Source organism: Acinonyx jubatus, chromosome E2 (genome assembly GCF_027475565.1).
Source record: "Acinonyx jubatus isolate Ajub_Pintada_27869175 chromosome E2, VMU_Ajub_asm_v1.0, whole genome shotgun sequence".
Taxonomy (NCBI): domain Eukaryota; kingdom Metazoa; phylum Chordata; class Mammalia; order Carnivora; family Felidae; genus Acinonyx; species Acinonyx jubatus.
This window is the reverse complement of record NC_069396.1, coordinates 49,481,303-49,543,359: the sequence shown is the minus strand read 5'-3', so window position 1 is coordinate 49,543,359 and position 62,057 is coordinate 49,481,303. Positions and strand designations below refer to the sequence as shown.

Genomic DNA, 62,057 nt, shown 5'->3' with positions numbered 1-62,057 from the left:
CTAGGGCTGACCGGGGGAGCTGGTGAGGCCGCCCAGTGTGGCAGGGTGAGGGCGGGAAGCGGGAGGCTGAAGGAGGGGATGCCACTGAGCCCCTGAAATCCCTCCTTTCCCTTTCCTCTAGGGTGAGGGTGTCGCCGATCAGCTGGGCGCAGATGCTTGAGACCTTGTCCCCACCAAGAGGAGCCCCTAGACTTGCCCTCCTTCCCCACAGCACACGCCCCAGCTTTCCTCCCCAAAGGGCGAGGTGTCGAGTAGGGGAGACTCTTACTGACCTGCCTTCTCTTGGTAATGATACTATTAATAACCGTATTTAGCACTTACTGTGTGCCACGTACACATTTAAGTGCAGTATATTATCTCAAATAACCCACACCTGACCCTATGTGATAAGGAAACTGAGGCACAGAGAGATGAAAGTGACATGGCCCAACAAAGTTACAAAATGGCAAATCCAGGGGCGCCTGGGTGGCTCAGTCGTTAAGCGTCCGACTTCCGCTCAGGTCGTGATCATGCGGTTCCCGAGCTGGAGCCCCACGTTGCGCTCTGTGCTGACAGCTCAGAGCCTGGAGCCTGCTTCAGATTCTGTCTCCCTCTCTCTGCCCCTCCCCTGCTTTCACTCTGTCTCTCTCTCTCTCTAAATTAAATATATATTTTTTAATGGCAAATCCAGATCTGACATATCTTAGTTAATTCCTCACAAGAATCCCACGGAGGAGACACTGTCGTGATCCCCATCTGACTGAAAAATGCACTGAGCACAGGGTGGCCATTGGCCCCAAGCCGCCCAGCAAGGAAGTAGCAAGCAGGGATTTGAACCCAGGCAGTCCGTGCTCTTATCCTCTCTACCCTACATGTCCTTCAGATAGCATGTATCTCAGGCTTGGCACAAGCCTGGTATGAGCCCAGCTGGATAAATGTGGGTAGTAAATGTGATCTCCCTGGCCTCTCCCCAGTCTGGAGCCAGCCTAGAGGGTCAGGATCTCTGGCTTTTAGTGAGGGCTTTGCCACTAATTTGCTCTGTAATATCCTTGCCTCTGTCCCCACTCCCCTCTCTCCCTTCAACAAAATACCCAGTCCCCAGGGAGATTTCTTCCAGGAAGGGCCCGCAGCACCTGCTCTTTTCTGGCCCTGTCAGTGAGTGAGCTCAGCTTTTCTTTCTGGCTGTTCTTTGCCGGGTATGTTTGAGCCCAGGAGGGAAGCCCCAGGAAGGTAAGCTGGACTTTAACGCCCCTTCACAGGCGGAAGGGGACATACATGAGGCTGCGCACTGCCATGTTGATTGACAAATGCCTGGGTGGGTCTCATGCCTGGGGAGTCAACTTTCAGTGTCGAGAAGTCCCATGGCACTTCGCTGAAGAGCCATAGCCTCCGGGAGGTATAGGCACAAGGCCAAGGTCTTTCTGATAGAGCTTTGAAGTTGGTGCCAAATATTTACCTGCCTGGCAACCTGTAACCTCTTTTTCTTCTTCCAACAGTCTACTACCCTACTACCAAGTTTTCCTATAGGGCATTCCCTACACTCAGTCTTTTTGGTTCAGAGGGAGCCTGATCCTGTCCTGGCCAATCAGTGCATTTGATCCCTTGGCCACTGGGATTGGTTCAAAGGTGGGGGTGGGGCCCATTCCAGTCCAATGGGAATTAGCCCTGAGACTTCCTCTTGAATTAATACTAAAGGAACACAATTTTTTTGATATGACTTTTATTTTGTTTTATTTTATTTTATTTTATTTTATTTTTTTAAGTAGGCTTCACACCCCGACATAGGGCTTGAGTTCAGGGCCCCGATGACAACAGGACTTGAGCTGAGATCAAGAGTCAGATGCTTGGAGTACTTGGGTGGCTCGGTCAGTTAAGTGACTGACTCTTGACTTCAGTTCAGGTCATGATCTCATGGTTCAGTTCATGAGACCGAGCCCCACATTGGGTTGCTTGCTGAGAGTGAGAGCTCGGAACCAGTTTGGGATTCTCTCTCTCTCTGCCCCTCCCACTCTCTCTCTCTCTTTCAAAAGAAATAAATAAACTGGGGGAAAAAAAGAAAAAAAGTCAGATGCTTAACTGACTGAGCCACCCAAGCACCCCAGGACAGCTTTCTGATGAGACTATTTGAGCCCCTGGATCCAGCTATGCCTGAAGATAGTCAGCCTGGTTATACGAGTGAATAATTTCCCTTTTCATTTACACGAATTTTTTTTTTTTTTTTGGTCGTTTGCAGCCAAACATATCCTTACTAATAAAAGCTATGGGAGCCCAAAAAAGGCACAGATTCCTGTAAAGTTGCCAGGGCAGGAAAAGGGGAGTGAAAACTTTTCAGAATCCTTCCAGATGCCCAGGCTTTGAAGGACAGGCAAGCTTTATGACAATGGGGGAAACCGGGAAGGGCATTCCAGGAATAGTAAAGTCATGAAGACACAAGGCAGGGGCATGTGTGAGAGAGGGAGGGGTGGGCTGTGTGTGAGGGGCAACATCTTAGGTCCTAAATGCCGGGTGAAGGGCAGTTCATGCACTTGAGAGCAATAGGGAGCCACAGAAGGTTGTAAACAAGGGTAGTTTACTGCAAACTTGCTTTTACTTCCCGGAGCCCCAGATCCTGCAGGAGATCCCTCTTACCCCTTCCCCCAGACCCTTGTCCAAGGTGGGGGGGTCAGGCTGAGGGCACAGGCTGCCATCTGTATGCAAATTGCCTGGGACGCCAGACAGATGAGGGACCTTATGCAAATGTATGTCTTCCAGGGAGGAGGGCTGGGACCCTCCTCTCATTAACTCAAGGACCAGGTGCTGAGCACCCCCTTCCTCCCTGGGGTCCCCTCTCTTCCCTCCCCCTAGCCATCTGCTCTCCCCCTCTCCAGCTCCCCAGATCCCTCCTGACCAATGTCTGTTCTTACAGTGGTCTCTCTCTCTCCACCTGGTCTCTTCCCTGGACCAAAGGACCCTCTTTTGCTTTTCTCTCTTTCCCTCCATTTTCCTCGGATGATGATACTAATAATAAACACATACCGAAAACATACTCTATGACAGGCTTTGTAGAAACACTTTGCATGGTTATCAAATTCTCTCAACTAGTCTATGACCCTCTATATGTTTCTGCTGTATTTTTTTTTTAATATTCACTTCTGCCATATAGAAAACAAGAAAACCGCACAAATAAGGAGACAGATAGGTGATGAAACAAAGGATGGAACTGAAGAGGCGACTCACAGGGGCGCCAGGGGGGATGGCTCAGTCAGTTGAGCGTCCACTCTTGATTTCGGCTCCAGTCATAATCTCACGGTTGGTGAGTTCAAGCCCTGTTATCAAGCTCTGCAGTGACAGTATGGAGCCTGCTTGGGATTTCCTTGCTCTCTCTCTCTCTCTCTCTCTCCGCCTTCCCCTCTCATGTGCACTCTCTCTCTTGAAATAAATAAATAAACTTAAAAAAAAAAAAAAAGAGAAGCAACTCATGGGGCCTGGTAGACTTATTAAGAATAATTTGGGGGCGCCTGGGTGGCTCAGTCGGTTGAGCGTCCGACTTCAGCTCGGGTCACGATCTCGCGGTCCGTGAGTTCCAGCCCCGCGTCGGGCTCTGGGCTGATGGCTCAGAGCCTGGAGCCTGCTTCCGATTCTGTGTCTCCCTCTCTCTCTGCCCCTCCCCCATTCATGCTCTGTCTCTCTGTCTCAAAAATAAATAGACGTTAAAAAAAAAATTAAAAAAAAAAAGAATAATTTGAACATAGGGGCGTCTGGCTGGCTCAGTTGGTAGAACTCGCAACTCTTGATCTCAGGGTGGTGAGTTCAAGCCCCACCTTGGGCGTGGGAGCCGACTTAAAGAAAAAGAAACCTGCACAAAAATGATTTCAATATAGATGGGAAGGATGGACGGGTCCAGGCAGCCCCAAGTGTCTGGGTGTCCATAGGCGCTTCTTGTTGGTGACCCCCAGCTTTGTTCCCTGACACCTGTGCCCAGGCCATGGAGGTAAAAGCCATGGCTGGCAAGCAGGTTTTCAAACAGCTACAGTCGTGGCTGGGGGCGTTTGCCCCCACGTGGCCCTGACACCCTTTTGGGTGCAGAACCCCCTGGTTCACCCTCCACCGTGAGCATCAGAGCCATGCCGTGAGACACGATTTCAGAGCTGTGTGTGTGTCCCAGAACTCAGGTGGTGGGGACCTTTGATCACTCGTGCCCTGATCTAAGTGGGTTAACCCACCTCTTCTCTCCAGCTTCTCTCATTTGTTTTAAGCTGATTCAATAAACAGTGGGATCTGAGCATCTTAATTAGGCCGGTGAGCTCTTCTGTACCGGGGGACCCCGAAGTGCTGCTCGGTCGCCTACCAGGAGACTCCCATAGCAGCTCGCCAGTTTCCCACGGTGATGGACCCCACTTTGTCCATTTTGTGGATGAACAAACTAAGGACAGAGAAGCAGAACCACTTGCCCGAGACTGGAGGCCAGAGGGCAGAGACCTCCCAGCATGCGCATGCCTTATGGTGGCCCTCCACTGGCCAGATGTGACTGATCTCCATTTGATGGGCTCCGGGAGGTGGCCCCTCGGCCAAGGTCACACATACCCATCTCCCACCCCCCTTCCGCTGCTTCTCAGCTGCTCCTTTCGGCCTTGTTTTCTTTCCCTTTCTGACGGTACTTGTCTTTGAGTCCCAGGTCTCTGGCTCTCCTTGTCCCTGTTTGTCCGTCTCTGCCTCTCTCTCCCCAGATCTCTGTCTCGCTCTTATCTCCTCTGAGCTTCTGAAGTCCACCCCCTTCCCCACCTCCCCTTCTTTCCATCTCTCTCTCAAATCGCTCTTCCTTAGCCTCAGGGAGTCTAACTGGCCTCACTGTTTTTGCTATCTCTCTTCTCTGCCCCGGAAACCCTTCTGTGGGTTCCTCTAAGCCACCCCTCCTTCCCTAGGGAACCCTCCGTTGCAAACACCATGCCTCCCCCGGAGGGCGCGGCTCCACCCTAATTCCATCCCCTCCACAGCTCCCCCTCATCCTGCAGCTTCAATTCCCTTGGGCTCTGCGAGACAGATTTGAGAATTTTCCTTATGGGAAGAGCACCCCATCCTCCAAGAGGGCGCCGGTTCTCAGCGCCCTCTGAACCCTTGGCGCCTCACTCTTCCACCCTCTTTCTTATTCTTTCTCCTCCGTGACATCAGACTTCTCCCAGGTCTTGCAAGGAGGGTGGGGGCAGGGAGTGTCACCTGCGCCCCTTCCCGTCTCGTCCCCCACAGGAGGCTCTGCCCACAGCCTGGCGTGATGTGACAGACAGCATTTATTCCGGACTCCAGTGTCCACAGATGATGGGAGCTGGGGTGGGGGCAGGGGCCCGGATCCAGTGTCGGACTACGCAGTAGGACGTCAGGTGGGGTGGGGGACCGGTAACGGGGGCGGGAGGTAAAACTCGCCCGAGCCGGCCGACCCTCAGAGCCTTGGAGCCTCGGAGCCTCGTCCTGTCCCGGGCCAGGTCCCGGGCTTGGGTCCAGGAGCTATTCTGGGGCCTGAGAGTCACATTCCCTGGAGGAAGGTCCCCTCCTCCCCACCGCCCCTCCCTCCCTCCCCGCAGCAGTGGCTGCTGTAGGTCCCTGCCCAGCCTGCAGAGGAAGGAAGGGAAGGGAGGGCCGGGGAGAAGTGGGAAGGTGGGGGCGGGCGGAGGCGTGAGCAGGCCTGGTTCTCTGACGCTGATTCTCTGATGTCGGGTCTAGTGCAGCCTCTCGGAGGCCCTTGGGCTCAGCACTGGGGACGAGGTAGAGAGGTCAGCCTGCGCCTGTGCTCACGAGGGCCGTTCCACCCCTCCCCGCCTCCCCGCAGCTCTCCCCACCCGCCATCAGGGTGCCCAGGCCCTCACCCACCTCATCTCCGAAGCCCCCGCTGCCATGCCTGGCTCCTCCAGAGGCGCCTCCTGTGAGAAGACCTGTCTGCTCAGGCCGCTCCGACCCTGAGTGGCTCAGCTCTGGCTCCCCAGGTGGCCTGGGAGAGGAGAAGGCACATTGGAGGCGGTCACGCCTGGGGGAAGGACTGAGGATGGGGCTCTTCCGGTTGGGATGGCCTTGGGGGATGGGGTGGGGGGTGGTAAAGGCTTTGGGGTTAGGGACGGGTGGGCAGGACGCTGTAGGAGTTGGAGATGGGTCTGGAGGTGGCTACGGATTGGAGCGGAGGGTGGCCGTGAGCTCAGGCTCAGGAGAGGTTAGATAGAGACGAAATCAGTTAGGAATGGGAATGAGGTGGGGAGCCTGGGAACGAGGTCGGTTAAGCGACTCAGTCTTGGTTTCAGCTCAGGTCGCGAGCCCCGCGGTTCGTGAGATCGAGCCCCGTGTCTGGCTCTGCACTGACAGTGCGGAGCCTGCTGGGGATTCTCTTTATCCCTCTCTCTCTGCCCCTCCCCTGCTCACAATCTCGCTCTCTCTCTCTCAAAACAAATAAACTTAAAAAAAGGGGGGGGGGATGGGAACGAGGGAAGCATGGAGGGGAGGGGCCGGAGATGCAGTTGAGGGAGACACTGGGCTTCAGAGTGAGGTTAGGGGTGTGGCGGGGACTGGCGCTGAGGGTTGGAGAGGTTGAGGTTGGCTACAAACCGGGTTTGGGGTTGGGGCTGTCTGGGCATGTGTTCGGGGTCTGGGGTTGGATATAAGATGCGGGTCGGGGTTGGAGTCAGGGCCGGGGATGTGTTTGGGTCTGGGGTTGAGGACAGGAGGGAGCTGAGGCTGGCCACGTGGGCTGGGCTCGGGGTTCAGGTTGGAGGCGAAGTCAGAGTCAGGTGCAGGGGTGGGGTCGGGTCACAGAAGTCAATTCCAGGGTTGCAGGCCACTCACGGAGCCCCCTTTTCCCCCTGCCGGCAGCAGCCGGGGCGACCCTTGCGTCTCATGCAATAAAAGGCAGCAACGACAAGGAGCAGGAGGCCCACGCTGACGGCCACGGCCATGACAGCCACTCCGGCCTGGGAAGTCTGGGGCGCCACTGCAGGGACAGGACGGAGGAGGAGGGGGTCAGCCAGCGGTGCTCTGTCTGTCCCCTCGCCAGGGTCCTGTGCACAACCCCACCCACCACCACCAAGTTCCTCACCAGAGCCGAAGTGAAACACGTGCAGGGCGTTCCCGTGGGGGTTGGAGGCCTCACAGGAGACCCCGTCTCTGCTCAGGGCACTGGTCACCTTCAGGGTCAGGGAGCTGCTCACCCAGCCCTGCCCTCCGGGGGCCGGCTCTGCTGGCTGTGGAGGCTTGGGTCAGCCCCGGCCCGTGGGCTCAAGGGCTCAGGTGAGGGCAGAGGTGAAGACGGCCAGTCTCCCGGGGAGTGGCTGGCCACGATCGGGGAGTGGGCAGGATTCCCCAAGGGGTTTGGGGGAGGGCGCCTGGGTCCCGCAGGGCTCGGGATGGGGGGGGAAGGTCCCTTACACTGCCCCCCAGTTGGCTCCAGCTGAGTTTGGGCTCCGGGTAGCCGCGGGCAGAGCAGACCAGCCTGACTTCATCTCCTTCCCTCCAGCTGCCCTCACTCCTGGGCTGGGTCTCTTCTGCCCTTAATTCTGGTGGCCCTGTGGGTGGCGGTGGGGGGACAGCGGGAGGCCCATCGGAGAAGGGGAAGGAGGGGGAGAGAAAGAGAAGGACAGAGGGGACAGGAACAGAAGACAGAGGCACCAGCCGTGGACCCGTCTCATTTGTCCTGCTCCCCCACCCCCACAGCCGCCCGCCCGCTGTCCCCCACCAAACCTGCCCCATCCCGAACCTTGGACCAGCAGCTTGAAGCTCTGGGCGCGGCTGAGGAGGGGGACGGTGGGCATGGAGGCCTCACAGATGTAGGTGCCCGCAGAATCGAAGGTGATGGAGCTCAGAGAGAGCGTGGGGCCGTTCCCCAGGGGGATTGAGTCCTGGCAGGGAGAGGAGGAGGCGGCCAGGCGGGTGTGAGGGAGGGGTCGAGAGACGGGAGAGGGTGCAGGCTGAGGGTCCCCAGGCCGCGGGGCTCCTTTCTCTCTCACCTTGGTCCAGCGCAGGGCAGGCGTGGGCAGACCTTGCACGGAGCAGTTCACGGCTGTGCTGTTGCCCAAGGGTAAGGAAAGTTCCTCCCTGGTGCTGAGCTCAAGAGGGTCCAGGTCTGGAGGGGGGGACAGACTGTCACCTTCCCCAGACCCTCACCCACTCGGCTTAGGGGCTCTCTAGGGCGACTGGGTGGGGGTGGGGGGCGCAGATGTGAGTGTACAACCAGAAGAAGAGCTTGTCAGGTGTTTCTCCTTGTTTTCTCTCTCTCTCTCCACGGACTTTCCACGATCCCATCCAGGCCAAGCCTTGAGCCCACATCTAACTCGAAAACACAGGCCCCATCTCAGCCACCTTCTTCCAGAGCCGATGACTGGGCCCACAGTTAATGCATGACCGGTCGGCGGGGCGGGGGGGGTGGTGGTGACAAGGTGTTCCTTCTCGGATTGACCACCCAAACCCCTCTACCCATCTTTTCATCGAGCCCCTGTCTGCCCTGCCTTCAAAATGGACCTTCCCACTTCTCTCCGTCTCTGACGTCCGGGTCCGACTGCCCGGACCACCTTGCAGCCACCTCCTCGCCGGTGTCCCCGCTGGCCAGGTTTCCTCCCCTGAGCTGCCAGACGGATCCTTTCGAACCACACACCCACCCGTCAGCCCTGCCCTCTGTGTGAAATCTCGCAGTGGTTACCCAGTATATAGAGGCCAAATTCTTTGATAAAGCCGCCAGGATCCTGCTTGGTCTGACCTCTACCTACCTCCTCAACCTCACTTCTCACCGCACGCCCCCACCCCCACCCCCAACCTTTGTCCCAAACACCAGCTACCCTACTCTCTTGGTTTCTCTCCAGTACGCCATGTTGGGTCCTGCCTCGGGGCCTTCGCACCTGCTGTTCCCCCGGCCTGGGAGCTCCTCTTCCGGCTCTTCGAGTTTCTGATCCCATTCTTTGGTTTTCCCAAACGGCCCCTTCTCAGGGAGGCCTCTCTGTCCCCCCGTGGTGGACACTGAGATTTCCCCTCTAGCGCTGAAGGATTTGTTCTCCCCCAGCTGTTGAGAAGGATGTCAGCTGTCAGCCCTCAGCTGTCAGCCCTCTCTGGGAACTGCCTCAGCTGCGGAGAGCCCCTCGCTCAAGGTCATGCCCCCTTCCTCGGGCAGGCCACGTGCAATGCCCGGTTGGTGTGGGGTTATAAAGGCCCAGCTCCCTTACCCCCAAGTGGGGCCATCCCAGCTTCCCCAGCACCCTGCAGGGCCGACTGAGACCTTTAGACTACAACTGAGACCAATCTTCTGCCTCTGCCCAGTCCTGCTTCCGTGCCCTCCCCAGCCTCCACTCCAGCCTCCATCGGTGGGGATCCCAAGGCGCTTCCCATAAACCTCCTGCCTGCAGCTCTCTGAATCCGAATCTGCTTCCTGGGGACGGAGACAGACGGAGCCTGCACCATCCTCCATCTAGAACAGTCCCCGCTCGCCTGGCCAGTCCCTCATCCCCTCACTCTGCATCAGTCCCTATAGGGGCTCCGTCGCTACTCAAAGCACCTTGTTCAGCATTCACCACCTGTCTCCCCTACTTGACCGAGATCTCTGTGAAGGTGGGGGCTGGGCTGTCTCGTTCATAGATGTCTCCCCAGCCCTGGTCATGGGGTCTAGCCCCAGGAAAGGAGGCAGAAGGAGGGCCAAGGAGGAGCAGGGCCTTTGCACAGCGCTCAGGTGCAAGGAGACTCAGAAGGCTTTCTAGAAGGCTGGAAAGTGGATGGTAGAAAGCAGGGGTGTTAACCTGGAAACGACGAGAGGAGCTCGCCTGGGATGAGGAGACTGCCTTGGTGGGGAGATGGGTCAGCCAAAGGCGCGGCCAGCCAGTTGGGCCTTGAAGGCCGGGGTGGATCGGGGCACTCGGGAGCCACGGCCGGTTCAGAGTGGGGGGATATCAGGTGTGTGCTTTGGAGTGAGCTCTCTGGCCGCTTCGTATGGGAGACTGGAAGGGGCTGGGGCTGGGGCAGGCACCCAGGGGGCAGAGGGGACCATCCAGACCAGGACGAGGACCCCAGAAGTGGAAAGGGTTGCCGGCGGGGCTGTGGGGGGGTGAGGGCGAGGAGGCCGCTGGTGCTGGGGTCCCCCTGCCCATCCCCCCGGGACGCTCACAGGCCACGCGCAGCTCCAGGGTTTTGGAGAGCTCTGCGTCCTCAGCAGCGTCGTAGTCCTCCACCCTGCAGCCGTAGGTCCCGCTCTGGCCCCGCTGAACCCCCTCCAGGGTCAAGTTCCCCTCAAGATTTGTTTTCAGCACGTCCTCCTGCTTGTCCTGGGTGACCAGGGATGAGGAACCCGGCTCAGGAGCCGCCCTGGTCCGGGGGTAGGGGCGGGGGTCATGCTGGGTCGGGGTCAACCGGGTCAGAGTCAGGGGTCACCGGGTTAGCATCGTGCTAGATCGGAGCCCACTCAAGCAAGGGGGCAGAGGCCCTGCCAGGCCAGGGGCCACCCCGGCTGGGTATCGAGCTGAGTTAGGACTCTCTCAAGTCAGGACTCAGAGGTCCTGTGAGCTCCTGGGTCAACAGGCAGGCGCCTCGCTAAGCCGGGGGCCACCCAGGTGAAAGGTCAGAAGTCGGCAGGGGCCAATATGTCACAGAGGTCAGGGGCCAGGACTTCCAAAGGAACGACGGGGTGAGTCACCTGAAGGCGGAAGAATGTGTATTCCGGGTTGGGGCTGCCGTCCCCCCGGCAAAACAGCTGGACGGAGTCCCCCTCGCGTACCCAGCCCTCGGTGGTGGAGGGGCTGTCCACCCAGAAATGCACGTGTTCCGTGGGATCTAAGAGAAAGGGCAAAGGGGAAGACGGGTCAGGGCAGACTCACGGTCAGGGTCGAGGGTAGGTCAGGTCAAGGGTAAAAGGCAAGGGCTGGGTTAGGGGAGAGAGGTCAGGCCCCAGCCAAGGGGAAGGCTGCGGTCGGTCAAAGGGTAGAGGTCACATCTGTCATAGCTCAGGTTCCCGCTTATTCTGAGTTCAGCGACCAGAGAGGTCAGAGGTGGAGCTGAGCTGAGAGTGCAGGTCAAGGGTCAGAGGTCGGCGTGGGGGACCCCGAGCTGGTGTGAGAGGGCGGGGCGTGGTTCGGGTGCAAGGCTCTGTGGGCCTCCGGGCACTCGAGGCGGTCAGCGGTCAGGACGGGGGGGGGGGGGGGGGGGGGGGGCGATGCCTGGAGGGCTTGCGGGGCCAGGCCTCAGGGAGGTGAGGGGGCCACGGCCGGGGAGGTGGGGACCAGCCTGGACTCACAGTGCAGGGTGAGGCGGAAGGCAGGGCTGTCCAGGTGGCCGTGCTGGCCCGCGGGCAGGTGGTAGCGCACGGAGCAATGGAAGCTGGCGTCCCGGTCGGCCTTGTGGAGCCGCAGGTAGAGGGTGCTGGTGAGAGACTGCAGGCCTGAGGCCTCCCGCACGGTGCGGCTGGTCATGTAGCCGGCTGGCAGAGAGGGAGGAGGCGGCGGATCAGCCAGCCCCCCCCCCCCACCACCCGGCGCCGTCCCGCGTCCAGCTGGGCTCCCACGCCCGCTCACCTGAGTTCACCTCCATGGGCACCTCCAGCCGCTGCCCGTTCCGGTACCACGTGATCTGGGGGGCCGGGTTCCCGTTCCGGCTGTTGCAGGTGGCGATCTAAGGCAGACACAGGCGTGGCCCTGGGCCCTGAGGTCGGTGTGGGGGGCGGGGAGGGGGCCCTCTTTCCTGGGGACTTCTCCTCGCTCCGGATACAGGAGTCTGGGTTCCCCAGCCCTCTCCTCCCCCAGGATGCAGGAGTGCAAACCTCCCCCACCTCCCAGCCCTCTCACCCCCGTCCCCCCCACCCCCGACCCTGGAATTGAGGTCCAGCCCGAGGTACCTCCTGGGCAAAGTCATCCACCACAGACAGGATCCCTTTGTTGGGGGAGACCTCGGTGGCCTCTGGTTTTGCTGTGGGGGAGACGGTCGGGTCAGGAGCCCCTCTCCTGGGCTCTCGCCCACCCGCCTCTTCCGTGGGGGGGGGCCCGCAGACACTCACCGAACATGTGGAGCCGCGTGGTGGCCTCGGCGCTGCCCGCCGCGCCCGCCTTCACCACGCACACATAGTTCCGCTCGTCGCCCACCTGGGCCTCAGTCAGCACCAGGCGCCCCCGGGCGTCCAGCTGGTACGGGGGGCTGCGGCCCCGAGAGTCGTGCACCGTGCCCTGCAGCTCAGAGCCCTGCAGCTCGGCCGAGGCCAGGCGGTGGCGGACCCCAGAGCGGTCTGCCTGTGGGCGGCGGTGGGGGGGGCTCAGCTCCAGGCCGCCTGGCCTGCCTCCCCCAGTGTCTCTTTATCTCTCTCCGCGACCTTTTCCATCTGCTGCTCTCTGGGTCACCTGCCTCCTCTTGTCACCTCCCTCCGGTCCCCTGTTCCCTGGCCTGCGTGTGGGTTTCCTCTCCCCAGGTCCAGGTCCCTTGTTCTCCATCACACTCTGTTCTTATCTCTCTTCCTCTCTCTGTCTCCCTCTCCAGCCCTGTGTCTCCGCCTCTTATCTCCTCTTTTTTCCTCTCTCCTTCTAGTCCTGCACCCCTGGGGTCTCCCGCTATCTCCTTGTCTGTCTCTGAATGGTCTCTCTCTGGAGCCTGCGCTCTGAATGGGGCGTCTTCTTTCTAGTCTCAGCTGTGCCCAGACACCAGGGGACCTTGGAGTGTCCTTCCCCTGGCGGGGTCTCAATTTCCCCATCTGTAAAATGGAAAGGCAGCTGGATGGAGCCCTTAGGTCCTTTGGGCTCTGAGGAGGGAATGCACGTTTGCAGCCCTGTGGTGCCCTGACCCCCAGGCCCCTTGGCCACCCTCTGGCCCCCAGCCTGCAGCACTCACCAGGAACCATTCCAGCACAAAATGGTCGTGGGCCCCCAGGGGGGTGCAGTTCAGGGCGACGGGCTCCCCTTTCATCACCTCCACCAGGGAAGGCACGGATAAGTGGACCTCGGCCTGGGCACCTACAGGAGAGCCACTGAGCTCTTTCTGCCTCTGTTGGGGACAGCCCTCCAGACAGAGCCCCTCCTCCCCCAGGTCCCAAGAGTCCTGGCTCCCAGTGCCCTCCTCCCTCAGACCCAGGAGTCCTGGCTCCCAGTGCCCTCCTCCCTCAGACCCAGGAGTCCTGGCTCCCAGTGCCCTCCTCCCTCAGACCCAGGAGTCCTGGCTCCCAGTGCCCTCCTCCCTCAGACCCAGGAGTCCTGGCTCCCAGTGCCCTCCTCCCTCAGACCCGGGAGTCCTGGCTCCCAGTGCCCTCCTCCCTCAGACCCGGGAGTCCTGGCTCCCAGTGCCCTCCTCCCTCAGACCCAGGAGTCCTGGCTCCCAGTGCCCTCCTCCCTCAGACCCAGGAGTCCTGGCTCCCAGTGCCCTCCTCCCTCAGACCCAGGGTCCAGGACCCCAGCCCCTCCTCCCTCCCATCAGCATTTGTCTCCATCTCTCTCCACAGGACTACGGGCTCCTCCCCTGGGCCACACAGGGCCCTGGCTGCTTCTATCCAATCCTCTTGGGGTGAGACCGCACCTGTCCTTGTGCTTTCCACTAGACCAGCCGCCCCCCAAGGGCAGGGCCAGCTCTGGCTCATCCCTTGGCCTCCAGCACCCTGCGCAGGGCCTGGCACGTCGCCAGGGATCTGTGTCTCTCAGTCTGGGTCTCCATCTCTAGTCCCACAGTCTCTGCCTCTCTGTCAGCCTGACAGTCTGTCTCCGTCTCTCTCAGCCCCTGGGTCTCTGTCAGGAGTCGGGGGCCGGGGCTGCAGCTGAGGCAGAATGGGTGTGTGGGGGCGGTCAGGGGGGACAGGGCTGGGCAGGTTTCAGGAATGTGGGAGGGACAGGCTGGCCCAGACCTGCCCGGCCTGGCACCAGATCCCCCTACCCACCCCTCGGCCCCTCTGCCTCTTTGCCGAGCAGGGAAGGGGATAAGGTGTGTCCCCTCCGATTAGGCGAGCGGTGAGGCCCAGGATGGCGGGTCCTGAGGGGGAAGGGAGCAGGAGTGGGGGCGGCTGGACTCCTGTCCCAGGATCCTGGCAGACAGAGCTGTTCCCATTGGGGAAACCATGCTCTCTCACCCTCTGGGCTGGCATCCTGGCATCAGCTCTCACTTCTGAGAACCTCCCTTTCCTTCCCCGCCCAGCTTGACCCAGCCCTGCCCCTGGGGACCCACCACTTGCCATGCTTGTGCCAGGGGCCTGGATTCCCAGGCACCCACCTCTGGCCCAGGCCTGTCCCAGGGGAGGGGTGTGGGGCCAGGCTGGTGCCTGGGGCTAGTCTGAGCAACAGACAGGAGGAGGATGGAGAGATCTCTCTGTCCCTGGCTGCCAGCCCCTCAAGGCCTCCTCCCCATCCCACCACCACGCAGGTGTGTGGATTTATCTGGAACCCAGGAAGAGGGCACGGTCACTCGGAAACACTGTTCCGCCGTCACTGCCCAGGGCCAGCGCTCCAGCCCTTCCGCGAGGGAGGGGAGTTCTTTAGAGCCTGGCTCTGAGTCCAGATCGGGGGAAGCCTCAAACGCATGTGGTTCCCTGCGATCCAGCTGGAAGGTCCCCGACCCTCGCAAAACTTGAGAACCTTTCAGAGGGAAGCCCTGGGGTTTTGGTCTCCTGTGTCCTGGGGAAGCCACTCCGGCCACTGGAGGCCTGGACCTTTGGGTCTGAGGAAGCAGGAGTCCCGGGACTCCGATTCCAGGGGCTGAGGGCCCCTTCGCTCCTTGGTCCCGAGCGCGGAGGGGGCTGGCTTCTCAGGTGGTGACTAACCCGCTGCCTGCCGGCGTCTGCCCAGCCCCTCTGCCGGGCCGTCCCCAGCTCGCTCGTTGGGAAGGGTATCCTCCGTGCTCCCGTATCCCTCCTCCCCGGGGCTCCCACGTTTGGCTTCCTGGGGTCGAGGAGATCCCCTTCCCCCTTCCCTTTCCCGGGGTCCCCAGGGGCCGCCCCCAGCGGCTCCCTGCTCTCTGCCTCGGCCGTACCTGGGTGCGCCCCCAGCAGGAGCGCGAGCACCAGCAGCCTGGGGGCCCTGCGCGCCCCGGCCCGGGCGTCCGGGGGCTCCATGTTCGCGGCGGCGGCAGCGGGCGGCGATTGCCCGGGCTGCGGCTCCGGCGGCCGCGGGGCTGGGAGCGATCAGGCCCCGCCCCTGGCAGCCCCGCCCCGCCCCGCCCTCCCGAGCCCCCCCTTGAGTCCCCCCCAACCTCAAACCCGGGCGCCCCGCCAAGACCTCCCACTGCCCGGAGCGGACCTCCCAGCGCCCGGCCCGGGCCCGGAGCGGGGCTCCCTCTGCCCCCAAGCTCTGGGCTGCCTGGCTCGGGCTGACCGGTGCCCGCGGCGGTGGCCTGACCGACCAGTCTAACCAGTGTCTTGGGCTGTGACCTCACCACCCCGCTGCGGCCGCCATCCCCCCTAATTCGGACCAGGGGTCATCACGGCAGGTGACCGGGGCTTGCCCAGTTGATTTTACCCAGCTGACCCCGCACGACCAGTGAGTGGCCTGCACTGGCCTCTTCTAGGGTAACCGGTGGTTCCCAGCAGGACCGGGGGCTTGCACTCCCCTCTCCCAGTACAACCAGCGGTGCCCCGCCTGATCGGTGGCCTAGAGCAGCTTCCTCCAGGGTGCCTGGTGAGGCTCTTCCCTGGAGCCCGTGCTAGGGGCTGCTTTCCTGTCTGACCAGTGGCCTGGAACCCATCAGTTCAATCTCTTAAATTTCACGGCCTTCAAACCTCAGTTCAGCCCGGGTCTCTGTGATGATGGGGGGAGGGGTGGGGAGAGCGAGTGCTGTGGGGTGCTCTTTCCTGGGCTCTCCTCCACTCCGTAGGGCCCTCCCTCTCTTCTCCCCATCCAGGGAATCCCAGGAATGCCACCCTCCTTCCTCCCTTCCTCTCCCCTTCACTCCCTCACAACCTTGGGGGGCAGGGCAGGAGAATTAGGCTGGAGGGAGCAGGTGAGAGGGGGAGGGGAGCAGGCTAGGGCACCTGAGGGGAGGAGGGAAGAGCAGAGCTGTGGGTTGGAAGGGTCACAGGTCAGATGGGGGGTCACAGATCAGACTGTCCAAAGCTTCTCACAAGCCAGGTCTGACTGGGGCAAAATCCTCTGGGGGTGGGGGTTGGGGGGCGGGAGAAATGTCATTGGTTATATAGGGAGTAGCTAGCCCTGGACACTGGTCAGAATGGGGGGGGGGGTGGTCACTGGTAAGATGCCTTTGCCCATCAGACACGGAAGGAAGGCTTCAATTACAGGTCAGCTTGGGAGTTGTTGGTCAGACTGGTCAAGGTGCTACTTTCTTCTTTGGTGATACAGGAGAGCAACCGTTACACCGGCAGAAGAGACCCTTTAGTATTAGTCACACCATTGCCTCCTCCGGGATGCCCTCCCCGCTCCCTGGCTGGATCAAGGGCTCCCACAACCCCCTGGGCTCCCCCACCCCAGTCCTGCACACTCTGGGTCATCCTGGAGATGACCACCACTCTGGGGATTAAGCTGTCCCCTCACATGGACTGTAAATCCATGAGGGCAGGGCCGGGACAGTCTCTGTTGGTCACTGCTGTGTCCCCAGCATAAGGCCAGACACAGAGCAGGTGCTCAGGGAAGGTTTGCAGGGCTCAAAAGGCAGGAGCACACGGGCTCACTGGATCACCGCAGGACACATGATACAAAGTCACTCATGGACATGGGGTGCCTGGGTGGCTCAGTCGGTTAAGCATCTGACTTTGGCTCAGGTCAAGATCTTGCGGTTTGTGGGTTTGAGCCCCGTGCCAAGCCCCGTGTTGAGCTCTGTGCTGACAGCCTGGAGCCTGCTTCAGGTTCTGTGTTTCCGTCTCTTCTCTGCCCTTCCCCCGTTCATGCTCTGTTTCTCTCTCTTTTTCTCAAAAATAAATAAACATTAAAAAAAAAATCACACTCACTCCTGGACAAATACACCTTCAAGGGCTCGTGCCCCTGTTGCTTGGGCTGGACTCTAGTAGGCACCCTCTCATCAGTCCATCTTCCTCAAGAATCCAACCAGCCAAGGGTCTAGGTGGAGAGAAGGACTGGTGTGGAGCGTGAATGAGGGAGGGAAGGCATAAATACCAGCCACAGTCCCTCACAGACCTGCAGAAACGGGTACCCTAACGTCATCTGCCCTCATCCCCTACAATTTCTTCCCACAAAACAGCCGGAGGGATCCCGTTAAAATGGGAGTCAACCCACATCACTCTTCTGCTCAGAATCATTCCAGGGTTCCTCCCAAAGTAAAAGCTAAAGTCTACTCCATGGCTCACCAGGTCCTCAATCCTTGGTACCTCCCTGACCCCATCGTTCTTTCTCTTCCCCTTTGCTAGCTCTGCTCTTGCCACGCTGGCCACTTTGCTTCCGTGTCATCCCTCCAATGCCAGCCGTGTGCTGGCCTCAGGACCTTTGCACTTGCTCCTCCATCTGCCGGGACATTCTTGTCCACACAGCTCCCTCCTTTGCTGGCTTCAGAGCTCTTCTCCAACATCACCCTCATCAGTTTCCCTTGACCATCTTATTTCAAATAGCAATTCCTGCTATCCCAGCCATTCCTCATTTCCCTTATCTTACTACATTTTCCCTCCATAGCACTGATGCAACATGCTTATGTTTTATTGTTTGTCTTGCGTAGAACATAAGCCCTAAGAGAACCGAAACTTTGTTCTGTTTACCACTGAATCTCCAGCGCCTAGAACAGTGCTTGGCGGGAGGAACAGAGTACATACGAATGGAATAAACGAATTTCCCAGTCCCATCCTTCCTGTCTCATGTGTATATAGTACACATTTCATATTTATTTATTTTTTTATAACTATTTTTTTCTATTTATTTGAAGCACAGTAAGAAAAAATTGGTACACTTTGGAAACTCAGTGGCATAGTTATTTAATTTTTTACATGTTTATTTATTTTTGAGAGAAAGAGAGAGAGAGAGAAATCCCAAGCAAGCTCTGTGCTGTGAGTGCAGAGCCCGATGCCGGGCTCGAACTCACAAACTGTTGAGATCATGACCTGAGCCGAAATGGGAGAGTTGGCCGCTTAACCGACTGAGCTACCCAGGCGCCCCCACATTTTATTCATTTCATTTTGTTTTAGGGAGAGAGCGGGGGGGGGGGGGGGCTGTGCAGAGAGAGCCCGACACGAGGCTCCCTCCCGTGACCTTGGGTTCATGACCTGAGCCGAAATCGAGAAAGAGTCTGCCGTGCAATGGACTGAGCCTCCCAGGTGCCCCTGGTGTCACCACTTACGCGTTGTCATTAACAAGCCTCATTTTTCCTCTACAGCCCCTCCCCCCCCCCATCCTCAGCTTCCCTTTCCAGGTTGCTTGCCCTCAACAGTGGCCCTGGAAGCAGATGATTCTCCTTTTGAAGTCCATTTAGGAAGGGCAGGTGTAGCCCAAGTTCGTGTCCTCACGCTTAAGTCATTCCCCTCGCTTCAGCTTATTCCACGGGCCTTTCATCGTCTCCCGTCATTACAAGAAGGGCGAGTACAGTACAGAAGGTACTCCCAGGGAGAGACCACAGTCACGTAACTTTGATCACCGTAGATTGTTTTCACTGTTCTTTTTCGTCGTTAGGTGTTGCTCATATCTTAGTGTACCTAGCTTGTGAATTAAACTGTATCGTAGGTTTGTCCAGACATCCACGCACTAAGTCGCTAGTCAAAAACATGAAGTATGGCTGCCGTTCGATACCCTCTGTGGTTGCAGGCATCCGGTCGGGGTCTTGGAACCGTCCCCGTCGTGGATAAGGGGGACCAGTGTGCCCATCATTGTACACACACTGTGTGATGGTCCACTTTAAACTAGTTCACAGCTTGGGCAACACGGGATCAGGATACGTTCGGAGGGGAATGGTGATTCCCCGTCATTCCAGATTTGCGTCTGGAGGATGGAACCATCGGGAGTCTGTGTTGTCTTGGAGGTCACTGTGTGTGCATTTTGGGTTGGACAACAAGAGTTAGCTGTGCAGGGAAAGTTTAGATAAGAACTTTAAAAAAAAAAAAAAAACGTTTTCTATTTATTTATCTTCAAGTAATCTCTGCACCCAATGTGGAGGCTGAACTCACAATCCTGAGGTCTAGAGTCACACGCTCTTCCTAAAAGTGTTCGACATGTATTCATCTTTGAGAGAAACAGAATGTGAGTGGGGGAGGGGCAGAGAGCGAGGGAGACGCAGAATCCGAAGCGGGCTCCCCGCTCTGAGCTGTCAGCACCGAGCCCGACGTGGGGCTCGAACTCGCGAACCATGAGACCATGACCTGGGCTGAAACCAAAGGGTTGGATGCTCAACTGACGGAGCCACCCAGCTGCCCCCGTCCTGCTATGCTTTGAATCGGGAACTAATAATGCCAAAAAGCGGGGACTGGTTTCTCTCTTCTTCCCTCACGTGGCTGGGACACGTTCTATTTTCCTAAGATGACTGCGACGGTATCTCTCGTTCCATATGCTACAGCCCCATCTTGACGCTCCACTGAGAGGGGGGGGTCTAGGTCCCTTCCTCTTACGTCTGTGCCCTTTGGGGACTCACGTGCAAAGATGAGAACGGGGCAGGGGTGATGCTGCAGGACTCCCAAGATTAGGTAGCCTCTGCCTGGGTCACTAGAAACTTCTCCATCAAGCCTGCAGCCACCACGTAAGCAGCCAGACTGCCTCAGGGGACCACGCTGTGGGGGTGGGGCGGGGCGGCGCCTAAACTAGAAGCCAGGCCACCACCCGGAGAGGTGTGATTGCACCCTGCCCAGAACCACAGGGCCGAGCCCTGGCCCAGGAGAGATTCTGTTCCCTTTCGCGGCTCACTTTCCCATCCTGGTCCTCTAAAAATCATTCCCCTCTGCACTGGGATACCTTCCGCACATCTTTTCAGTCCCAGCTCGGATGTCTCCTCCTGGAGGCCCTCCCTGACCTTCCAGGCTGGGTCAGCTGCCCGCTCTGGGCCCCTGTAGCGTCCCGGTTTCCCCCATCCCAGCCCTGCCCGCTCTGGGTCGTCACTGTCTGTCCCCCACTGGACTGTGAGCCACCGGAGATGGGGGGGTGGCGGGTAGTGATTACTGCTCCGTGCCAGCCTCATCCAGCCTGGGCTGGGCCCAGGGCAGGGCAGGGCTCACGGTTTAAACCGAAGTGGAGGGAGGCTTGAACCTCCGAGATGAGTGATGAGGGAGGGAGACACTTCTTCAGTTTGATTTGGACTGGAAATCACTGTTACTCTGGGAGAAGATCCCAGGGAGGGATGGAAGAAAGAGAAGGTTAGGAACGCTGGGCAAGACCAGGTGTGTAACTCTTAAAGAAACGAGAGATCTTTTGGAGTAGGGGCTTGGGACTTGGATATCTGGGCCTGGGTTCAGGAATTAGTATCATTTTTTCATTAATGGGGTGAGGGGGTTGGTTGCCTGATTCTCTGAAAACTTGGGACTCCGGGCTCCTGGGTCTGAGGGAGGAGGCTGGCGGCCTGGACTGTTGGGTCTGAGGGAGGAGGCTGGAGGACTGGACTCCTGAATCCAGAAGAGCTGGGTTTCCCACCATTGCCCCTCCAGACCCCTGGATTCAGCAGGTGGCGATCAGGCCTCAAGGACCACCTGTTCCCAATGTCAAGCTGCCCCCTGGTGGCTGCTATAGTTTTCTCCACACATCAGACGACAGACCAGGCTTGGCAGTTTATTATTCACAAACCCCTTGCAGCCGCTGGGGCTCCCTTTAGCAGCACGTGCGGTGCCCTGCAAGGCAGAAAGAGGGGTGGGTCAGATAGTATCCCAGTCAGGTTGGGGGACAGGGCAGGGCCAGGCCGAGGGAACCTGGCCAGCGCTGGGGTGGGGTCGACTCACCGGCCCCCATGCCTGGGCAGCGATCACGGGCCCCACGGGGGCAGCCGGAGGGGTGACTTTTCCTTTAGGAGTTTCTGCAGTGGAGAGAGTTTGAAGAGGGGCTATTGATTTTCTGGAACCAGTGTTTTTCCCTTCTGCCCCCCATCCCATCTTCCTTCAGACCTGGGAGCCCTGGACCCCAGCTGCCTCTCCACTCACCCTGTGGCTCCCTCCCTGGCCTGAGGGTTGGAGGTGATTTCCCATGGGGCTAAGGCCACAGTCTTAATTCTTGGCAAGGGTAGAGGGCCCTGAAGTCTGGGGAGGGCCAGAGGTACCTGGAGGGGAGGAGATTAAGAAGTGTCACAGCTGAGCTGCAGCGAACTGTCATTTCATAGGCCCAGATGGTGGTAACACATGGGTGGCTGGGGCCAGGAGGAGGGAGGGACAGCCCAACAGTCTCGTCCTTGTCCATGCTGTTTTTTTCCCTAGCACCTCTGGCTCGAGTAGGAAGTTCTGTCCGTCTGTCCATTCATCCATCCTTCCATCCATCCATCCTTTCCACTCACCCGTCCATCCATTCATCTTTCCATCCATCCATCCATCCGTCCATCCATCCAACTCACAAGCATTCGCGGAGCGTCTACAGTGTGGGGCCAGGCACCCTCCTAGGCTCTGAAGAGACAGCCATGAACCAGGCAGACAAAATCTCTGTCCTCGTGCCGCGGATAAATTTACCGAGCAAAAGACTTACCATGAGTAATCAATGCATGAACAAGGAACTATCCACAGAGTATTAAGTGACCTTCAGGGAACTGGAATAGGCCTGGGGGGAGTGGGGGGCGGCTGGGGAAAACCTCTTAGAAGGAGGGCGATGGAACACAAGGCTGAGTGTGACAAGGAGGTAGGCAGAGGTCCTGTGGTGGGCGGCGGGCTTATGGCCTGTTAGGACAGCAGTAGTCCCCTGTTGCTGAAAAGGAATTGGGGGGGATAGTAGGAGGTCAGAGAGGTGGAGACAGGTCAGGTCTCCAGGCCCTGTGAGCTGTGGAGGGTATGTTGGCTTTTTCTTGGAGCCCTGGGGGAATTAGTGGGGGCTTCTGAGAGGTCAGGGAGGGGTATGATCCAGGTTACGTAACCCAGGCTTGCTGACTTCATCGGGACCTGTGGGGCCCACGCCGGGCTGATTGCCATTCTCCACGTGGAGACAGCGAGGACGGGAGAGGTCCCCAGTGGCCAGCAAGGGGCCAGGGTCCCGCCGAATGACGATCTTGCTGCCTAGGGGTGGGTTTCTCAGACGGAGGACAGCACACGCAAACCGCACCCACATTGCCACTGGCCTCTGCCATGATGCCCATTTCACAGACAAGGGAAGAGAGGCCCACAGGAGTGGAGGACGGAGTCTGGAGTCTGGAGCCGCGGGCCTGGGATCCATTCCTGACCCTGTCATTTTGAGCCGATGGCCTCCACATCTCCGAGGCTCGGTGTCCCGTGCTTTACGGCAGGGATCACAACAGTACCCACCTCACGGGGCTGTCATGACCGTCAAAATTAATACACGAGGGGCGCCTGGGTGGCGCAGTCGGTTAAGCGTCCGACTTCAGCCAGATCACGATCTTGCGGTCCGGGAGTTCGAGCCCCGCGTCAGGCTCTGGGCTGATGGCTCGGAGCCTGGAGCCTGTTTCCGATTCTGTGTCTCCCTCTCTCTCTGCCCCTCCCCCGTTCAAGCTCTGTCTCTCTCTGTCCCAAAAATAAATAAACGTTGAAAAAAAAAATTAAAAAAAAAATTAATACACGAAACACAGGGCCGGGTGCCCAGCAACTCAGACACACGTTAACACGTTAACTATGCTCATTATGGCCGTCACTTTGCTGGGAGGCAGGACCCCTGGGGGCCATCCCTCTTACAGCATGTTTTGAAGAACCAAGGGGGTAGGAGTTGACTGGAATTTGAATCAGGCAGGGTTTGGGGAGAAGAGGAGAGGGCACGCCAGGCGGAGGGCACAGCCCGGGCCAAGGTGTGCCCACGTGGCCGGAGGCGCCCCCACCCCCCCACCCCCCAGCCTGCCGTCCTGGCCGCGTCCCCCCTCATTGTCCTCTGGGAGCCAGCTGAGTGCCTCCTAATGTTTCCATTTGCCTTGGGCTGCAGGTCTGGATCTGTTTTTAGCTTCCCTGGCTGGTGTCACCGCCACCCCCCTTCCTGCTGGCTCACTTGTTTGCTGCGGTCGAAATAATGTTCCCGGACTTCCTGAGCTGTTTGTTTGAAGACGCCTCTGTATTGATTGAATCTTATGTGTACTCAGCCTAACACAGATGGGCCCCTCCCCAGCAGGCCAGGGTCTCGGAAAATCCTGGGGTAGGAAGTAGGGGGTGGGGAGGAGCAAGAAGGCTGGGGCTTGCTTCCAAGATCAGCAGATAATGGTAGGGTTTTCTAAGCACCACGCCCGCTCCCCCAGCCCCCGCCCCCAACACCAGGTTCTCTTGTATCAGCCTGTGAAATTTTGACAGGTACAGTCACCTCTCTGAGCTTTTTCTCCTCTGGAAAATGAGGAGGGGAGCATTTCTTTTATTTTTTGTTTACTTCACAGGGCTGTTGGGAAGGCTCTGTTCCTTGGATTCCTTGAAAGCCCATTTACTGAGCACCTACTATGTGCCAGGCACTGTTCTAGCCTCTGGAGATCCAATGGAGAAGACGAAGTCCTAACCTTCGGGAGGGTGGCCACCGGCTGACGGTGACAGAAAATTATACGCTTCTGCCAGGTGGTGGCAAGAACTATGAAAATCAGCAGGGGGTGGGGGTGCTTTTTTTCAATAAAATGGGGGTGATCGGGGAAGGCCGCCTTGGGGAGGAGATGAGAGAGGGCAAGCCTGGGGGACAGGAGGCCCGGGCAGAGGGGACAGCTGGTGCAAAGGCCCTGGGATGAGACATGCCTGGGATGCTGGAAGGAGAGCCAGAAAGCTGGCGAGGGGTGGCGTAAGGAAGTGAACAAGAGGGCACAGAGGTGGTGGGTGCCAGATCGCCCAGCACCTGGTCAGTGGGTGCCGAGGGGGAGCGCAGGACCTGGTGCCCCCGAGGGACCCCGGAGCTGAACCAGACCAGCACCTGACTCACCATTTTCAGCCGGCCTGTAGCTGGGGACACATTCAGCTGAGGGGGGGCTGAGGAAACCACCTGGGAGTGATGGAGGGTGGGGAGGGGACTGTAAGTTACTGTTTTCTTCCTACCTACGTGTCCTTCTGCTTAGAGTCCCAGCATTCGGGCACTCTTCCAGGCTTTGGAGATACAACAGAGAATAAGGCAAGGGCCTAACGCTCAGGGGAGTTTCATCTGGAGAAAGCCAGAGCCCCAGACCCTTGGGAAAGCAAAAGTCCAGGCCCCTAGGACCCGACTCCTGTCACTAGCCCCCTCCTCCCTCAGACCCAGGATCCAGGTCGCTGGCCCTTCCTCCCTCAGACCCAGAGGTTCCAGCTCCAGCTCCTGCCTGGCCCTGCTTACCTGCCCCAGCTCCTCCTCCCCATCTTCCTGGTCACTGCTGGACCTCAGGTACTCGGCAGCGGCTGTGGCTTCCTCTGGCTTCTCTTGAAATTGATGGATACTCACGGCCTCTTGGCCCTTGATCTCGCCGCGGCAGAAGGGGCACGTCTGGCTTTCAAAGTTCTGGGGGTGGGTTGGGAAGGGATGTAGGGTCAGGGTCTCCCCGTCCCTAGGACCACAAGGGCCTTCCTCCCCACCAGAGGGATGTGCTGAGGACAGATGGAGGGAAACAGAGGGAGAGGAGTCAGGCAGAGAGGGGCTGGGAAGTGCAGGACTGACGGGAAGGGGGGCGGGAGCCAAATGGGCTCCGGAGGGGCACAGAAGCAGATAGCCCAGGGGAGCCGGGTGTTGTTGGGGTCTCAGCTGTCCACGGTGATGATGCCGTTGCCTAGGAATGCCTGAGCACTGGCCTGGGCCCATGTTAATCGTGGGGAGCCCCACAGACATCCGCCCCACCACCACCGCTGGGGCCAACCTTGTTGTGGCTCCACCGGCCCCTGTGGGTCTTAGGATCATAGGACCCACCTCATCAACAACCACCAGTGAGCTCTGAAGACCAAGATCGATTACCCATAGGTCCTGGGGGGTACGTGGCCTGCCTGGGGCCACACGGTGAGGTCCCAGGTAGAGACGGAGGGAAGACACACGCACCAGGGGGGCTCTGCCTTTATTAGGGGCTGAGTGGGGGGGTGCCTTGGAATTCATGGGCTCATTCTCTATTGGTGAATCTAAGGCATTGGGGTGTGGGAAGGGAAAAGCGGGGTCGCTTAAGGGGTCAGCTGGCTAGGTTTTCCCGGGTTGTCTGTCTTTCTTTCAAAAAGATTTTTTCCCCAATGTTTATTTATCTATTTTGAGAGAGAGACAGACACCCAGAGCATGAGCCGGGGAGGGGCAGAGGGAGCAGGAGACACAGAATCCGAAGCAGGCTCCAGGCTCTGAGCTGTCAGCACGGAGCCTGACGCGGGGCTCGAACTCCTGGACCGTGAGATCATGACCTGAGCTGAAGTCGGATGCCTAACCGACTGAGCTACCCAGGCGCCCTTTCCTCCCACCCCCACCCGGGTTTTCTTAAAGGGGAACTTCATGTGGGGTGGCCTGTTTCCTTATTCGGGTCACTTTGCTAGGACCTGCATCCTACAGCCCTACAGTGGGGCAATGTGTATTCAAGAAGGTCCTTGAGACGCATGCCTCAGCCATCACAAGCTTGCAAACACTTCCATTACAATCACAAAGCTTCGCATCAGGCACCTACCATGCCCGGGGGGGGGGGGGGGGGGGGGGTCCACTGCCCTCTTTCCCCAAGGGCTTGGATCCTCACCATGGCTCTTAGGAGGTGACTACTATCAGCCTGGTTCTCCAGAGGAAGAGGCTGAGGCTCAGAGAGGTGAAGCCACGGGCCCCAGGTCACCCAGCCAGGGAACAAGGAGCCCTTTCCGCTAATAAGGAAGCCAGAGAACGAAAAGCAGAGGCGAGGGGTGCCTGGGTGGCTCAGTCGGTTAAGCAGCCGACTTCGGCTCAGGTCATGATCTCAGGCTCTGTGCTGACAGCTCGGAGCCTGGAGCCTGTTTCGGATTCTGTGTCTCCCTCTCTCTGACCCTCCCCTGTTCGTGCTCTGTCTCTCCCTGTCTCAAAAATAAATAAAACGTTAAAAAAAAAATTAAAAAAAAAAAAGAAAAGCGGAGGTGAGAGATGTAGGGCAAGACGGAGACAGAGACACAGAGGCGGACAGGTGGGCTCCTGTTCATTGCTCCCAAGTGACCCTGAGCCAATCTCTGCCTCTCCCTGGGCCTCAGTTTCTCCATCTGATCCATGAGGCGTGATCCCTCATGCTAGGGACCTCTAGCATGAAGGTGGAGGCTGGGGGTGAGGGGTGGGGGGAGACTGGGCGGGAAGGCAGGGCGGTCGGACCCACCTGCCAGGTAGCCAGGCAGCTGCCACAGAGCAGGTGTCCACATGGCTTGATTTTCACGTCCTTGTCCCTCTCGGTACAGATCTTGCAGAGCTCAAACGTGGAGTCCATGGCCCAGTACAGCTTCAGCTGCTCCTAGGAGGCCAGAAGATGGGGAGGATGGAGAGGGGTGGTGTTAGCCATGGGGATCCAAGTCAGGCCACAGGACGAAAGTCCCGAACGTCTGTGCCAGCCCCGAACCCTCCTAAGTCCAAGGCCGTGTATCCGGCGGCCTCCTACCTGTACCTGCCTATGAGACTTGTTCCCTGGGGTGGTCTCTATGCAGGGTTGCCAGACTGAGCAGCTAAAAATACAGGATGCCCTGTTATGTTTGATTTTTAGGTAAACAATGAACCTATTTTGGGGTTTAAGTATATCCCAAGGGTTCTGTGGGATATACTTATACCAAAAGATTTCCTTTGTCGTTTCTCCCTCGCCCGTGGGGTGGCTGTGAAGACTACGCTGATACAGGGGCTGTCATCGGTGAAGGGTCAAGTGCATTAAGCCGTTCTGACAACCTCAGCAGTATCATTTCCTGGTTTAATCCCCACAAAACCCCCCGGGGGAGGGGGCAGGACGAGCTGTGTTTTCCAGAGAAGGAACAGAGGCCCAGAGAGGCCAGGTGATTTACCCCCAGGTCATGTGGCCACCGCACCAGCACGGAAACCCACGGCCTCTGGGATTCTAGGCCTGAGTCTCTAGGGAGAGAACTCCTGAGTTAAGGCCCTTGGGGGGCACAGTACACAGGGACAGGGACAGGGCCGGTGGCAGGCCTGGGCCTCACCTCCGACACATGGATGCGCTGATGGGGCTCCATCTGGCAGAGTTCAGTCAGGTCTGGGTTGTGGTTCTTCCCATCTGGGTAGAGGAAGCTGGGCGAAGGAAAGACGGGGGTACCGAGGGCCGTCTGATACTCCTCACCCCAGACATGGGCCCAGAGCCCCCCGGATGAGCATCGCTCCCAAACCCATCGTCGGCCTGGGGATCTTTTCCCTCCCCTCTCCTCAAATTGGGACTTTCCAGGGCAAGCTGTGACTCCTCAGGCCCCGGGGCAGGGCTGTGTCCCCTCAGACTCCCCAAAAAGGGCACACGAGACCTCAGTGGCTGAAGCTCTGGAAACACAAACTCAGATCAACAAGAACCAGGAAACTGATTACATCCTAGGCTTTGACCTCCCAGAGTACCCCCCGCCCCCCCCCCACCCCCCGCCGTCCCTGTCCTTGAGTGTTTGGGCTCAAGCAGAAGACATCTTTGGGGCGCCTGGGTGGCTCAGCTGGTTAAGCATCCGACTCTTGATTTCAGCTCAGGTCATGATCCCAGGGTCGTGGGTGCCTAAGTACAAGCCTGGGATGTGCCGTATAGAGAAAATATGGGTGTCAGATGAGCTTCGTTGAGACGTGAGCTCACTGTGAAAGTATCAGTTATATATATATTAAAACATGTTTTTTAATGTTCATTTATTTTTGAGAGAGAGAAAGAGAGGGGGGGCGAGCAGGGGAGGGGGAGAGAGAGAAGGAGACACAGAATCCGAAGCAGGCTCGGGGCACGGAGCTGTGAGCACAGAGCCTGACACGGGGCTGAAACTCATGAACTGTGAGATCATGACCCGAGCTGAAGTCAGACGCTTAACCGACTGAGCCACCCAGGCGCCCCTCAACTGTATATTTAAAAAGGTGTCTTCAGGGGTGCCTGGGTGGCTCAGTCGGTTAAGCCTCCGACTTCAGCTCAGGTCACGATCTCGCGGTCCGTGAGTTCGAGCCCCGCGTCGGGCTCTGGGCTGATGGCTCAGAGCCTGGAGCCTGCTTCCGATTCTGTGTCTCCCTCTTTCTCTCTGCCCCTCCCCCATTCATGCTCTGTCTCTCTCTGTCTCAAAAATAAATAAACGTTAAAAAAAAAATTTTAAAAGGTGTCTTCAGACAGAGACACACAAAAAGGTTACTATTGGTTACCAATCAGGTAGCAATTGGTTGACAAAAATGTGACCAGATGGGGCGCCCTGCTGGCTCGGCAGGTACAGCATGTGAAGATCTCTGGGTTGTGAGTTCAAGCCCCACGTTGAGTGTGGAGCCTACTTAAAATTAAAAAAAGAAATGTGACCAGAATCTTGCAGGAAACCGAGCCGGTATTTCCCCTACGAGCAACGGCTCAGTATTCAATAATCTAGTGTTTACAGCGACTTTATAGAACAGAACTACCATAAACAATGAGAACGGACTGCATATCTATCTCAGATCATATCATATCAACAGGACTAATAAGATTAGCTCTGGCCAAAGGCTCAGGATGAGACTGGGGAACCTCACCTCCTCCTCTCCTACCCAAGGCAGCTTCTGATCGAGGGGCTGTGGGGCAGCCAAGGTTACAGGTTGAAAACACCGGGTCTAGCTGCTTGCCCAGTGGTCTTTCTGCTTTAACCGTCTAGATTCTAGAATGGGATATGGATGTCTAGAAGCGAAAGCTGTTCAGCAGAATTCCAAGGAATAGGCCAGTGAAGCCAATTCCCCACACACTTCTCAGAGCTGCCTGGAGCCCACGTAGCAGCTTTCTCTGAACTGGAAAAGGCGCCCCTTCCTCTGCACCCTCGTCTGCCACCTACCGGAACACCGTGGTATTGCAAACTTATAATGTGGGCCGTGTGAACCGCGCGCCCTCCGAGCGATCCGGGGCCGCGTGCAACGGACACCGCCTTTCGGGAGTGCATTCTGCCGACACCCTCCACCTGCCAGGACGGCGACTCACAAGCCTTCCCTTTGTCCGTCCAGGAGTGTCTGGAACAGGGGCTTGTTGAGAGAAATGGTCTGCAGGATGCTGCCGTCTGAGTTCACGAATCCAATGGCCCATTGTCCCAGGTGAGTGCAGCTGGGCCGGAAGATGTAGCTGGCGGGAGAGGTTGGTAAGGGGGTGAGGGTTCGATCACCGCTGCCCCATCTGGGAATTCCCATCCCCTCATTCTGCTGGGGATCCGGGTGTCCAAGTCCTTGTCCTTTATAACCTAGCTTCCTGGCCCTTTTACCTGCCTGGCTTGTCTCTGCAGGCCTGCAGACGCGCTTGAACCTCATCGTATGTGAGGAAGGCCACGTAGCCCGGGTGGTTGACCGCCAGGAGCTGCCAGTTCTTGAGGAGTGTCGGCCAAGGCTGGAGCGGGGCAGCGCTGGGGTCACGGAGGGGCCGAGCAAGGCACACCCAGTGCCTCCCGGGGTCTCGGAACCCAGCCACGTTGCTTACACCCGTCGTGGGCCTCAGGAATCCCGTACACAGAAGACCCCAGACGCTCCCTTCCCCGGGACCCGGGAATCTGAGATCCCAGCCACCTCTTCCCTCAGACCCATGTTCCCCATCTCTCCTTCCCCCAGCCCTGGCCTTCCCTGACCTGGAAGAGCCTGGTAAAGATGTCAAACTCGAAGACGGACACGTGGCCGCTGCCAGTGAGGTTGATGGTGGAGCGCAAGGCCAGGCCCGTGGAGCCTGATTCCACCGGGTGGCAGGTGCACAAGATGGACTCAAACTCAGCCCAGGTCAGGACACAACTGGGGGGGGTGGGGGGGAGCACACAGCTGAGGCCTCCAGGAACCTAGCATGGGAGGGCCTCGAGGGAGGAGGGGCTGGGGGCAGGACATCTGGGTCTGAGGGAGGAGGGGCTGGGGGCAGGACTCCTGGGTCTGAGGGAGGAGGGGCTGGGGGCCTGGACTCCTGGGTCTGAGGGAGGAGGGGCTGGGGGCCTGGACCTCTGGGTCTGAGGGAGGAGGGGCTGGGGGCCTGGACCTCTGGGTCTGAGGGAGGAGGGGGGTGGGGGCAGGACTCCTGGGTCTGAGGGAGGAGGCGCTGGGGGGGCGGGGCTGCCTGGACTCCTGGGTCTCCAGGCAGGGACAGGATGAGGCTCCAGGAACTTCGGGGCCCCGGGGACAGGTGCTCACTCACCGGGCGCCGCAGTGCCCCCTCCAGAAGCTGTGGGCTGGGGCCGTGGCGAGCTGGTACGTGTGTCCACAGTACTTTCCGCCGGGGAAGAGTGCGCTCAGTTCCGCATGCATGTAGCGGAAGATGAGGGCCAGCTTGGCCAGCTGTCGCCTGCAAGGATGGGCTCTGAGGGCCTGGGCTGGACCTCGGGGCTCGCGCTGGCACCTGTGCCTGCTGTGGGGGACTCTGCCCACAGGGACCAGGCCCCCAGGCTCTGCAGGGTGGAGTCCATCCCGAGACAGCCTATCACAGTCCTGACGCCTCCCCTCTGCGAACCTCGGTTTCCTCCTCTGGGAAGGAAAGGGAGGCACTGCCCACCAGTCCAGCCATCCGCCAGCCGCCAGTGGGGCTGCAGGAGAAGCCTGGCCTCATCCGGCCTTGAGCCAGCTCTGCGGGATTCCTGACATCTGTTGTAGCCCACCCGCGCTGAGGGCGTTGACCGTGGTCTTGGAGCAGGTCGTGCTCGGGGGCCTTCTTGTTTTTAGCAGCGGCGGGGGGGGGGGGGGGGGCGTGTTTCCTTCTGCCAGCTGCCTCCCCGAGAGACTGGTCAGGACGTGGGGAGCAGCAAAGGGGAGCTCTGACACTAAGCTGTGTCATTTTGGGGAGGTTCCTTTTTTTCCCCCCTTAAGTCTCAGTTTCCTCAACTGTGAAATGGGCATGCGTGCGGGATAAGTACAGCCCCTGTCTTAGAGGGGAAGCTAAGAGGATTCTTCCTTATCTCATGAGCACATAAAATGCCCAGCGACACCTGGCATACAGTTGGCACTCAGTACGTGTTAATTATTATTAGTTTGTATTATTTTATTTTTTAAATATATGAAATTTATTGTCAAATTGGTTTCCATACAGAATTTGTATTATTTTAAATGTATATTTAATTTTGAGAAAGGGAGAGCATGAGCAGTGGGGGGGGGGGGTGCAGAGAGAGCGGGGGACAGAGGATCCGAAGCGGGCTCTCGGCTGTCAGCACAGCGATGCGGGGCTTGAACTCAAGAGCCATGAGATCATGACCTGGGCTGAAGTTGGCTGTTTAACCGACTGAGCCCCCCAGGCGCCCCCCAGGCGTGAATGTCTTAAGAGCCAATTCTGCATGCGAGAATAATTGTAACTGTGCCTTGGCATTTTCATTTGAAACAGATAATGTTATGAAGGGCATTCTTGTTATCACTTCCTTATAACAGTTTGGGTATTATAGTGACCTTTAAAAAATGATGGGTAGGTAAGTAGCGTGGCCTACACATTTCATTTCAGGATGAATCTAAGGAGACATTACGAAGCTTTTACCGGACATGGTTGAGAGCTTCCTGGTCCACACCTTGTTTTGTTCTGGGCTCTAGACCCCAAGCCTCGGCTACTCCTGTCACTCAGGAGCCCCTTCCCCAGAGTTTAGAGGAGGGGGCTACAGACAAGCCCTAGGTCCTGAGCTAGATGTTCTCAGGAACCAAGACGGGGGGGGGGGGGGGGCAGGAGGCGGGGCTGTGTGTGTCCCCCTAGGCAAGGGCGATGACGGGGATGTCAGTCCACTCCCTCCTCCTGCAAGAAGCTCCCTGGGGTCCCCGCATTCTCAGGATGTGTGTCTAGGCCTCTGGGAGAGTCGGGCAATTTGAAGAGGGCTGCTGGGTGGCCAAGAAAGAGGGGACATGGGGGGGTGGGGTTAAAGGCATAGGTACCCAAAGAAAGAAAAACCTGGCTGGCTCAGCTTTCCAGGTTCCCCCAGGGAAGGGGGTTCTGACCTGGACTTCTGGGTCTGAGGGAGAAGGGACTGGGGGCTCTGGACCTCTGGGTCTGAGGGAGGAGGGGGCTAGGGGCTAGATTCCTGGGTCTGAGGGAGGAGGGGCTGGGGCAGGAATCCTGGGTCTAAGGGAGGAGGAGCTGGGCGTCTGGACCCCTGGGTCTGAAGGAGGCCGGCGCTGGGGGCCCGGACTCGCGACCCCACCTTTTTCCTGGGGCAGGAGCCGCGGCTCACCTGAGTCCGGAGCCCTCCCGGAAGAGCTCGTCATTGGCACTCCTCCGACCCTGGGGTGCCAGCAGTGCCGCCACCTGTCTGCTCTTGGCCTCCAGGTTGTTAAGGTAGACGACGAGGAAGTCCCGCGCACCGCCGGGACCCTCGGGGCCGCCTCCGTCGGCCGCCCGCCGGGTCTGGGCCACCTCGCGCAGCAGCTGCGCGGTGCGGGGCAGCAGGTCCCGCATCGAGGGGGGACTGGAGGCAAGCCGGGGGTCCCCGAAGTGCTCTTCCAAGCGTTCCAGCAGCCTCACCGCCCGGCCGAGCGCGCGGGCCTCTTCCCGCTGCCGCCCCCAGGGGGCTGCCACCGCTGCCATGGGTCCCAGGGCGTCCTGGGAGGTAGGCGTGCGGCTGGGAGAGGTGCGGCCGGGCCCAGCCCAGGGTGGGGGCGGGGTCGGACGCCAAAGGTGAGGGGGCGGGCCCAACCCAGGGTGGGGGCGGGGCCGGGCGCCAAAGGTGAGGGGGCGGGCCCTGGAGAACCGGGGAGGGGACCGCAGATACCGGTGTCTCCCAAGGGGGCGGAGCCTGGGGGAATCTGGCACCTGGGTTCCTAGAGATGGGGTTCCAAGTCTGCTCCCCCCCGGGGCGCCTGGGTGGCTTGGTCGGTTGGGCCTCCGACTTCGGCTCGGGTCATGATCTCACAGCTCGTGGGTTCGAGCCCCGAGTCGGGCCCTGTGCTGACAGCTCGGAGCCTGGAGCCTGCGTCGGATTCTGTGTCTGCCTGTCTCTCTGCTCCTCCCCTGCTCTCTCTCTCTCTCTCACACACGCACACTCTCTCTCTCTCAAAAATAGATAAACATTAGAAGAAAAAAAAAAGTCTGTTCCCCTAAAGAGACCTGGATGGGGTGGCTTCGGGGGGGGGGGGCGGAAACGAGAAGAGACTCTTCGATGGGCAGGAAGTGTAGGTACGATGCCTGGGCCGCTTCTGGGACCGGTTGGAGGCTGAAGTCTCCAGGTTGCATTGGAGGAAGGGTTCGGAGAGACCCGAGACTTTTGTGGGGGTGGGGGTAGGGCTGGGGGCTTAGTTATCCAAACTCTGCGGGGAGGTGAGTCCGGGAGGGAGCCCTCCTGAGTCTCTTGGACCCAGGTTTGGATCTTTGGCTGTGGCATAGGATTAAGAGCACTGAACTTTCTGGGAGGAAAGGTCAGGGAGATAGTTCGATGCCTTTGTCCCCGACAGGGAAAGCATACATTACCAGGTCCCTTAGTCCCCTGGGAGCAGGAGCTGGGTGCCTGAGGGAGCAGGAATTGGGCAACATCATTCCTGCGGCCCCACGTGAGGGGCCAGCGGGAAATCAGGCTAGAGTTGAGACACCCAGACTTCCAGAGGAGGTAGGCCCCTGGGTCCTCCAGGGGATCAGGTGGGAGGGTGGAGTTCAAGGGTGCGGGGATCCAGGTGCGTCTGGCAGGCTCGTGGCCGGAGGAGCGTGGTTTTGTCCCCAACCTGCAGCATGAGCTCTCCTCTGACTCCAGGGGCGCCCAGGGCCGGGCCATCCCTGAGCCCCAGGCATCCCTTTGAGGTGGGGGAAGGGAAAGGGGGTTTAGGATGAGAACGGACCCTCTCCTTCCAACACCCTTTCCTACTCAGCCCGCATCCCCTCCTAGAACCCGAGAATTCTTCGCTTAACGGGATCCTCGATGGTGGTATCTCTCCGCCCTGGCAGAGACCCTGTCTTTACAGCAAAGATGGTGGGGTCTGCCTTCCAGCTCCTTGCGTTTCTGCCCTCTGCACCTGTTTCCTCTTCCAGCAATAGGATGAGAAACCTCTGGTCTGGCAAGAATTCAGATTTTTGACGATGCTAAGTGTCGATGAGGAGCTGACGGAAGTGTAAGTGGACAAATTAGTTGCACTAGTTAGTTGGAGGGAGCATTTGTGTAACACCCATCAGACCTTGGACAGGGCACATCCATTGCCGTCTACACCTGCTAGGGCTGGGGCTCCTAAACACATTTGCTTATATCGGGACATTACATACACCTGCCAAAGGAAAAAAAACAAAACAAAACCCAGTTTCACACGGTAATCCTTACCCTGACTATGTGCATGCGTTACAATAGCTTCTGTTCTGTTTAATTCCATTTCATTAAGGGGAAAATTGTGTCTACAACCCACTAAATTGGTTTCGCAACCCACTAATGGATCTTGTTGGGCAGTTGGAAAAATCCTGCCCTGAGAAACTCCAAGAGACGTGTTCAGGGATGTTAATTGCAGCCTTGTCAGAAATGGAGAAAACTGGAAACAAGGTAAGTCCATCACCAGGAGGGATGAATAAATTGTGATGTACTCTCACAAAGGCCTCCCACACAGAAGTTCAAATGAATGAACTGAATGCGCATGTCAATAGTGTGAGTCATAAAAACAGACTGATGAGAGTACTGGGTTGAAGAATGCGCCCCACCCCCAAATTCAAGTCCCTTCAAACCTTATTTAGAAATGGAATGTGACCTTATGTAGAAATGGAGTGTTTGTGGATGTCATCAAGTTAAGATGAGGTCACACGATTAGGGTGGGCCGTAAATCCAATGTGACTGGAAATTTGGACACAGACACAGGTACCCACACAGAAGGAAATTGCATGATGTCAGAGGCAGAGATTGGAGCCAAGGAATGTGAGGAATTGTTGGCAAACACCTGAAGGTAGGAAGAGGCAAGGAAAGATCTTCCTCTAGAGCCTTCAAAGAGAGTATAGCCCTGCCAACATCTTGGTTTGGAGTTTCTACTTTCCAGAATTGGGAGAAAATAAATTTCTGGTTTACTTTTAATTTGACGTTTACTTATTTTTGAGAGACACAGCATGAGCAGGGGAGGGGCAGAGAGAGAGGGAGACACAGAATCCGAAGCAGGCTCCAGGCTCTGAGGTGTCAGCACAGAGCCCGACACGGGACTCGAACCCGTGAACCGTGAGATCCTGCCCTGACGCTGGATGCTTAACAGACTGAGCCACCACCCAGGTGCCCTAAATTTCTGTTGCTTTAAGCCACTCCATTTGTGGTCCTTTGTTACAGCACCCCTAGGAAACTAATACAACGAGTAAAAACAAATCCCAGAAAAACAAGCAAGCAAACAAACAAATAAACAAACAAACGAGAAAACACAAGTACAGAAGGATTACAGCACAGTGTCATTAATACCAGGCTTGAAAACATGCAAAACCGGTGCTATATTTTATTTGAGGATACATCTGTATCAATGTGATAATAGTATGAAAACATGAAATGCAGGGTGTGGCAAAGGGAAAGCGTGGACTCTGAGAAGGACGTCATGTCATTAACACTTTAATTTGAAAAATCTGGATCCGCTACGGCAAAGTGGCTAAGAGTGCATCTAGCCACATAGCGGATACAAAAACAGTGAATGACAGGGAAAGATCTGCAAGGTCATTATCAGTCAGATGAAAATCAAAACTACAGTGAGATACCACTTCACACCTGCTAGGGTGGCTGTCCTGGAAAAGACAGGCAGTAAGTGTTGGAAAAGCTGTAGAGGCATTGGAACCCTCATACACTGCTGGTGGGAATGTAAAAACAGGGCAGCTGCTTTGGAAAACAATTCGGCGTGTCCTCAAAATAGAGGACACAAAGAGAGTTTCTCGACGGCAACATAGAGTTACCGTATGACCCACCAATCCCACTCCTATGCATATATATTCCAGAGAACTGAAAACATACATCCACGCAGATATTTGTGGAAACAACCTAAATGCCCATCAACTGGCAGGTGGGTCAATTAAAAGCAGGGTACCTGTGCAGTGGAAGATTGTTTGGCCATTAAAGGAACAAAGTACCGGGGATCCTGGGTGGCTCAGTTGGTTGAGTGTCTGACTCTTGATTTCGGCTGAGGTCATGATCTCACGGTTCATCAGATGGAGTCACATGTCAGGCTGAGCGCTGACAGAGCAGAGCCTGCTTGGGATTCTCTCTCTCTGTCCCGCCCCCTCTCATGCTTGCTTTTGCGCTCTCTCTGTCTCTCAAAATAAATAAATAAACAACAACAACAAGGAATGAAATACTGATACATGCTACATTATGCCAAGTGAAAGAAGCCAGTCACAAAATGCCATATACTGAAGGATTAAATTTATATAAAATGTTCAGAAGAGGAAAACCTGTAGAGACAGAAAGTATATTAGGGGTTGCCTAGGGCTGAAGGGGGTTGGGAAGAAATAGGGAGTGACTAGTAGTGGGTATGGGGTTTCTTTTGGGGGTGAAGACAGGTTTTTTTTTTTTAATTTTTTTAACGTTTATTTATTTATTTTTGAGACAGGGAGAGACAGCATGAACGGGGGAGGGTCAGAGAGAGAGGGAGACACAGAATCTGAAACAGGCTCCAGGCTCTGAGCTGTCAGCACAGAGCCCAACGCGGGGCTCGAACTCACGGACCGTGAGATCATGACCTGAGCCGAAGTCGGATGCTTAACCGACTGAGCCACCCTGGCGCCCCAAGGCAGGTTTTTAAATTGATTGTAATGATGATCGCACAGCTCTTTGAATTTACTAAAACCATTGAATTGTACGCTTTAAATAGCTGAGTTGCATGGTGTATACATTATATCTCAATAAAGCTGTTTAATTTATTTTTTTTAATTAAAAAATTTTTTTTAACGTTTATTTATTTTTGAGACAGAGACAGAGCATGAACGGGGGAGGGGCAGAGAGAAAGAGGGAGACACAGAATTGGAAGCAGGCTTCAGGCTCTGAGCCATCAGCCCAGAGCCCGACGCGGGGCTCGAACTCACAGACCGTGAGATCGTGACCTGAGCTGAAGTTGGAGGCTTAACAGACTGAGCCACCCAGGCGCCCCTAAAGCTGTTTAATTTAAAAAGTTTATTTATTTAGAGAGAGAGAGAGAGGGAGAGTGAGCAGGAGAGGGGCAAGAGGAGAGGAGAGAGAGAGATCTCAAGCAGGCTCCATGCTGTCAGAGCAGAGCCCCGCTCAGGGTTCAGTCCCAGCAACTGGGAGATCATGACCTGAGCTGAAATCCAGTCAGTAGTCGCTAAACCAACAGAGCCACCCAGGTGCCCCTCAATAAAGCTTTTTAAAAAGTGGAGGCCAGGGGCGCCTGGGTGGCTCAGTCGGTTAAGCGTCCGACTTCGGCTCAGGTCATGATCTCGCGGTCCGTGAGTTCGAGCCCCGCGTCGGGCTCTGTGCTGACCGCTCAGAGCCTGGAGCCTGTTTCAGATTCTGTGTCTCCCTCTCTCTGACCCTCCCGCATTCGTGGTCTGTCTCTCTCTGTCTCAAAAATAAGTAAATGTTAAAAAAAAAATTAAAAAAAAAAAAGTGGAGGCCGGAGGCGCCTGGGTGGCTCACCAGTCTGTTAAGGCGTCTGACTCTTGATCTCAGGTCTTGAGCTCAGAGTTGTGAGTTGACACGCCCAGTGGGGGAGCCTACTTAAAAAATATATAATTATATAATAATAATATAGAAGAAAAAATAAAAAGCGGAGGCCAGATCCTAGAGTAGCCACAAGAGGGCGCTCCAAGTACAGACGTAACGCCTCCCTCGGGAGCAAGTTTCTCAGGCCACGCCCCAGACTCTGGCCACGCCTCCGACTCCCTGGCCACGCCCCAAGGCTCTGACCACACTTCAGGCTGCTGCCTGCCCCTCATCGCAGCCAGGCCTCTGAGGCTGGCCACGCCCCTTAGTCACACCCGAAGGCCCCGGTCACACCCCAAGGCCGCGTCTGAAGCAGCAAATGCACCGTCCCAACTCCCCAAACTCTGACCACAGATGCAGGCACGGACTTAGATACTCTAGAAACGCAGAGCCTGAAACCTTCAACTTTTAAACCATGACTTTTTATCGTGCAATCACTTTTTTTCTCTTTTGAAATCATTTTAAACTGGCAGGAAAGTCGCAAGAATAGGACAGAGACTTCTTGCGTACCCCTCACCCAGAGTCACCAGTCGTTAACAGTGGCTAGTGGGCTCCATCATGGGCTGTCTCTGCTTTTCTCCCCTCGGAACTGTTGGAGAGTAGGTTTCAGGCGTTATGTCCTTTGCCCTAAACGCTTGTGTTTCCACACATGAGGTTATTCCCCGACACAGTCACAGTGCAGTTATCAAAATCAGGACACTTGCCAGTGGAGTGCATCGTCTCAGAAGGCGCAGGATATTGGTCATTCCGTTACTGATGATGGCGAGTCTCAGAACCCTGGACTCCTAGGCTCACCAAGTCAGGCCCCACCCCCACCCCCACCCCCTCCCGCTCTCTGGGCCTCAGTTTCCCTTTCTGTAAAATGGCAGTTTGGCTTCCACGAGGGTCTGCAAACACATCTAACCAGTAGATGTGTCCGGGTTTGTTTGCATGCTCCTAAAATTGTTTTTTGGGAACGGCACCAACATTTAGGATTTGGCAGATTTCATGCATGCGTCTGGAAGAGATGTTCCATGACTGAGGGTCTGGATTTACCCAGGGTGGTGATAGCAAGTGAAGCTTTGCAGCAGGGGTCGGGGTCTCCGAGAAATGCACTTGAAAATAGGACCTTTGGCTTCAGAATGTTAGGACTGTCGCAGACGAGGCGAGCAGTCTTGGTGGTAGTGGTTGAGGGATGTGGGCTTAGTTCTGTGAGGTCTGGGGGGGCTGGAGACCCTATATATGGGCCTCCTCCCCCCTCCTGGGAGTCTGCCCTTCTCCAGGGGAAGGGGGATGGGGTGTAAGGGGGATGGGGGTGTAAGGACACGCGCCCAGTCCCAAGGTTAGGAGGCTGAGAGGGGATTTCCATGTGTGGAGAAGCCAGATCCTTTGCTTTAGAGAAGTAACTTACCAAGGTCAATGCCCGGTTCAGCTCTTGAACCTGGGGCGAGTTTCTCACACATGAAGAGGCACATCACCCACAGCCTGGACTCACAAGTTCAAGGAGATTCCCGACACACACTCTAGGCTGATATTGGGCCAGGCCCTGTACTAAACGTCTGGTGCCCACACTCTCATTAAGTCCTGATCAACTCCTCAACCCCGAGAGGCGCGTGTTAATCCCATTTGGCCAACGAGGATCCTGAGGCTCAGGACGGTAAACTCATTTCACCCACGGTCGCGTTAGCCACTTGGTAGCAGAGCCCTGGCGTGACAGATACACTTGCTGCCCCTTGATGACTGTTCTCCCGTCTTCCTTTTGTAACAGAACCTCAGAATTTTAGCTGGCCAGAAAAAAAAAAGACATTTCCTGGTCTCCCTTGTGGGCCCATGACCAAATTCTAGGCAATAGAATGTGATATGTAAAACTTCTGGGTTGACTTTCTTTTTTTTTCTTCTCAATGGTTGGAATGCGGATGTGATGGTGGGAGCTGGAGCAGCCATCTTGGGCCACAGGGTGGAAGTGCGAGGTGAAGGCAGCAAGCAGCAAGGCAGGAGTCTGGGTCTCTGACATTTTCAAGCTACTATTCTAGCCCTGGGTGTTCACGGGACCTTTACATGAGAGAAACACAGACTTCCATCCTAGTTAAGCTGCTATGTATTTTTATTAAAAATATTTTTAAGTTTATTTATTTTGAGAGAGAGAGAGAGAGAGAGAGAGAAAGTGTGGGAGGGGCAGAGAGAGAGAGGGCAAGAGAGAATCCCAAGCAAGCTCCACATTGTCAGCCAAGCCCCCCACGAGGGGCTCGATGTCACAAACTGTGAGATCAGGACCTGAGCCGCAATCAATAGTCAGAGGCTTAAACGACTGGGCCACCCAGGTGCCCGTAGCCACTATCTATTTTTAGGTTTTGTTAGAAAAGCTGAGTAAAAAGTGTAGCTAATACACGCATCTAGGCTAGGACCTCGTTATCTAATTTTTCCGTCAAGATAAAGAATAGGCCTCTCCTCCTCCGCCTGGCCTCCCTCAAAACCAATTCCCAGATGCTGACCACACCAATTCCCGTTTATCAACTTCTCTCTCAGCACCACACGCAACTCATTCGTGTCTATGACCCCCACGACAAACTGGCAAGGCGGACGCTATTATTACGTCCCCTTTCTGCAGATAAGGAAACTGAGGCGCAGGGCCCTGAAGTCCCCTGATTGAGGTCACACAGCGAGGAGGCGGGAGGGCACGACTCGAGCTCAGTTCTGACTCCGGGGCCTGTGCTGTCTCACTCGCACCCCTGCTTGTCATCCTTTCCAGCAGCATGCGACGTGTGCAGGGGCGCGCACGGTCCCACGTGCAGTTAAAACAGACACGGGGCGCCTGGCGGACTCGGTTGAGCGTCTGATTTCAGCGTGGGTCGTGATGTCACGGCTGGGGAGTTCACGCCCTGCATCGGGCTCTCCGCTGTCAACGCAGAGACAGCTTCGGATTCTCTGTCCCCCCACCCCCCTCTCTGCCCCTCCTCTGCTCTCTCTCTCAAAAGTAAACAAACCTCAAATTAAAATAAAATAATAGATGCTACCGTGCACGACCTTCCTGCAAGGCAAGGGGGCCCAGTGATTACGAGCATGGGCTTTGGAGGCGGCAGACCGGGGCTTGGGAAGATTTGCTCTGAGTCTTAGTTTTCCCATCTGGAGTATGGGTGCTGTCATGGCCACTAAAGGGCTGCTGATATTTTCGTTTCTATTCATATCTTCCAACCGGTCCCACGCAGGCACAAAGAATCGCGGGGAACCATAACGTAGGGGGGTGGGAGTGGGGTGGGGGAGGCTCATTCATTCTGCCTCCTCACTTCTCAAGGGTCTGCCCCCTGCCCCGTGGTGTGCTGGCTGCCCTGGGAAGGGCGGCCGCAGGGAAGGAGCCCCTGCTGGAGAGACAGTCATTGTACAAGGCCTTACACGTGTGATGGGATTATCACATGAGAAGTTCTCACACACAGCTGCCGGCAGGGCTCAAGGTCACCCTCTGTAGTGGCTTGCATGGTGGCCAACCCCCCCCCCCCCAAGGCCCTCATAAAAATATGTCCCCATCCTAACCCCTGGAACTCATGAATATGACCTTACTTGCCAAGCAGATCTTTGCAGATATAATTAAGGCAAGGTTCTTGAGATGAGACCATCTTGGATTACCTAGGGGGGCCCTAAACCCATTGTCAAGGATCCTTACAAGAGACAGAAGAAGAGGGGCGCCTGGGTGGCGCAGGGGGTTAAGAGACTGACTTCGGCTCAGGTCGTGATCTCACGGCCTGTGGGTTCGAGCCCTGCGTCGGGCGCTATGTTGACAGCTTAGAGCCTGGAGCCTGCTTTGGATTCTGTGTCTCCCTCTCTCTGCTCCTCCCCCGTTCTTGTGCTCTGGCGCTCTCTCTCAGAAATAAATAAACATTTAAAAAATTAATTAAAGAGAAAGAAGAGAAGACACAGACACACGGAGGGGAGGCCCCACGAAGACGGAGGCAGAGACCACAGGCTCAGGAGTGCGGGGGGGCCTCCGGGGAGCTGGGAGGGGCAAGGAGCCTTTGGAGGGGGTGTGGCCCTGCTGCCTACTTTATTCCAGACTTCTGGCCTCTAGAACCGCGAGAGAATACATTTCGGGAATAAATTTCGGTTGTTTTGTGCCACCTGGTTTGTGGCCATTTATCACAGCAACCCTAGGAAGCTAACGGGCCTTCCTCGGGGGTTCCAGCCTGTCTTTGCTCTCCCCACTGTACATCCATCCTTTCCCGATGGTCAAATCCCTGTGCCAGGTCTGTTATCCACATACCTACCTTCTAGTAACGTTGCTTCTCCAGCGGGCGCCTGGGGTCGGCTGAATAAAGGCTCTCAACGGTATCTATGTCCTAATCCCTACAATCTGTAGATGTCACTTTAAATTTTTAAAAATATATTTTATTTTGGGGGGGGGGTGGAGAGAGGGAGAGAGAGAGAATCTTTTTTTTTTTTAACGTTTATTTATTTTTGAGACAGAGAGAGACAGAGCATGAACGGGGGAGGGGCAGAGAGAGAGGGAGACACAGAATTGGAAGCAGGCTCCAGGCTCTGAGCCATCAGCCCAGAGCCCGACGCGGGGCCCGAACTCATGGACCACGAGATTGTGACCTGAGCTGAAGTCTGATGCTCAACTGACTGAGCCACCCAGGCGCCCCAAGAGAGAGAGAATCTTAAGCAGTCTCCACACTTAGCATGGAACCTGATTTGAGGCTCGATCTCACGACCCTGGGATCATGGCCTGAGCTGAAATCAAGAGTTGGCCACTCAACAGACTGAGTCACCCAGACGCCCCTGTGGATGTTACTTTATTAAAATGTTTTTTTTTTTTAATGTTTATTTATTTTGAGAGAGAGAGAGAGATACAGAGCTCGAAGGGGAGGAGAGGCAGAGAGAGAGAGGAAGACAGAATGTGAAGCAGGCTCCAGGCTCCGAGCTGTCAGCACAGAGCCCAACGCAGGGCTCGAACCCACGAACTGTGAGATCATGACCTGAGCCCAAGTTGGATGCTTAACCGACTGAGCCACGAAGGCGCCCCTGATCTTGGACTTCTGACCTGTGGAACTGTGAGTGAATAAATCTGGTGTTTTAAGCCACTAAATTTGTGGTGTTTTGTGACAGTGGTGACAGGAAATGAATGCAACCCCTGAGTGATACGTAAGTGACACATCCACAGAGTCAAAACACAAACACTGCATGGCGGCCGGGGTGGGGGGAGGGCTCTGGGATCACGGAGTAAAAAAAAAAGGGGCACGTGAGGCAAGGCAGCCACACGGAGTCACACAATGACCACAGGTTTTGACGTTACAAACACTCACCAGCGCCACATGCACATAGGCCCGGACACAATCAGTCCCGTGACAGTCAGCCGTGATACCACAGGGACACAGAAGCCTCAGAAGCCCGCCCATCTGCAGACCCCCAGGGTCACTACGGAATCCAAAAAGGTCCCCCGGAAAGACGTCACGCCCTGTGTCATGCCCAGAAAACAGTGACGCGGTGACACGGCACAACGAACGCACCAGAAATCCCAGAGTCACCGCACCTGTCATCATCGGTCGGAGACGGACGCGGTCACCCATGGAGTCTGCAGGTTTGGCGGCCCCGCGTGCAAGAGGCCCAGCCAAGCCGGGTATGGTACAAAAATAGTTTATTACAAAAGAAATCTAACCAAAATGCCTAATAATTTACATTGTTATCAGTGCCTGGCTACAGCCCATCTGCCCCTCCTCATCCATCTGGGTAGAGGGGGGGAGGGGAGTGGTGATTCCCTGGTTCCACCAGCTCTGGGAGAGAAGGAATTTGGGCGGAACTCAAGACAGGGGCCTGGTGCCAGAGGATAAAAGGTTTGTAAGAGTCCTGGGTCGGGGGCATGGGGCGCGAAGATATCTTTGCTCGGAAGAGGGGGCTTATGGGTAGATGCTTGTGCCTCTGTGCAAATCCTGGTCCTGAAGATTGGGGGGGGGGGCAGAGTGAGGTTTTCACAGTTTCCAGGAGGCTTGACCCCAACAGGGCAGGGAGGTCGCTCCGCATGAGTCTGAGATCTGCCCCCCCATCCCTCTCAGCTGCCTCCTGGAGCTGAAGAGGGGGGCACTGGCCGGCCAGGGGCTCGGAGGACCCCAGCGAAGGTCAGGAAGGCAGGTGGAGATGAGGGAGGAAGGAAGAAATTGGGGGGAGCCATGGGGAATCCAGGTGGGTCCTTGGGGGGAGACTGGGAGGGCGAGGAGGAGGGTGATGCAGAAAGGAGACCTGGGGGAAGAAGAAGGGTGGGCGCAGTGAGAGACCAGCTCTAAAGAGAAGGGGTCCGGACCACCCTGGGTGTCTGGGGAGGGAGAGGGGTCTAGAAGGTTCTGCGAGGGTAGAGACAGGAACCTGAAAGATTCCTAGAGGGCAGAGACAAGGGCCTGGATGGTTCTGGGGGAGGAGAGGCGAAGGGCTTGGGGTCCTGGATGGTTGTGGGGAGTGGGAGGAGGGGTCGGGGCCTGGAGGTTGGTGGGGGGAGGAACTGGAGGCCTGGATGGCTGGTATGGGGAGGGGCTGGGAGCCTGGATGGTTGGTGGGGGAAGGGGCTGGGGGCCTGGATGGCTGGTGGGGGTAGGGGCTGGGGACCTGGATGGCTGGTGTGGGGAAGGGGCTGGGAGCCTGGATGGTTGTGGGTGTAGGGGCTGGGAGCCTGGATGGGGACTGGATGGTTGGTGGGGGGAGGGGTTGGGGACCTGGATGGCTGGTATGGGGAGGGGCTGGGAGCCTGGATGGTTGGTGGGGGAAGGGGCTGGGAGCCTGGATGGTTGTGGGTGTAGGGGCTGGGAGCCTGGATGGGGACTGGATGGTTGGTGGGGGGAGGAGTTGGGGACCTGGATGGCTGGTATGGGGAGGGGCTGGGAGCCTGGATGGTTCGTTGGGGGAGGGGCTGGGAGCCTGGATGGTTGGTGGGGGCAGAGGCTGGGGACCTGGATGGCTGGCGGGGGGAGGGGCTGGGAGCCTGGATGGCTGGTGGGGGGAGGGGCTGGGGACCTGGATGGCTGGTGTGGGGAGGGGCTGGGAGCCTGGATGGTTGTGGGTGTAGGGGCCGGGAGCCTGGATGGCTGTGCGAGGAGAGACTGGGAGGTTGGCGCTGCGGAGCTAGGTTCTCACCATTGGAGCTGAGGAGGCTACTGCTCTCAGGGGAGGTGGTGGCACTGCGGTCCGGCGAGGGCTCTGGCTGTGATGCAGGAGCGGGCCTGGTCGCCTTCCCCCTCAGGATGTCGATGACCTGTAGGAGGACAGGGGTCACCACCAGGCTCCTCCAGCCCACGATGCTCTCCCTCTCTCCAGTCTCGGCGTGCGCGGTCGGCTCCGTGCCTCAGTGTCCCCTGTCCGAGCTCGCTCCCACGGACCCACAGGCTGTCCCGCTCCCCAGCGCGAACGGGCACAGAAACGCGCGCGCACTCCGATGTCCCATCTGCGCGGACCGGCGCTCGGGCACAGGCCCTCCCAGCGCGGACACTCACCCGGCGGCTGCGCGCCACCATGAGCGGCGTGTCGTTGTGGCAGTTCTTGAGGCCACTGTCGGCGCCGCTGCGGACCAGCGTGCGCACGAGCGGGAGGAGCCCGCGGCCAGACGCGGAGTGCAGCGCCGAGCTGCCCGAGTACATCTGCGCGTTCACGTTGGCGCCGTGCTGCGGGGCGGGAGCCGAGGGTCAGGCCCGCCGCGGCCCCGCGGGACCCGGGCCCGGGCGGCGGGTGGGGCGGGGCCACAGGAGGGGCGGGGCCGGGATGGGGTCCGAGCGCGGGGCTGGGGACTGAGGCTGGGCTCCCCCGCCCCCGACACCCGGACCGAGGCCAGGACCCGGGCGGGACCAGATCCTGGGTGAGGTGACGGAAGGGTGGAAACCAGAACCCAGGGCGGGTCAGAGCGGGACTGGGCGGACGGGCTGAACCAGCCGGAGCAGGACTCCGCCGCCCGGCCGGAGTAGGGGCGGAGTCCGAGAAACGAAGGGTCCAGAATCCAGGCGGGGCGGAAGGACCGCACGGGGAAAGGGTCAAAACCAGCCAGCGGGGTGAGCAAGGCCGCCGCTGCACCGGGCCCGGCTCGGGTGGGGACGGGGGAGGAAAGGGAGACGGTCCGGGACCAGAGGGCAGCCTGGAGGGGTGAGGTCATAGACAAATGGAGGCCTAGAAGGGCGAGACAGCGCTGGAAGCGGAGCACGAGAGGGAGCCGGACCTGGAAGGCAGGGTCGGGTCGATGCCAGGGACGGGGGAGGCGGGTGGGGGCGACTGCTGGGCTGGTGCTGGAGGGTGGGCGAGCGGCCAAGGGCGAGGGCAGTACCCACCTGCAGCAGGAGCTGCACCATGCTCAGGCTGTTGTTTTCCACTGCGTGGATGAGTGGGGAGCGGCCGCTTTTAATGTCCTGCAGAAGGGAGGGAAGGTCTCGGAGTCGCTCCAAGCTCTGCCCAATCAGCCGGCGGCCAGCATCCCAGCCGCCGGGTCTGGCGTCTCAATCCCCTTAGATACTTCAAGCCCCACCCCCACCCCCCGCTCGCGCGGCGTCCCACGCCAGCCCCGCCCCCTCGGGGGTCCCGCCCCGGCTCCTCTTGGCCCCGCCTCCGGCCCGCGCCTGCTCACCACCGCATCGATGTCTGCGCCTCGCTCCAGCAAGAGCAGCACGGCTTCGGGGCACTCCATGTTCACGGCCACGTGTAAGGCGGTGAGCCCTGAGGTACAGGAAGACTCAGTGTAAACCTGGGTTTGGGGGCCCTTGGACTTCAGGTCTTGCCAGACAGTCCCACTCGGCGCCGGGGTAGGTGCTCACCGTCGTAATTGCGGGCCTCTAGGTCCACGGTGCCCGGGGCTGCGCTGTCCAGCAGGGCCCGGAGGCAGGTCGGGCTGCGGTGCTCACACGCCAGGTGGGCTGCTGTCTGGCCATGACGGTCCAGTGCCATGGGGCTGGCACCGGCCATCACGAGGAGCCGGACCACAGATGGCAGTGTGGTGATCACAGCCAGGTGTAGCGGTGTCTGGGGGAACAGAGACTGTGAGGGACTTGTGCCCTGCCCTGCGTCCCAGTCCTGTCTCTCAGAATTTCCGAGTCCCGATCCCCAGCTCGGGACTTTCAGGAACCAGAAATCTGGAGTACATCCTCCCTCAGATTCAAGAGCCACGGCCCCCAGCTCCTCCCGTCCCAGGATTCAGGAGTCCGGACCCTCAGCCCGCTCTTCCATCAGATCCAGGCCCCCGGGCTCACCTGTCGTAGGTTGTTGTAGATATCCAGCTCCCGGCCCCCATGCTGGAAGAGGTTGACAAGCCGATGCACAGCAGGCAGATTGCCCTGCACCACGGCAATGTGGAGTGGCCTGGGGGAGGGGATCACAAGCGTTAGGGGTTGGTTACCTCTCGCCCCCATAAAATTAGTGGTGCGAACTCCAACATGTGCCGGGGACTTTGGAGGAACATCCAGAATCCAATCACTTCTGACCCTCACTCCCTCCATCCTGGTTCAGCCACCATCGCCTCCCTCCTGCACGGTTCCCTCCTCACTGGCCTCCCTGCTTCAACCCCGGCTCTACCGTCTGTCCCCCCCACAGCAGCCCGAGAGCCCTTTTTGCAACTTAGATCAAGCCCCTTCTCTGCTCAGGACCCTCAGATTAAAGGCCAAACAGGCCTTGTGGGGGCTTGTCTCCCCCTTCTTCTACCCTTTTGGCTTCTCCTCCATCTGCTCTCTTCCCTCTGCTTTTCTTGCTGTTCCTTGAACAGGACAAGCACGCTTGCCTCCCAGGGCCCTGACACTCGCTGTTCCCTGGAACAGTGGTCCCCCAGATACCTGCAAGACTTGCTCCCCTCATTTGGGCCTCTGCTAAAATGGTATGGCTACGACTCCCTCCCCTTCCCCCTGCCCCTGCTTACTTTTCCTCCACATCATCATCTGACATTGTACAGTTTACTTGTTTCCTGTCTGAATCTCCCCCACTAGAATGTCAACTCCACCAGGGCAGGGCGTTCTGTCTGCTTTGGTCACGGCCCAGGGACAGCTGCCCGGTGCTGAGCCCCGCACACATGTACCCAATAAATGAACCCATCGCTGATCCTCTCTCCAGCCCCGGCTTGCTCATGTGTGAAATGCGCGGGGATGAGGCAGGTGCCATCGAGTTCCCTCCACCAGTGGTGACTTGCACGCCACATGCAGAGCATTTATTTGGAGGAGTGTTTGTCCAAAGGGGAGGTGGGATGTAGGGGGATGGAGTCATTGTTCTGGACGCTGGACCGCACGCATAACCCAGACTGAAGGACTCATTCCCTTAGCTTATGGGAAGGTCGTGAGCTATCAGCTGTCTCTGGGAATTACCCTCTGCTGAAAAGAAGTGCTTGCCCGGGTCATGAGTGGGGGCAGCCGCCATCCACTGGCATCCCGTGACTGGGCGCTGCTGGCACAGAGGGCCTAGCCTCTGGCGCCATCTCTAAAGGCCATTCCAGCTGCAGCGTTCCCTGTGAGACAGCTCAGGCCCCCTGAGGCGACACAGCAGCCCAACTTCTGTGCAGTCCTGCTTCCTTCATCCCCACAGGCGTTGATCTGGAGAGTGTGTCCCAGTAAACTCCATGCGCCTTCCCACAGCCCCCAACCTGGAAGAGTCATTTAGAGTTGAGGGCAATCTGGTATGATGGGGTGTGTGTGTGTGTGTGTAGGGGGGACGATTAGCACTAAGGGTACAAGGTTAACTGTATATACACAGGCCACACAGCCTTCTTAAAGTCCATTTACTAGAGCAACGAGTTTCTCACCCATCACTGCCTCTTACTAACCCAAGCTGCCGGTGAGCATTGGCTCCCCCCATGGAAATGTGCTTCCAGAACCCATACTTTATTGTTTTTTTTATTAAAAAAAATTTTTAATGTTTATTTTTGACCGAGAGCGTGCCCAAGTGGGGGAGGGGCAGAGGGAGACTACGAGGCAGGCTCCAGGCTCCAAGCTGTAAGCACCAAAGCCTGACGTGGGGGCTTGAACCCACCAACCCCGGGGAATCATGACCTGAGCCGAAGTCTGACGCTTAGCCCACTGAGCCACCCAGGCGCCCCTAATTTTTAAGTTTTTAAAATCAGAACCCGACGCGGGGCTTGAACTCACGACCCTGAGATCAACACCTGAGATGAGATCAAGAGTTGGATGCTAAACCGTGGAACCAGGGATGGCGGCTTTGGGGGCTGAGCAGGCCAGGGGCAACCCTCCCTCACTCCAGGTGCTAGAGCAAAGTCACGTGGCCCTCCCATAAAGTATAGCCCCCATAAAGTATGGCCCATAAAGTTTTCTGCCCCATAAAGTATAGCCCCATAAAGTATAGCCCACAATAGCGCCCACGTCCCAAGAGCAGCTCTGCCGGTGAAACGCTGAACCTGGATCCTGAACCTGGTGAAACGCCGAATTTAAAAGGAAAATGTTGGGGGAGGGGCCGGGCCTGGGCCGGGGTGAGGGTGGAGGGGCGGAGAAGGGCTCCCTTGGCTCCCTTCATCTCCCAGGAAGCCCGGCCTGCGTCCCCCTCGGGGCGGGCAGGGTTAAGTGAGGGCAGAGGGAGCGAATGATTTCAGAGAAACCGTCCAGGCCCGAGTTCCCATAAACGCGCGGGCTGCAGGGGGTGGGGCGGGGCTGGAGGAAGTGGGGACGGGAGGGGCGGCCCAGCCCTCGGACTTCCAGTAACAGGTCTGCTGGGCGGGGCTCCGCTTCCTGCTCCCGGGGGAGGGAAGCCTCCCGCCGGGGATCTACCCCGGCCACCCCCCCCTCCCCCGGCACCCCCGCCTTCCATCCTCGCCTGGGGGGTGGGGCAGGAGGGAGGCCAACCAAAGAGACCAAGCTTCCCTGGAGGGAAGGACCCCAAGTCTTGCAGCCTAGGGGCGCGTCTCGAACTCCACCCTTCAGGGCTCAGACTCCAGCTGCCTCCCTGTCCCCCATATCCCGGCATCCACCCCTCAGCTCTCTTAGGACCCGGTAGGTAATACGGTGCCCTAACTCTTTGCGGATACCAGCTTCCCCAGTGCCTGGGAGTGATCGATCCCCAAGTTGCCCTCCACCCTGTTGCTTAACCCCTCAGAGGAATACAGTACTCCGACCTCCCCTCTCTCTTGGAGACCCAGAGTTCTAGCTCCCCGGCGCCTGACCTCTTGAGGGTCCAGATGCCCTGAGATCGTTGTTGCTCTCTTGAGTCCCTAGAGGTCCAGCCTCCCAACCAAGCTTTGCTGCTCTGGGGAACCAGACTTAGCGTGTCCCCCTCCCCCGCTCCCAGGCTAGCCAGCTGTCCATTCCGGTAATGTCTTGGCCCCAGCGGAAGGGGTTAAGGTTAGCTTGAACGCCAGGAGGGGGAGGCTGCGAGTGAGTGACGGGTGCTGACGTGGGGGAGGCAGAGCAGCTGGGCTGCGGTCAAGTTCTGCGGGAAGGGATTTCCCCCAGCAGGCAGCTGAGGAAGAAGTGTTTGCTTTGGAGGGGAGGGGGGGGAGGAGAGCGGGGGAGGGCGGGAGGGGTGCGGGCCTTGAGACTGGGGTGCCAGGTCTTCTGTGTTCACAGGCTGCAAACAAATCACCCCCGGGGGCAGATACAAATTAAATCTATTTCACAGATGACCCCAGAGGTACCCAGAGTGGGAGGGAACTAGTTTTGTTCAGCCTTTTAGGGATCAGGCACTTTCTCCTGCTTGGACTCACAGAGTGGCCCACAACCAGCTGGGAAGCTCTGTTAGAACATCCACTCCCAGGTGCTGAGGACCTACTGTGTGCCTGGCCTTGTTCTATGCTCTAGATGTAGGTACACCATTACGCTGAGTCTTAATCTGGATGGGTACTACAGGAGCCCTCCATTTTCCAGGAGGGGAAACTGAGGCTCGGGGATGTGCAGTCGCCTCCCTGGCCAGCCTTGGCGGTCCCCCTTTTTCTGCAGAAGTAAGCCTGTCCATTCCGTCCCTACCTCTTGTTCCCAGTCCCCAAACCAATGCCCAGATAAGCGCTTTATAAAAGTCATCTCACGCCTGCCTCGCAGACTCTCACACACTTAGAGTTCTTGTTTTTATAGGGGGAAACTCAGGCAGAGGGTGGGGGGGTAGAAAGTGGCCACCGGAAGTTCCAACCTAGGTAGGTAAATAAGAATCGTGATGTTCAGGTGTGTGGTGAGCACAGCGCTAAACCATCCTGCGCAGGGGTTCTCAGCAGCCTCAAGGGCAAGTTCTCCAAGCTGGAGGCAATCAACTATCGGATTTGTGAAATCAGTTTAAGGGATGGGCAAATTAATTGAATGGCCTACGACCGTGAGATCAGGAAACACACTAGAATAGAAAACACAAAGTAGATCCCATCTAGCAAGGGTGACTTGTTTTGTTCTGCGCAATTTTTATTTCAAGCTTGTCTGTGTGTACATGTGCTGGGCTGAACATAAGGTAATAATATGAATTAATACTTACTGAGCATTTCTAACCGACCAGGCTCCGTGCTAAGAGCTTAACGTGCATAATTCATACGACGAGTCAATCAATGAAATGTCTTTCTCGCGGTTGGATTTTTTTTTTTTAAGAATTTTTGGGTGTATTTTATTTATTTAGGGGCGCCTGGGTGGCTCAGGCTGTTAAGTGTCTGACTCTTGATTTTGGCTCTGGTCATGATCTCACGGTTAAGTGGGATAGAACCCCGAGTCAGGCTGCGTGTGACAGCAAGCACCCTGCTTGGGATTCTCTCTCTCCCTCTTTCTCTCTTTGCCCCTTCCCCGCTCATGCTTGCGTGCTCACACTCTCTCTCTCAAAATAAACAATTAAAATAAAAAAAAACCCAATTATTTTATTTATTTAAAGTAATCTCAAATGTGGGGCTTGAACTCATGACCCCGAGATCAAGAGTTGCACGCTCTACCAGGCGCCCCTCTCGTGTTTGCATTTTGATAAATATGTTGATGCCCCCTGCTTCAAAAACAGTCCTAGGTTGTAAGTGCTGTCAGACTGCCCATTTTTCAGAAGAGGAGACTGAGGCACGGCGGGGGGGGGGGGCAGGGGGGAAAGACTTGCTCAAAGTCACAGCCAGCAGCGGAGACAGGATTGTAACTCAGGTAGAGGTAATTCAGAAGCCCATGTGTTGTGGTGGGTGAGGTGGGGGGTAGGGCTGACTCCCCCCATTCATGGGGGGCTTTACTCACGTGTCTCCATCCTCATCTGCACGGGTGGCCACAGCGATGTCAGCCGATAGGGGATGTTCCATGGAGCACACCATGGGGTACAGGGGTGTAGGCACGTTCAGGAGAGGAAAGAGGGAGCCCATGGTCGGGGTCGGGTACAGGGGCAGTAGAGGTCCTGGACAGAGGAAAGGACATGGGTGGTGAGGCCAAGTCAGCAGACCCTCAACCCACCCCTACCTCCAGGCCTTCACCCCTCCTGTGTCACCTGTCCTTCTTTCCAGGTCCCTTTTGCATCTCATACTGGGGCTGAGAGGCCCAAGACAACCTGGCCTTGTACATCCATCTTCTGGGCTCTGGCAACTTCCTCCGCCTTCACCATTCCCCCTGAGCCCTGGTCACGGTCATTGTCACTTACCTCTTCGTGCCTCTGACCTCCATCTCTTACTAGGCAGAGTCCCTTAAGGACGGGACTGAACCCCATCATCACCCAGCAGGGGACCCCAGGGCCTGTTTGCTGGGTGAATTTGTGGCTGAGGGAGGTAAGAATGGGTGTAGGGTGTGGGGTGACTGTGTAGAGAGTTGGGGAGAAAGGGGGTCAGAAGGAGAGAGGAATGGCGTCAGAAGCCAAATACGGCAGCAAAGACATATCCACCCACCACACAGATGGGGAAAACTGAGGCCTGGGTTCTCATCCAGGGAATGGGGAAAGGGGAGGAGGCAATGGCAGGCCTCCTGATGCACAAGCTGAGGCTCTCTAAGTGCTGTACTCCGATGGGGTGGAAGGTGCAGGAACGGGGCCAAAATCTGGGGGCACTAGGCATGGGCTCTCTGCAGCTTTTGGGGTCACTCGGGGATGGTAAGGTGGTAGCAGATGCCCCTTCCTTGAGATCAGGGATGGAGAGAATGATGTTTGGCCTTCTTTATCATCTCCTGATCCTTGGGGGCCCCCATCCCTGCGCCCCCAAGTCCTCGTATCTCCGGTGTCAGCTCTTGGTGCCCTGAAGCCTTTTGCCTGGACACCCCTGAATTCTTCATCCTGGCGCTAAGTCCTCCAGTCCCAGAACTCCCCGGTCCTGGCCCGCATTCCTAGAACCCTAGAACCCTCAGTCCCCAGGCCTTGACTTTGTGACCCCCTGACCCTGTGACTTCAGATGAGCCCCTGATCCGTCCTGTGTGACTGTACCTAACTGCGTGCCCAGAGCCCCGGATCTCTGTCCCGCTGGCTCCCCAGGACCCCCTTCCCTTCCATCCAGATATTGACTCGGATGCTCCAGACTCCCACTCTGTTCTCCTGATTCCCACTATTGTCTGGTATCTCCTAGGTTCCTGAGGTTCTGATGTCCTGACATCCCTAGTATCTGTCTTCTTAGAACCCCAGTCGCTGTTTCCCTGACTGCCTTTCACACCACGGATCTGGATGCCAGGAACCCCAGTTTCTTGGGTCCAAATGCTGATTCTGCAAACCCTAGATATCTGGGTTCTAACGAGCTTGTAACTCTGTTCTTGGGACTGTAGGCTCTGTCCGCTTGATTCCCTGAGACCCCCTATCTATGCTGCTGGGCACTGTCCCCTGGATCCCCATATCTATGGCTTTCAGATGCTGAGCTCTGTCCCCCAGAGCCCCCTGAACAGCCGGTGTTCTGGGACCCCCACATCTGTGTCCCAAGGCACTGCTGCCTGATGCTTCCACAGTGGTGTCCCTGGGACTTCAGGCTCTGCCCCCTCTCAGTTCCCCACAAACCCCATATCGGTGTCCTTGGGACCTTGGATTCTGTCCCCCCCCCACCCCCCGTTTCTCAGCTCCCTGGGACCCCCTGTATGTGCGACCTGAACTCAGTTCCCTGGCTCTGGTGACCGTCTGCCCCGTCAGACCCCGATCTGGCCAGGACCCGTGGGAGCCACTCACCCTGGTAGTAAAGCGCCTCTGGCCGGGCCAGTCCGTGGGGGGCCGCGGGGACCGCCGGGGAGTCGGAGCCGCCGCCTAGGGGATCCGGGGTGACAACGGGGCCCGCGGCGCCGCGGGGGGCGGCGGGTTCCGGGGAGGGCGCGCGCAGCGGGCGCTTGCGGAGCGGCAGCGCGGCGCCGGGGGGCCCGGCGGCCTTGGGCCGGGTGCGCAGGTCCACGGGCCCCTCGTCCATGGCCCCCGCGGGGCATCGGGGCATGGGGCCGCCGGGGACGGCGGCCGAGCGGGCGGCCGGAGCGCGGCTCGGCTCGGCTGCACGGGAGGGTGGCTGCGCCGGGCGCCGGGACTTCCCCTGCCGCCGGCTGAACTGAAGGGACTTTTGTCGGCCGGGGCGGTGCCGGTCGCCCGCCTCCCCGCCCCCGACCCCCCCCCCCCCCGCCCCCGGGGCCACCCGTCCGCCCCAGGGGTTTCCTGGACCCGCCGCAGCTCCCGCCGCCCCGCGGTGCAGCCCGCCGAGCGTCCCGCCCGCGCCGCCGCGCCCCGCGCCCGCCCCTCTCCCGACCCCGCGGCGCCCCCGGCGGCTGGGCCTCGGTGGGGGGCGGGGAGGGGGGAGGGGGCGGGGTCAGGGCCTGGGGGTCCCCACCCCTACGGCTGCCTGCCTCTCTCAGTCGCTGTCTCAGTGCTTTGGTGTCTCTGGCTAATTGTCTCTATCTCTGCGTCTCTGAGTCTCTAACTGTCTCGTCTGACTCTCCGATCTGGAGAGTCTTTCTGGGCCTGGGTGTCTCTCTCTTTCTCTCCCCCGTCCCTCTATCTCGACCTTTGCGTCTTTCTCTGTTCTCACTGCCTCTGTCTCTATTTATTGTCTCTGTGTCTCTCACCATCTCTGTCGCTCGAGTGCTGTCTGCGCTCGGCCTCTTCCCTAGGGAGGCATTCCAAGCGGCCCTGGGCTCCCTAGGGCGCGGGTTCGAGTCCCGACTCCCACTTCCTCGCCCGGTGACCTTGACCAGGCACTTCCTTTCTCTGAGCCGTTTCCTCCTTTGCGGGAGCAGAAAGACGCACCCAGGTCAGGGGCTGCCCTCGGCGGGCGCCCGGGCGCTGTCCCTCTGCCAGCCCTGTCCCCATCCCTGCCTCCTCCATGTGTCCCAGCCGAGGGTCTGAACTTCGCTGGGGGTGGGGGGCTGTGGGGAAGGGCACAGGGAAACAGCCAGTGTCTCTCTCTCTCCGCGGGATCCCTGCACACTCAGCTCGAGCTTCTGGGCGAAGAGTTGGTGAGAGACCAAGGAAGAGAGACACAGAGAGATAGCAAGAGACGCGGAGACACAAGACCAGAGTCGGGGCGGCCACGGCCTGGGCCCGGGGGCGGCGGGGTGCCAGTCCGGCCACCCCTTCTCCCCCACCTCCCCCTCCCGCCCGGGCGGGGTTGGTGGGTGGGGAACAGGCCGGGCGGGTTGGGGGGCATGACTCAGAGGCGGGCTGGAGCTAGTGGGCGGGGGGGGGGGGGGCAGAGGCGGGCCTTTTCCGGGTCCCCGCCCCTGCCTCCCTTCTCTCCGCCCCGGGGAGGGGCCCAGCGGCGCGGGGCTTTCCCGGATTTCCCTTGAGGCGGGGCTGTCGCTGGGGTTGAGTCCGGGTCACTGAGTTACCGGAGGCCAAGGGGGAGGCTTTGGGGATCGGGGGCGGGGGGCAGAGGGATGGCGGCTGCACCCCGGATCCGTCCGGGAGGCACGCAGGTCCCCCTGGCTCTCTCGTGTCTCGCCCTGTCTCTGCAACTCTGTCCCTGCATCCCTGGCCCTCGGCTCCCTGTCTCCGGCCCCACCCCCTGTCTCTTTTTGTCTCCCGATCTCTGTCTGTGTCTCTGTCTCCCTGGCGGCGTCTCTCTGCGACCCTGAAAGTGGGTGTGGGGCCCCGTCCCCAGGAAGGGACTTTGCCCACGACTCTGGCCCCACCCCGGTGGATCGTTAACCAGGGATGTGAGGAGCAGCTGTGGAGAGAGAGAAGCCTCACCCCTTCCCCCTTCTCTCCTTTCTGCCTCTCTCTGGGTGGCCCCCAAGCCCCCTTAGCCCCTGTAATGGAGAAACATTTGGGGGCAAGGCCTGGGTCCAGTCCCACCTCCACCATTTGCTCCCTGTGGGACCTCAGGCGAATCCTCTTGTCTTGAGACTCAGTTTGGTCTTCTGGCAAATGGGACTGATGTCAACCCCCTGCCTCCCCGTGTCGGGGGAGCTTCGCCCAGGGCAGGAAACGAAGGAATTAGGCTGGAGAGTCTGGGTGCTGCCGTTCCCATCCAGACAGCCCTCCCTCACCTGGGGAGGAGCACAGCCCTGCTGTACAAAAGGGGAAGTTGAGCCTCAGAGGGGGCGGGTTTTGTCAAGGTGGTGACCCTAGGAGGTTGAAATGGAAGGACACCCAAGTTCCTCCTCCTTCCAGCCTCCCTAGGGCAGATAGAGCGATGGCTTTGGGCCCAGACGGGCCTGGGGGGGGGGGGTGGTGAGGGGGGTTATGCATTTGGCCCAGAAGGGGGTTTGGAGGGGCTGAGAGAGAAAGAGTGCTGGGGGGTCTGAGTCTGAGGATGGATGACGGGTAAAAGTCTGAGGGAGGAGGACCTAAAGGAGGAAGACAGGTCTGAGAGAAGTAAATGGTCTAAGAGAGGGGGAGAAGGGAGAGAGAATCGGTCTGAGGGAGGAGGTGAGGGTCTGAGGGAGAGGATGAATGTCTGAGGGAGGAGGTGAGGCTCTGAGGGAGGGGAAGAAGGTCTGAAGGAGGAGGCACTGTCTGAGGAAGTCTGAGAAGGACCAAGTGAGGAAAGCAGCTCGGAGGGAGGAGGAGAGAGTTGGCTGGCGCGGGGAGGGGGGTGGGGGGTGGGTTGTGATGGAGGAAGAGGTTTGAGGGTGAGGACATGAGGGTCTGAGGACGGAGAGCATGGTCTGAGGGAGGAGGAGCAGTTTGAGGAGGGCCTCCTTGGGACAGAGGGAAGAGAGGAGTGCTTGGGACCAAGCAGCGACTGAGGGAAGGGAAGAGAAGGGAGGCCTGGAGTCAGCCCCGCCCTGCAGCTGTCTAATTTCCCAGAATCTTCTACTGCTCAGGAAAGTCCCAGCTCCCACAGCCGCCTCCCTCCAGTGTCGGGAATGGAGGATGCGGAACCAGGACGGCTGCCCCCTCCTTTCCCCCCTGGCTCCCAGCACCCCAGGCTGGGAGGACTAGGGTCTCCCCTCTCTGCGCTTGAGCTCCGGAGGTCCCCTGCCGGCAGGGGGCAGCCCCTGGATGAGTCCCAGAAAGTTCCCAGAGAGAGCCCGGAAGTCCTGCATGGTGTCTAACCACTTTCCCTCACGCAGGCTGCCTTTTGTATCTGTGCAAATCTTTTCTTCCCTCCCACTGCTCCTTCCCTTCTACCCCTACCCCCAGGGAAGGAAGGGCTGAGCCCGTCCAAGGTCCCGAGAAGGAAACAAAGGCCTAGCTGGAAGGCTGTGGGCCTTGGGGCACTTTCTTGCTCTTGGGGGCCTTCCAAGAGGGGAGGATAGTGCTTGTTAGATACTAGATTCCCATTGGATTAATTCCTGGGCCTTTTTCTGTCCCAAGTTTTGCTCCCAACTGAGGCCTGAGCTTCTGTTTTCATCAGCTGTGTGGCTTCCAGGCCATTACTGAACTTCGTGGAGCCTCAACTTCCCCACCTATCAGACAGACTAAATCGAGACCCTAATGCTTCCGTCCTCTAGGGCCCGATGGATAGGAAGTGTTAAAGGCAGTGTGGCTGCAATTATTATGATCCCTATTATAACCACAGGAACAACGGTGATAATTATTCCTATCCAGGAACCTAACGTTTCAACAGCTGGGCCCATTTCATTGAGGAAATTGGGACCCAACATGCTGGGCCTGGAAGATACGGGTTTGAGGCCGGGTTCTGCCATGTGTCGGCTGTGTGTGACTTTGGATAGGTGGCTTTCCCTCTCTGTGCCTTTGTTGGTGACTTTACTGTTGGGGATCATAACAGCTCCTGCCTCACAGGGTTGCAGAGCAGATTGAGACCACGTGTACAGAAGGAATAACTGAATGAATGAATGAACGGTGTCCCTTCTTGCCTCCATGTTGCCTGCCTTAACTCATCGGGCCAGGCCTTCCCTGTAACCCTCTCCGCCCAGAGATAAAGCAGGATGGGCCCATTCGCCGTGGGCTGAACTCCCATGAAGAACTGGCCCATGTAATCCTCTTGACATCTCGTGAGGAAATCCAGCTGAAACTCCCATTTTACAGAGACACAACAGAGGAGCGGAGTCCCTGCTCAGGGTCATCAAGATTTTATGCCAGGTCTCTGTGTCCCCCGCAGCCCGGCTGCTGGGGCAATCGGTCCCCGAGACCACAGGCCTTCCCTCTCCTGTCTAACTCCAGACCCCTATCCCCTAAGAAGGGAATGGCTCAGGAGGGGAAAACTCAGGCACAAAGAGGCAAAGTCACAGCCAGAGATTAGCAGGTCTACAGTCTGTCTGCAGGCTCCAGGCACAGGGAGGGTCGAGCTGATGGAGGGAAGGTCGCGTCGCAGCAGGAAGGTATAGATTTAGATTGAAGAGAGGGTTCCGGGAAAGCGAGCAGATTGCACAGACAGAGGAGAACAGACCTGAGCCTGGAGCTGGGGGGCCCTGCCCAAGGTCACACAGCTTTGGGCTCTGATTCCACCCTGGGTTTGCAGACTGCCCTGCTCCCAGAGGCTGCTCTTCCCCCCACCCCCCAGGAGTGAATACAGGCCAGCTTCCTGCAGCATGGCCTGTACCTCCTGGTTCCTCCCCACCCTGGGGCCTTGGCAGCTTCTGGAACCCCTGGCACCAAGCAGGATCGGCCCTTCTGGGGCCTTGGCCAAGACTTGATCTTCCCCTTTCTCCCTCTTGCTGGGTCTGCACGCACGACGCTGAGTCAGAGGATTGCAACATCCTCTCCTCGGGCTTTGAGACCAGACATCCTCTGCCCCGTGCACTGCCTCTATCGGGCCAAGGTGATGCGATGGGAGACATCTATGGATATTGGCATCTGCCCTGGGTGGGGTTGGGCAACCTCAGAGGGATCCCAGTGAGGCAATGGTAGCCAGACGGTAGGCGGCGTAATGCTGGGCCTCAATGTCCTCATCCGTAAGTGGGGCTCCCTGTCCAATTGGCTTCGAATCCCAGCTCTGCCACTTACCAGCTGCGTGACCTTGGGCAAGTGACTTATCCCCTCTGAGCCTCAGTTTCCTCATCTATAAAATGGGGATGAAACCCAGCGAACGCCTCATGGGGTGGTTGTGAGGTTCAAAGGAGTTAGCAATGCGTCGACCCAAGCTGGCGAGGAGTCAGTTCTCGGGAAATGGAAGGTAGTATTTTTCAACGATTGCTATTATTAATACAGATATGGGAGTGGCAGAGGCTGCTTGGATCTCTCAAGAAAAGACATGCGGCGTGGCTGCCCCGCGTGCAGATGGCTGGCTGAGAGCCTCCCACAGTTTGTTCCTTCAAGTTCTGCCTCAGCTCGCCAGTCGGGGACACCAGCTCCTGGCAGCGTCTGGCCATTGACTGAGCCAGGCAAGGTAGGGGATTCTGGCCATTTCTGCTACTCTGGGCTTCTTCCTCTGTGTGCAATCTTTGCTGCAGGGGCTCCCCCTTGGGCTGACATGGTGGCCTGATCGTTCCTCCCCCCACCTCCACCTCCCAATCCCGCTTCCCCCTTCCCTTTCTCACGGACCGCTCTCGGTAACTTTTTGCCCTCCTGACTCTAGGCACCTCCTTTCTGGAAGACCGGATCCATGCCGATGGACTTTGGAGTCAGACAACTGGAGCACGAGTGTTGTCTCTGCCTGGGTGGCTTCGAAGCGGCATCTGATCTCTCCGAGCCTCAGTTTCCCCCTCTGAGTCATGGGAACGGTAACGTGACGGCTGAGAGGCTCCAGTGAGTCAGCAACGAAGCCCTTAGCACACTTACCTGGCACCCATACGTCACACTCATCCATCGGGAGGGAGACAAATCTGGGTCTATTTTCCACTCTGCCGGTTTCTGGCCTCTGAGCCTGGTCTGTAAGGTGGGGATGGACCCTGTCCTTCCCCGAGTAGGACGCCCTGAGTCAGGTGCGGAAAGCCCCGGCCAAGCCTGGCACACCAGAAGCTCGATAGCCGGGTGGTGTCATTACGGCCACTGCCTTGAGGGGCTGAGCCGGCCAAGTCATCTGAGGAACAGGTGAGCAGGGAGCTGTAGGGCAGGCGTGTCTCACCCCCATGGGGCCCTGGTCTTGGGCTGACCAACGAAGGGAAGTCCCAGGGCTGGGAAACCGTGGCGTCCTCCTGTAGAAGCTCCCTGATTCTGGGATACACCACAGAGGTGGGGAGGAGGGAGGAGGAAGCCCCCTGCCTTGCTCATTCAGTGGGCAAGAAGGGAGGGAGAATGTACAAGAAAAAAAAAAAAGTCGGCCTCCCTCGTCAGACTTGAGCAGACCTCCTCCATCAGACTGGGAGGTCCCTGGGGTGGGGATAGGTTCCCCGTCAGTGTAGGAGTTCCTTGTGCCTTTGAGTTGCGTTCTCCCTCCTCCATCAGATCAGGATCTCCCTCAGAAGGGGGCATGTGTCACTTGTCCACGGATTAGATTATCTCTAAGAGTGAGTGATGCCTCCCCTATCAGACTGGGAATTTTCCCCGGGTGTGTGGGGGGGTGTCTGGGGCATGCCTCTCTGGGGACTGGGAGGTCGCTCGAGATGAGGCGACATGTTCCCCTCGTCTGTCTAAGGACATCGGTTCTCAATTGAGGGGGGCAATTTTGCCCCCTTCGGGGGACATCCGGATGAGTATTAGACTAGAGCTTCCCGAAGATGGTGGGCATGCCTCCGCCATCGTTCTAAAGTTCCCTGAGCGTGAGTCTGGGTCCTGCCTCCTCCATCGGACTGTCGCGCTGAGTTGTGGAGCTTGAATTGGCCGTTGTATGGGGAGCCCTGTGAGGGTGAGATTAATCTTATCCCCAGCATTAAATGAGAAGTATGGATTACTCAGGAGGGAGCTGTTGCCTGTCTCCTCCATCAGATTAGTGCTTGCTTCCAGAGCCCTGAGTCGGGGAAGTCTCTCTCTCTCCAGTCAACCCTCAACCCAGCCACTCCCTGAGACGGGACAAGCCTCCCCCAGTTGGAGTCCCCACCACTTTGCAAACGCACTCCCCAGGGCACAGCCCAGAACCCATCCCGGAGGAAGGGACAACACCTTCCCTGGAGAGCCAGCCTTTTTTCCTGGAAGTTGGCATGTCCCCAGCCCGAGGCCACAACCACTGCTGCGGCCACCAGGGCCTAAAAATACAGATGTAAAAGTTCCCTGGGCTCCTGGGAACGCCGAGGTCACACCAGGCTCTTCCTCATTTGAGCCAGAGCCACAGCGAACTGTCCTCTCCTGTGCCCCAACTATCTATCGTCCCAGCGGGAGCCACCCCTGCCCTCCAGCCCCCTTCCCAGGAGAGTGAGGGCCGGGGCGGGGGGTCTCCACCACCAGACTTTGTGGAGTCGGGTCGCCAGCTGGAAGCAACGCCTGGCACCGCTTCTCGGCTCTGCAACTCTGGGCAGGCCGTTTGCGCATCTGGAAGGCGTGAGGCCGCACCCGTGGATTGCCTGGCTCTGGGCTGGCTGGTGACAGATGGGGTAAACTGGGGCAGGCGGGGGGCGCTCCTCCAGTCATGCCTTGCAGGAGCTGCGGGTGGGGGTGGCTGTCGGCTTGTGGCGGCTCCTTTGGCCATTACCCATCTCTGAACTTGTCACTTTGGCCTCCTGTGGTTACGTGGCGTCACAGTGCGTTGGCTCACTTCTGGGAAAATCAAATCGTATTGTGTGTTTCAGATCCCAATTCTCCTCCTGCGGGTTCCCTCTGCCGCCCTCCTGCCTTCGGGCCCAGGAATGTTGCCCCCTGGAGACCCAAGTCATCTGAGGAGCAGAACGGGGCCGAACGGTGGAATTCAAAAAATACGTATTTTCACATTATGAAACATAATGTGGAGAATTACATACAAGACAATGTTCCATTTTACGACCTGTTGTAAAGAGAACAGTAATAGTTTTGCCAGTTCATCAGAAGCCCCTTGGTGCCTCTTCCAAATCACAACACTTTTCCTCCTTTCAGGTAACCCCTGTTTCTTTTATGTGTTTATTGCCTTCTTTTATACATTTTTTTTATTTTGTAAATTGTATTTATTAAACAATTGTTTAATGTTTGCTTATTTTTGAGAGACAGAGAGACAGAGACAGAGCACGAGCAGGGGAGGGGCAGAGAGAGAGGGAGACACAGACTCCGAAGCAGGCTCCAGGCTCTGAGCTGTCAGCCCTACGTGGGGCTCGAACCCACGAACCCTGAGATCATGACCTGAGCCAAAGTCAGACGCTTAACCGACTGAGCCACCCAGGCGCCCCATACTATTTTTTGAAAAGATTTTATTTCTAAGTGATCTCTACACCCAACATGGGGCTCGAACTCACAACCCTAAGACCAAGAGTCAGACGCTCCACCGACTGAGCCAGCCAGATGCCCCTACAGTTCTGAGTTTTTAAAGAAAGGGATCTTACAGTGCAACCTCTCGGATCTGGCTGTTTGCACT

At 57.8% G+C, this 62,057-nt stretch overlaps 3 protein-coding genes and 1 long non-coding RNA gene across 8 annotated transcripts; 1 reads left to right on the top strand and 3 right to left on the bottom strand.

Moving 5' to 3' along the window:
- Positions 1-5,225: 5,225 nt before the first annotated feature.
- Positions 5,226-15,051, bottom strand: BCAM (basal cell adhesion molecule (Lutheran blood group)). The gene is made up of 15 exons (XM_027037752.2): positions 14,893-15,051; positions 12,775-12,896; positions 11,954-12,182; positions 11,795-11,865; positions 11,475-11,571; positions 11,198-11,380; positions 10,601-10,737; positions 10,076-10,232; positions 7,938-8,053; positions 7,688-7,829; positions 7,360-7,496; positions 7,031-7,175; positions 6,781-6,925; positions 5,821-5,938; positions 5,226-5,704 (listed from the first exon to the last, which is right to left on the bottom strand). Exons 1-15 carry the CDS (start codon positions 14,972-14,974, stop codon positions 5,699-5,701), a joined length of 1,887 nt encoding a protein of 628 aa, XP_026893553.1. The 5' UTR covers positions 14,975-15,051; the 3' UTR covers positions 5,226-5,698.
- Positions 15,052-20,538: 5,487 nt separating this feature from the next.
- On the bottom strand, positions 20,539-32,536 carry CBLC (Cbl proto-oncogene C). 4 transcript variants are annotated; one of them, XM_027037749.2, is made up of 12 exons: positions 32,102-32,534; positions 30,100-30,246; positions 29,552-29,708; positions 29,195-29,316; positions 28,921-29,058; positions 26,966-27,053; positions 26,146-26,277; positions 24,195-24,356; positions 23,811-23,870; positions 20,924-21,039; positions 20,726-20,799; positions 20,539-20,617 (listed from the first exon to the last, which is right to left on the bottom strand). In XM_027037749.2, exons 1-11 carry the CDS (start codon positions 32,452-32,454, stop codon positions 20,790-20,792), a joined length of 1,485 nt encoding a protein of 494 aa, XP_026893550.1. In that variant the 5' UTR covers positions 32,455-32,534; the 3' UTR covers positions 20,539-20,617; positions 20,726-20,789. The 4 variants fall into 4 exon arrangements, with proteins under 4 accessions (XP_026893550.1, XP_026893552.1, XP_026893551.1 ...); XM_027037751.2 differs by lacking the exon at positions 20,924-21,039 and having other exon boundaries at positions 32,102-32,535; XM_027037750.2 differs by lacking the exon at positions 23,811-23,870 and having other exon boundaries at positions 32,102-32,535.
- Positions 32,537-43,098: 10,562 nt separating this feature from the next.
- BCL3 (BCL3 transcription coactivator) lies at positions 43,099-53,912 on the bottom strand. The gene is made up of 9 exons (XM_027037746.2): positions 53,486-53,912; positions 51,601-51,754; positions 46,690-46,798; positions 46,258-46,462; positions 46,071-46,159; positions 45,778-45,855; positions 44,956-45,123; positions 44,600-44,717; positions 43,099-43,714 (listed from the first exon to the last, which is right to left on the bottom strand). Exons 1-9 carry the CDS (start codon positions 53,739-53,741, stop codon positions 43,527-43,529), a joined length of 1,365 nt encoding a protein of 454 aa, XP_026893547.1. The 5' UTR covers positions 53,742-53,912; the 3' UTR covers positions 43,099-43,526.
- Positions 53,913-56,338: 2,426 nt separating this feature from the next.
- Positions 56,339-61,676, top strand: LOC113593412 (uncharacterized). Of its 2 annotated transcripts, XR_003413572.2 has the most exons (3): positions 56,339-58,463; positions 58,853-59,030; positions 59,220-61,676. It is a non-coding gene; the product is annotated as an uncharacterized LOC113593412 (long non-coding RNA). The 2 variants fall into 2 exon arrangements; XR_008293543.1 differs by having other exon boundaries at positions 56,339-59,030.
- The last annotated feature ends 381 nt before the right edge of the window (positions 61,677-62,057 follow it).

Excerpts from the sequence above, each read along its gene's own strand:
- BCAM (XM_027037752.2), bottom strand. The coding sequence starts at position 14,974 with ATGGAGCCCCCGGACGCCCGGGCCGGGGCGCGCAGGGCCCCCAGGCTG. Across the intron at positions 12,183-12,774 it reads TTGTGCTGGAATGGTTCCTG|GCAGACCGCTCTGGGGTCCG; the intron begins GTGAGTGCTGCA and ends CGCCGCCCACAG. Across the intron at positions 5,939-6,780 it reads CAGGGGGAAAAGGGGGCTCC|GCCACCTGGGGAGCCAGAGC; the intron begins GTGAGTGGCCTG and ends CTCCTCTCCCAG.
- CBLC (XM_053210401.1), bottom strand. The coding sequence starts at position 32,454 with ATGGCAGCGGTGGCAGCCCCCTGGGGGCGGCAGCGGGAAGAGGCCCGC. Across the intron at positions 29,059-29,194 it reads TGCAGAGACAAGCCAGGCAG|CTACATCTTCCGGCCCAGCT; the intron begins GTAAAAGGGCCA and ends CTCTCCCGCCAG. Across the intron at positions 27,054-28,920 it reads GACGGACAAAGGGAAGGCTT|CTTCCTCTACCCAGATGGGA; the intron begins GTGAGTCGCCGT and ends TCCTTCGCCCAG.
- BCL3 (XM_027037746.2), bottom strand. The coding sequence starts at position 53,741 with ATGCCCCGATGCCCCGCGGGGGCCATGGACGAGGGGCCCGTGGACCTG. Across the intron at positions 44,718-44,955 it reads TGGTGGCGCGCAGCCGCCGG|GTCATCGACATCCTGAGGGG; the intron begins GTGAGTGTCCGC and ends GTCCTCCTACAG. Across the intron at positions 43,715-44,599 it reads TAGCCTCCTCAGCTCCAATG|GTCTCCTTTCTGCATCACCC; the intron begins GTGAGAACCTAG and ends TTCTTCCCCCAG.